General features: G+C 40.5%; 1 protein-coding gene and 1 pseudogene across 1 annotated transcript; both read left to right on the plus strand.

Annotated features, from left to right (window-relative positions):
• Window positions 1-39,222: 39,222 nt before the first annotated feature.
• LOC146516935 (uncharacterized) lies at window positions 39,223-43,247 on the plus strand (annotated as a pseudogene).
• A 10,879-nt stretch (window positions 43,248-54,126) lies between these two features.
• LOC146516936 (uncharacterized) lies at window positions 54,127-59,582 on the plus strand. Its single transcript, XM_085163213.1, has 4 exons — window positions 54,127-54,308; window positions 56,072-56,230; window positions 56,672-56,767; window positions 56,843-59,582. Exons 1-4 carry the CDS (start codon window positions 54,165-54,167, stop codon window positions 57,161-57,163), a joined length of 720 nt encoding a protein of 239 aa, XP_085019339.1. The 5' UTR covers window positions 54,127-54,164; the 3' UTR covers window positions 57,164-59,582.
• The last annotated feature ends 1,366 nt before the right edge of the window (window positions 59,583-60,948 follow it).

Genomic DNA, 60,948 nt, shown 5'->3' on the forward strand with positions numbered 1-60,948 from the left:
GCCAGCAGGTGTCAGCTCTGGCAGAGAAAGAGAGAGCGAGATAGATTCACAGATAGTAAGAAAGAGAGAGAGAGAAAGCCAGCCGACAGTCACACAGAGATAGGCAAAAAGACTAGAAAACAGAAAGCTGGCTTTTCTCTGCCCCTTTCCCTTATTCTGCAGCAACATTTTAAAACTGTGTGTACAACTGCAAATCAGCAACATACTCTGCATTTCAACAAGTCACATGTTCATCATAATTTTGCGCCAGTCTTGGTTACATGCCTGCGTGCATGTAATGTATGCATGCTTAAGTTATGATAAACTTGAAGGAAAAGCCATGAGGATGAGCTTATTTGGTTATGCTAAGAGAGTTAATATTTAATTTGCACAGCAATACTGAGAAGCTGTCAATGTGTGTCATAAAAGACGGATATGAAAACTACATTGGGAGTATGTACATGTGCGCTGTGATTTATGTTTTGGCCTTCAAAAGTTCCATTAGCTGTTTATTGTTTAGCTCCTCTTTGGACTGCCTTAACATCGCCAAGCACTCCAGAAGGGGGGCATTTTCCTCCGTTGCTAAGCAACAGGCACAGCCTAACTACCCTGCCAAAGAATACACAGCCAAGCAGTTAATGAGGATACAAAGGACTCGACGTGAATTGCTTGACGGTGCAACAGACAAGAATCAGTGCTCATGATTTGGACTGAATGGAGAATGCTAACTCGACATGAGACATTACTGGAAAATGCAGTTCATACATTGCAACCTATAGCATATAAGCTTCATGTCGAGATATGTGTGTGTCTTTTTAGATTAATGTCTCCATCTAGTGACAAGTCCCTTAGGCAAAGTAGGCTAAAGACACAGTATGTCTAGGAGAGATAACGGCCAGAAGCTGTGAATTTAAGATGAACCGAAATTCACTGTAATTATAATAAGATACAGATAAATAAAGTAAGTACATACTGGGATACGGATACAGTGTAAAAGTTTAACAAACTGGCACAAAGGATGCAACTACATTTATTTTTATCAGTTAATGCAGTTTTTTCCCAAATAAATAAAGAAAATGAAACACATTGTACGTTTTCTGCTTTTTATCAACCTACTTCCCGTTCAAACGGGTGCCAATATGCTCAGTATGCCTCTACTTCATTCTGTGAACGATCAACCTGAAATTCAAAGGAGAAAAAAGTTGTTGGTTGTGTATTATGTAGGAACATTATTCCCAAGGCAATGTGCATTGTCACAGTAGCACAGAATGTGTTAAACACTCAGTTCTTTAGAGTTCCCTGGTTTTTAATGAATTTCAAATATTTGCATGTCCAGAAGCTAATTCCCTCTTTCTTTTCCATTCGTGGCAGGCGCATATTCATTGAAATTTTCGTTTCATTTTAAATTACTCAAAGAAAAAACTATAAAGGTGGCCTCATTTAACTTGCCATAGAGTTCTCATATTATCCTGTGATGTGTCTGTATTCATTGCTCAGGAGCGAGGAGTGCGATTGAACAATAATGTATGGGATAATGTCTTACCAAACAAATAGACTTTAAGCTCTGCTGGAAAAATTATGAATTCCTTTTCAAAAATGCATTATCAGAAACAATCTTCTTTCCAAAAAAAATAGTTTTTTATGCTTTTTATGAGAGTTCAGTCATAAAATACAGTAATTTAACACTGGTATTCTGCAATGTCAGATAACTTAACACTCAATTTTCACAGTAATACATATAATTAAATCAGAATATTTTTTGCCCATCATTTCTTAAAAATGATGGGCAGCTAACCTTGTTCCAGTCCTCTGGATCACTGGTTGTTCTTCTCTCTGCATTTTTCAGTTTGGTTCTTGAATTTGGTTAATGCGTTCCCTTTAAAGATCTGCTCTGCTCAATCAGTTTTTAACATCTGTCTGTCTCTCTGGGTAAGTTCATGTCTGTATATACACTCACCAGCCACTTTGCAAAGTTCAAAGTTCACCTGCTCATTAACACAAATATATAATCAACCATTCACAGGGCAGAAACCCAGTGCCAAGGTATGTAGAGATGTTCTAGGCAAGGTATGTAGAGACGTTCTTCTCATTCTGATGTTCAAACTGAACATCAGAATGAGGAAGAAAAGTTATTTAAGTTACACTGAATGTGACATTGTTGTTGGTGATAGGTGAGCTGACATGAGTATTTCAGAAACTTTTGATCTTCTGACATATCTCTACACAAATGTCTCTAGAATCTATAGAGAACTGTTGATACTAGAGAAGGCAACAGCTTCCAGCAGGATAATGTATAATGTATTTATATATATAATAATGGTTTAATGTTTTTTTTTTTAAATACCAGTGAGTTCACTGTCCTCAGATGCCTTTGACAGCTGCAAAACTCAATCCAATAGAGCATCTTCGAACATACACATTTATTAAAAATACTAATAATTTGGTAGTTTCTGTTACTAAGACTCTCCAGAATCCCATTTTACTGTCATAAAACACACACAAGAAGACAGACTTACAAAGTTCAACTGGTAATGACAGGTCAAAAAAGTTACCTGTGGTTTGGGGGATTGGTGCAATTTGGTTTGGTTTATGCTAGTTGCAGTGAAACCTTACTGAAGACTAAACAAACCAATGGCACAGCTGCAGCCAACCTTAACATAAATACACCAAAATGCTGTATAAATTAAGACAGACTTAGTGTTTAATTTTAATAAGCCACACTGGTTACTATAGCTGTCCACTAGCAAAAAAACAACAACTTTTTACTCCTTTTAAGCTATGAGAAGGCAAGGCCATTGCAGGGAAGAGCTTTTCCATTAATCGCTCTCCTCTAAGCTACCATTATTTTTCAAGGTTGAATGTCGCCTACTTGTGATCTATTGATTTAGAGTCCACTTTAAACCTGAAAAGATGTTTAGCTTGAGTTTTGAATCAACTGCATGGTTATTCTTGAATTACCTTTGAGTTTACTTAATAATTAAATACATGAAAGAGCAGGATTGTTTGCAAAACATCCATTTAATGAATTTGTGTTCCTTAATTTCCTCACAAAACTCAACACCAAACTCTAATCCAGCATAGATCATCCATAAGAAGAGGCAAATATGTGACTTATAAAAGCAGCGTAATCAATAACTATACGAAAAAGGTACGTAGCCTCACAGTGGCCTCACAGTAATGCAGCATGACTGCAATCAATAACAAATACACCAGATTCAGTGCAAGCTTCTTCTTTTTTTTAAGTCAGGAGTAACATGACAGGCTTATAGTGGTGTGCAAGGGAAGCAGGGTGTGCAGGGCTTTTACAACTTTATAACCTATTTGCATGTATGAGGCTAATTAATATAATTGGATCAAGGAGGATTAGACAAGGCATCTGCAACATGGAACTGTGAGAGGTGAAAGGCAGTTATTTCATAAAATACATACCTATTCTCTTGCATACATCTGAAAAAATATTGTTCCTTGGTTCAGATTTGCCCTCAATCCTAAACCACTGTGGACAGTCGCTTTCAAAATTAATAAAAAAAATATATATACAATAGAATAATACCATGCATACTTTTTTTCTCAATATGTCTAAAATGAAGCTGAATACTGAATTCAATTTTCAGCTGAAACTGTGTAATTATGTAAAAGAAAAATGGCTGAGGTGTTGGATGTCCTCTAGATGGGTTGAATTGGCAAGAAATGACAACAATGTTCAATATTATGGATATTTGATTGTAGCAATCTTTTATTGAGAGGCAAAACAGTAATGTAGTAAAAGGTAAAAATATACTTTTTTTTTTTAAAGATAAACAACAAAGAAAAATTTATTCATAGAGCTCTTTTCTTTCAATAGCCACAAGGTTCTTTTAAAAGTACACAGCATAGAAATTTGGGAAAAAAGTAACACAGATTTTACAAGAAAGATGAAAACAATAATAAAAATAAAATGCAAACTAAATAAAGCTGAAATGAATGGTTGGCAGGTGTATACAAGTGTTTGTGATGCAAAAAGTTACTTTGTGAGTGTAGCATCCCTGGCTGAATGATGGTCTCTTATTTTTAGGTTTTTATTGAAACATTCAGTGAAGACACCGTAAGAGCTAGGAGCAAAACAAAACCAGCAATATTAATACATTAATATTAATAACATCAAAGGAAACAAATTTCTCCTGCTCACATATAGCATATACATAAAATTTACATCACTCAATTCATTATATCACCTCACTAACTTACAACTACACATAAAGGTCAAGGTCAAGGTTAACAACATAAACTCTATTAAACGACATTTTGATTGCATGTAACTTATTCCGTTAAAGGAAACATTAACAAACATTGTGCCACTGTCAGCCAGGTACTAATTGGCAAAGAAAACGTACATATTTTACACTTTAAGGCACACTATTTACCATATCCTAAAAGAAACGTTACTAACAGCCCTTTAACGGTTTTGCACCAGTTTCCTGTTTCACAATAAAGGCATGGATTTCAAAATAAAACCGAAGTACCTTTCAAACAAACGTAAAAATATTTACCAAATTTAAAGGTCATTTACAGTGAGAAGTTTTTAAAATAATATATGAGAAAAGATTTTCAAATGTTTTCTCTTAAAAAAGAGATTCAGTGAGACAATGATTGGTACTCTGTGTAGCTTTCAGGTAACTTTTTGTTTTTATGTTTTTATGTATTGTCTTTTTTAATATTTATGTTGGTAGATGCTATATAAATAAGATTTTACTTTTACTTTAGCAATAATGGCCCCAAACATCGCCCCTTCTTTTGTGGACCAAACTGCCAGACTAGATATGGGAGACTTCTTGAAGTAATCACCTACAGTGGTTTCCATTTAACACAAATTTGTTGAAAGGTTTTATGGCAAACAGGTAATAATTTGTATAAGAACAAGAATCATTAGAAAAAAAATACAGTGCAATACCAAAGTTTTTATTAATTAAAATCCTTAAAGGCCATTCAAAGCTCTTCTTTGCATCTTGGCTTCCTTATGTTCACTTCTCTGTCAGGATGATGCCAAACTGCTTCAATGTTGAGTTGCATTTTTTCGGAAATGTGTCATACCTCAGAGACCATTTATGATTACGTTTTAGCAAACAGATGGATCACCTGAAAAGGCCAAATGCATCTCTCAGGTCCTGTGTCAGGTCTTTGCTTGATTTTTCCCCTATTTTCTATAGATTTGACTTTCAGATACAGTTTATCTGCTGTGGATAGTTTTTTGGGCCTGTCACTTCTTCCTTTGGCTTCCAGTTGTTTAATTTTCTCAAATCTTTTAAGAACACACCATGCTGAGATATGTCACATTTTTGGCTAATAGCTCTTTGGGGATTACCTTGTTGGTGCATAAATACCAACAACTCTCAAACTCTGTTATCTTTAGCATTTTTTTGTGTATTCAACTAAAGAATGGGAACAAATTATGTGTTTTTGTATCAGGCTAAGTTTGCTAAGTTGCCTGTTATGTGTAGACACAACACTGGTTGATGTCTGTTTTATGGTTAAACGATTTATTGGTCAGTGTTATGTGGTTTAACAAGCAAACAACAAAAAACAATCTTAAGACTGTTCAAAGAAAACTTTAAAAGAACTTCAGAAATACTGGAGAACTATTGCTCAAAACATTTATTTAAAATGATAAAGTCTGGGCCCTTGGAAGTGAAATAAAAAGAAACGAGGGGTGGCTAAAGACTTTTGCATAGTAAATGATATCATATCTTTAAGGCATCAAGGTGTGTCAACTAAAACTTGAATCAAACACTGAGATGAAACTAACTCTCACGACCGCCAGAGAAAAACTAAAGCAGAGGTGTCCAACTCCAGTCCTCGAGAGCTACTGTCCTGCAGCTTTTAGATGCATCCCTACTCCAACACAGCTGAATCAAATGGTTGGATTACTTCTTCAGCATGCCATCAAGTTTGGCAAAGGCCTGACAGCAAGCCATTCATTTGATTCCGGTGTGTCGGAACAAGGACGTGTCTGAAAACTGCAGGACAGTAGCTCTCAAGGACTGGAGTTGGACACCCCTGAGCTAAAGTGTTACTTCTGCTGCAGAGGAAAGCACATTAGAGTTACCAACCTCCGAAATGACCAAAGATCAGTAACATCAGAGCCCAATTCAATTCTTTCCAGAGTTCAAGTCATCAACATCAAATGTTCATGGACACTATGTAAATCAGGCCTCCATGGCTGAACAGTTGCATGGGAGCCCAATGAGAAGAAGACAACTGCTTCAGAGTATAGGAAATTTGTGCTTTGGCCTAATGAGTCCAAATGTAATAGTTTTGGTTTCAGCTGTTCCGTCTTGGTGAGCAATTGGTATCTACAGCTGTGCCTTCTGCCATTAGGCATGAAGGAACAGGTGTGATGGTGCACAAAGCTAGTATCTGCCTCACAAAGTATCACTTAAGCAGTATTACAGACCCAAATACCTTGTCCAGCTCACGCTCACTGGAGAGTTCACCTCAGATGACTTTGAAGACACACACCACTACAGAAGCATGAGATTATTATGTTTTTTCCTTTTTCATGGTGGCTCACCAGTTGATGGGCTGTGGATGAAAATCTATAAGCTGATTTAACAGAGACAATATGGACCCCAGATGTTAACTTGTTATTTGATACACTAAAAACTCAGCTTAGTTTGATTTTGCCATCTTTGATGTGGAGCTTCTTTGTTACAGTGCTATCTTTTAAGTGAAAAATAGCACATTGGGGAGTTTGTATTACATTTGCATCACCAATTCTCAAAGAAAATATAAACTGAGCCACAATTCACTTAAAACAAAAAAAAAAAAAGTTGGCTGATTGAACTTTTCACGGCATGAGATCCTAAACTTAAATTTAGAGTTCCACCTAGTTATCACCCAGTTTATGATATGTCCAAGATGTCTTTATATGGAAATGCAAAAACTGAAATCTAAGGGACAAGCTTTCTGGTATCTTCTAAATTGTTTTTAGTCTGTTTGTAGTCGTATTTAAATAGGAGGCTCCATAATCTAGTGGTTAACACATATTATTGGCAAGCAAAAGGTTGCTGGTTTGATTCTAGATACAAATCCTCCTTGGGGTTTGAATCAGGATGGGCATCCAGTATAAAACTCTTGCCAAATCAAAACATGTGAAACCACCTGCTGTGGTGGTGGTGAGACAAGGGAGCAGCTAAAAGTAGCTTTTGTTGTCGTGTTTAAATGGGCTTTGTAGCCACATGCAGACAAAAAGTCCATGTGGAGAGGAAGTGTCTGAAATGCAATCTCAACACCATATGCTACTGTCTGAAAACAAGTTAGATTTTTTAAATCTAACTTTAATTTATCTTCATAAACTTGACCCACATATGCTGAATTAAAGGAAGAATATATTTATATAAAACAATGGACTTCCATTTGAACAGAAAGGGTGAGTGTCCATCAAAACACAATATATAACATTTTCACAGGCACCTTAGAAACTTTTATTTCAATTGTCATTTTAGTCTTGTTAGTGAACTGACCTGGGATTAAATTCTATACACTATATAGTGTGAAAAGCAAGTTTTCATCCTCTTTATCAAAGTATAGAATGGGTGAGAAATAGAGAAACGTTGCTGTTAAAGCAGAGCTGTATTTTAGATGTTGCTGAATTGATTCATTTGAAAGCCTGATGCTTAACATTGTCCACCCCAGCTGTGAAACTCAGAAACCAGTCTTACTTGTTATCATCTATCGTCCACCTGGGCCTTACACAGAGTTTCTGTCTGATTTCTCAGACTTTATATCTGATTTAGTTCTGAGCTCAGATAAAATAATTATTGTGGGTGATTTTAACATCCATGTTGATGCTAAAAATGACAGCCTCAACATGGCATTTAATCTGTTGTTAGACTCAATTGGTTTCTCTCAAAATGTAAAAGAACCCACCCACCACTTTAATCACACTCTAGATCTTGTTTTAACATATGGCATAGAAACTGAACATTTAACAGTGTTTCCTGAAAACCCTCTCCTGTCTGATCATTTCTTGATAACATTTACATTTACAATAATTGATTACGCAGCAGTGGAGAGTGGACTTTATCAAAGTAGATGTCTTTCTGAAAGCGCTGTAACTAAGTTTAAGAATATAATCCAGCCACTGTTATCATCGTCAATGCCCTGTACCAACACAGAGCAGAGCAGCTATCTGAACGCTACCCCAACAGAGGTCGATTATCTTGTTAATAATTTCACCTCCTCACTACGTACGACTCTGGATACTGTAGCTCCAGTGAAAACTAAGGTCTCTAATCAGAAGTACCTGACCCCGTGGTATAATTCTCAAACACGTACCCTAAAGCAGATGACTCGTAATCTGGAGAGGAAATGGCGTGTCACAAATTTAGAGGATCATCATTTAGCCTGGAGAAATAGTTTGTTGCTTTATAAGAAAGCCCTCCGCAAAGCCAGAACAGCTTACTACTCATCACTGATTGAAGAAAATAAGAACAACCCCAGGTTTCTCTTCAGCACTGTAGCCAGGCTGACAAAAAGTCAGAGCTCTTTTGAGCCAACCATCCCTTTAACGTTAACTAGTGATGACTTCATGAACTTCTTCACAAATAAAATGTTTATCATTAGAGAAAAAATTACCAATAATCATCCCACAGATGTAATATTATCTACAGCTACTCTTAGTACCATTGATGTTAAGTTAGACTCTTTTTCTCCAATTGATCTTTCTGAGTTAACTTCAATAATTACTTCCTCCAAACCATCAACGTGTCTTTTAGACCCCATTCCTACAAAACTGCTCAAAGAAGTCCTGCCATTGATTAATTCTTCGATCTTATATATGATCAACCTATCTCTAATAATCGGCTATGTACCACAGGCCTTCAAGGTGGCTGCAGTTAAACCTTTACTCAAAAAGCCATCTCTAGACCCAGCAGTCTTAGCTAATTATAGGCCAATCTCCAACCTTCCTTTCATATCAAAAATCCTTGAAAGAGTAGTTGTCAAACAGCTAACAGATCATCTGCAGAGGAATGGTTTATTTGAAGAGTTTCAGTCAGGTTTCAGAGCTCATCACAGCACAGAAACAGCTTTAGTGAAGGTTACAAATGATCTTCTTATGGCCTCTGACAGTGGACTCATCTCTGTGCTTGTCCTTCTTGACCTTAGTGCAGCATTCGATACTGTTGACCATAATATCCTATTAGAGCGATTAGAACATGCTGTAGGTATTACAGGTATTGCACTGCAGTGGTTTGTATCATATCTATCTAATAGACTCCAATTTGTGCATGTAAATGGAGAGTCCTCTTCACACACTGAGGTTAATTATGGAGTTCCACAGGATTCAGTGCTAGGACCAATTCTGTTTACATTATACATGCTTCCCCTAGGCAGCATCATTAGAAGAATTAGCATACATTTTCACTGCTATGCAGATGACACCCAGCTCTATCTGTCCATGAAGCCAGATAACACACACCAATTAGTTAAACTGCAGGAATGTCTTAAAGACATAAAGACTTGGATGGCCACTAACTTTCTGCTTCTTAACTCAGATAAAACTGAGGTCATTGTACTCGGCGCTGAAAAGCTTAGAAATATGGTATCTAACCAGATTCTTACTCTGGATGGCATTACCTTGGCCTCCAGTAACACTGTGAGGAACCTTGGAGTCATTTTTGACCAGGATATGTCCTTCAACGCACATATTAAACAAATATGTAAGACTGCGTTCTTCCATTTGCGCAACATCTCTAAAATTAGAAATATCCTGTCTCAGAGTAACGCTGAAAAACTAGTTCATGCATTTATTACTTCCAGGCTGGACTACTGCAATTCATTATTATCAGGATGTCCAAAAAACTCACTGAAAAGTCTTCAGTTAATCCAAAATGCTGCAGCAAGAGTACTGACAGGGACTAGAAAGAGAGAGCATATTTCTCCTGTTTTGGCTTCCCTTCATTGGCTTCCTGTTAAATCCAGAATTGAATTCAAAATCCTGCTCCTCACATACAAGGTCTTAAATAATCAGGCCCCATCTTATCTTAATGACCTTGTAGTACCATATTACCCTATTAGAGCACTTCGCTCCCGCTCTGCAGGCCTACTTGTTGTTCCTAGAGTATTTAAAAGTAGAATGGGAGGGAGAGCCTTCAGTTTTCAGGCCCCTCTTCTGTGGAACCAGCTTCCAGTTTGGATTCGGGAGACAGACAATATCTCTACTTTTAAGATTAGGCTTAAAACTTTCCTTTTTGCTAAAGCATATAGTTAGGGCTGGACCAGGTGACCCTGAATCCTCCCTTAGTTATGCTGCAATAGATGTAGGCTGCCGGGGGATACCCATGATGCATTGAGTTTTTCCTTTCCAGTCACCTTTCTCACTCACTATGTGTTAATAGACCTCTCTGTATTGAATCATACCTGTTATTAATTTCTGTCTCTCTTCCACAGCATGTCTTTTATCCTGTCTTCCTTCTCTCACCCCAACCGGTCGCAGCAGATGGCCGCCCCTCCCTGAGCCTGGTTCTGCCGGAGGTTTCTTCCTGTTAAAAGGGAGTTTTTCCTTCCCACTGTCGCCAAAGTGCTTGCTCATAGGGGGTCATGTGATTGTTGGGCTTTTCTCTGTATCTATGAAGCGCCTTGAGGCGACATTTGTTGTGATTTGGCACTATATAAATAAAATTGAATTGAATTGAATTGAATTGAATCTCTTATATAGTTATTTATCTGTTTATGCAGTACTAGAGGGTAGGATAAAGACACAGGCTGAAGAAAGACAAAATAAAAACACACTGCACTCTTTGGTGGTTGAGAGGAGGGAAGTGTGCCTTGTTTCCATTCCCTCCCACTAAGTAACTGCAGCATAGCAAACAAGGCAAAGGTGCACAGAGGTTGAGAAGCAGAGCAGATTGAAATGCTGGTGCTGCATGCTACCTGTCCCTGTACAAAATGTTTGTGTGCATGCTGGAAAGACAGTGAAATCGCCTTTGGAATATATAACTGATACCTTTCTATTCAGCATTTCACATGCCCATTTTCACAAACTTACGACCTGCACCCCAAAAGCTCCATACTGGAAACAACAAGTTACTTGCCATTGTTTCCAAGCCAGTAACAAGATTGTTAGCAGTGACGTCCTCGATCTGAATTGGGGTATTTTTAGTTTTAAGTTGTATTATTTAGATTTGAATGTGAGTGGTCTTTGTCTCAAACTGATGCTCTTCACCTGTTCAATGTTGTAGTTTATTCTTTGGGGGGGGGGTGTTCAGTGTACTGCATTGCAGGCAGCAGCTAGTAACTGGACTGGAGACTGCAAAGTGTATACTTTAAACTGGCGTCTGCTTTTGCCAGCTTCACTTAGCCTCTTTCCTTCCTCCCAACCAGACTGCGGTGAGCTGTGATGTGATTACCATTTTCGAGTTATCAGACTGACCTCGTCTTGTATGTTGTAAATGCCCTCTAAAAAAAGTCCAGCTAGCCGTAGGGCCTGGTTTCATAAAATTATGTATGACTAACACACCAAGTCATTTTAAAGGGTTTTTTTTATTATTATTTTTGCTTTTTGCTTTATTTCATGCCTTGGAAAATTCTTCAATCCTGACCCTAACCATAACCTCCTCATGTGCCATTTGAAGTACCAAAATGAAACCTGAAAAGATTAAGTTGCATTGACATGGCATCCAAAATAAGTTTGAAATGTCATGGAGCTTGAAGGTTCTGCTCAGTATCTTTGCTGTTCCCAGTACTGCACTCTTCTGGACAGAGATCTCGGATGTTGTTTCTGGGATCTGCTGGAGTCACTCGCCCACTTTGGGCACACTTCCCTGAGCACTCCAATTATGACTAGGACCAATTTTTAAGCACCTCTCTCAGCCCTTGGTATTTCTCAAGGATGAAAGAACAATTAGTATTGCTACATCTATCAGTACAGCCATCTTCCTCTGCTTGCCCACCGTGTTATGTCTGGCTGGTTAGCCATCACCAGTTTGCCCATCTGTGTCTGGAATCTTAGCTCGGCCTTTCTTGACCACCCACTGGGGCGTATCCTATTTTGACCTTGGGACTTACAGGTCGCATTCAACACAGATGTTTCTGCATGCTATGCCAGCTACTTGGTTACGGCATTCCATGTATGCCCTACCTGCTAACATTTTGCAGCCTGCTGTTTTGGGCTGGATTGTCTCACGGGCAACTTTGCTTAGGCTGCACCTGGGGTCTTTCCAGCCTCTGTCAATCTTATGTGTTGAGTTTGTAATCAGGCAGCGGAGGCGATGTCTGGGTTCAACACTTTCTACTTTCACTTCACTACTTTCTTCTTCTCCCCTCTTTCTTACCCAGCCTCATTAGCGGCACCCCTGGTCTGACAGGGTAACAGCATGTACTAATTTGCTTCCTTTATTATAGAACCTTGTAAACACAACATCTCCCCCTTTTCTCAAATAATACTCTCTCCCTTGCAGCACAACATGAAACATTCGACAGCCTTTTACTTTTGAGGCAATTAGTAACTTCAGAACAGTATTATATATATTCTGATAAAAGAACTATAATGGCAAAGTAAACGTGCCCCGGGTCAACCCTGAATCAAAAGGAACAACCATGTGCCTTCTTCTCAGCTTATCAGAAATCACAGCTGGAATTAAAGATAAGTAATGAAACTCAAATGCACTTTCCATTCACAGTCATTTCTCACATCTACATATTTCTCCTTTCTTTTTACCTCTGAACTATTTCATAACAAAGTCTTTTGTCCATCTTGGTGGTTGTCTGTCCCTCTGCAGGGTGGGACGTGTAGCTGTCTGTGCTGAGCTGATGTTTTCCGCCTCTGTATCAGCTCTTTGTGTGTGTTTGGAGTTCTCTGAGACAAGTGAGAGACGCGCTGCATTCCATCTTCTCCCATCGCTGAGGATGAAAGAACTCTCACCCGTCTGCTGCTGTACCTCCAGCGGCTTGGTGTATTGTGGCTCTCCTTTTCCCACATGGAATGGCTTTCGTACTCTCACTGAAGCACCCACAGTCACTTTAGTAGGTTTAGCACCTCTCTTTCTGTCTGTATAAAGTGCACTTCTTTTCTGTGCCAATGTCACTTTGGATCTGATGTGGTCATATTGTCCAGCATCCTTCGGTGGTGGCAGGATGTTGAGTTTAGTCCGCATGGCTCTTCCTCTGAGGAGCTGGAAAGGAGACTCACCGGTTGTAGCATGGGGAGTCGCTCGATAATTTTGAAGCAGTTCTGTAACCACAGTTTTCCATGGTCGCTGAGTAGCTTGTGCTGTCTGTATGGAGTCCTTCAGTACTCTATTAAAGCGCTCCACATATCCATTTGCTTGAGGATGATAGACGCTTGTCCTGATGTGTGTTATGCCCCTTTCAGCAAGAAACTCAGCAGGGGCAGCTGAGGTGAACTGCGGACCATTATCAGTTGTAATTTCATAAGGGTTTCCTTCACGGGCAAAAATAGAAGTCAGGAATGCAAACACTGTCGCAGTTTAGGCGTTTGGTGTGAATGCACTTCAGGCCACTTACTGAAATAGTCAACTAGTGTGATGGCAAACCTGCAGTCATAGGTTCCTTGTTCAAACGGACCAACAATGTCGACAGCAACATGTTGAAACGGACTCTGGGAATTTGATAGGTTGTGACTGTCACCGTTGTGACAGTGGTGACTCTGCTGCCAGTTCATGTCGGACCAGGAAGTAGGGTTTGACATCATCTGGTAAGGATTTGCTTACTTTCGGCCAGCCCGAAAGAACGATCTGTCTTAGTTTTGTTAATTCAGGACAGTCTTCACATTCTGCTTTGAAGTCAGCCAGTGGAAGCGCTGTTAGCTGAGGAGAAATTTCACAATCTCTGTTATTAAGTCCTGTTCAGAGTCTTCACTTGTGTTTATGGTATGCAGGGGAACACGGGACATACAGTCAGCTATAACATTTTGGCTTCCTGGACGGTACTCTAAGACATACTGGAAACACATCAGTCTGGCTGACCAACGTGCTATCCTCATGCCAGCTCTGTTCATCCCCTTAGTACTTAACAGGGTGGTGAGGGCCTGGTGATCAGTTCTCAGAGTAAATCTGCGTCCCCATATGTACGTCCTCCATCTTTCGACGGCCCATACGCAGGCGAGGGCTTCTTTTTCAATTGTTGAATATTTCCTCTCGGCTGGGGACAGGGTGCGGGAACCAAAAGCAACAACACGTTCCTCATTGTTTGAGTTTATCTGGGTCAGAACAGCTCCAAGACCATAATCTGACGCATCAGTGGTGATGAACGTTGGCAGATTTGGGTTGAAGATTGCCAGTGCTGGGCTTTTTAGTAGCATTTCCTTCAGTTTGTTGAAGCTTTCATTTGCTGTATCAGTCCATTGAAGTTCAGCCGTCTGACTTGTCCGAAGTAGCTCACGGAGTGGTTCAACCACAGTTGCATAGTTTGCTAGGAATTTGCTGAACCACGAAGTCAAGCCTAAGAAGGAACGAAGAGCAGCCATGTCCTTTGGTGCAGGGGCTTTGGCAATGGCAGTCAGGTGGTCTGGGCTAGGACTCAGGCCATCCTTGGAAATGATGTGTCCCAAGAACGGAATAGATGTCTGTCCAAATGAACTTTTGTTGAAGTTGATCTGCAGACCGACATCCTTCAGGCGTTGGAGGACAGCCTGCAACCGTTCATCATGCTCTTCTCTGGAATATCCATACACTATTATGTCATCCAAGTAGTTCTGTACTCCTGTCTGGTCTTTTAGGACTGTTCGCATCATCTTTTGGAAGGCAGAAGGGGCTGAAGCAAGTCCAAATGGAACTCTGGTAAACTGGAAGAGTCCTTCATGGGTTATGAATGCTGTGAGGCTTCGGCTATCAGGGTGAAGAGGCAGTTGGTGATAAGCTGAACTTAAATCAATCTGGCTAAAATGTGTAGCCCCAGCCAGCTGTGTGAACAAATACTCCATGTGAGGAAGAGGGTAACAGTCCATGATCACACTCTTGTTAGGTTCATGCAGATCCACACAAAGTCTTAAGTCTCCCTTACTTTTTCTTCCAACCACTAGAGGACTCACCCATTCAGCTGCATCCACTGGTTCGATGATGCCTGCTTGGAGTAGACGTTTCAATTCAGCTGACACCTCCCCACGTATGCTGAGTGGTAGACGCCGCAGTTTTTGGCGAACCAGCTGTACTGTCTTGTTCACTTGAACTTTGTGGATGAACCCTTTAACAGCTCCGAGATGATGCGAAGAAGAAGAATCAATGTTATTCACCATGCATGTTTGTTTACTGGCTGGTGATCCTCTTGCAGGATCCTCTCCTTTGTCGATGACTTTTCCAGCAATGATATCAATGTTAAGTGCTTTAATTAAGTCCAACCCCAACAAAGGTGATCCATCTTTAACTATGAAGAATGATCCTGGCACTTTTCTGTCATTGTTTGCAACCCTCACTGAAGCCTGCAGGCAGCCAATGACAGGCAAGTCACCTTTTCCATAAGTGACAAGCTTAACTTTCGGTTCAGTCAAAGCACAGGGTGCAAAATGTTCTTTGTAGATGGCTTCTGGAAGGATAGATACTGAAGCTCCTGTATCCACAATTAACTCCAGAACCTGACAGTTTCCCTGTGGTGTTTCAATGTTCATTTTGCATGTAATCTTATCACATGCTGCAGTCATCAGTTTGTGATCATCAACACATAAAACTGTAAACTCAGGAACAACTACTTCCCTGACCACTGCTACAGCTGATTTACAAACTCTGACGAAGTGCCCTTTTTTGTTGCATTTATCACATTTTACTTTTGCTGCTGGACAGTTTTTATCATTAGCCAGGTGTTTCTCGGATCCACATCTGAAACAATGCCATTCTTTAGATGTAGGTCTCCAAGCTTGAGCTGGTCGTGCTCCTCTTTTTCCCCGAAGAGTGCGTCCTTCACCTCCACAGCTTGTACTGCAGCAGTCTGGGCCGTGGGCGCAGCAGAGAGGAGTGTAGCATTCTTGACCGCAGCCTCCACCTGACACGCAATAGTAACTGCCTTGTCCAATGTAAGGTCCTCCTCCAGCAGCAATTTATCTTTAACAACACTGAGATTAGCATTAGCAACAAGTTGATCCCGAATCATTTCACCCTCCATTATTCCAAAACCACATGGCACAGCTAATGCTCTGAGAGCGGCAACATACTGGGTCACAGTTTCATCAGCCCGCTGAACTCGCTGTCTGAATGTGTGCCTGCATGCCACTACATTCACTTTAGGGACAAAGTGGTTTTCAAGCGCAGTCATGGCGTCAGCAAACGTTGTACCTTGATTCGGCAGTGTGTAGAATAGTCGTCCCTCTGGTCCCAAGCAATGTAATAAGACGGCTCGTCGTCTCGCCTCCAGCCATGCATCTCCCGTAGCATTTATCACTAGCATGTAGTTCTCAAAGAATTTGCGCCACGTCATAAACGGTATTGGCGGCTCACCCGCATGTTGCAAAAAGGGGCTCGGTACTGAAGTGCTCATCTTCGTCGCCAATTTGTTGAGTTTGTAATCAGGCAGTGGAGGCGACGTCTGGGTTCAACACTTTATTTCAGGCTTTACAGCGGCACTCCATCTTGTTACCCTCTCTACTTTCTTCTTCTCCCCTCTTTCTTACCCAGCCTCATTAGCGGCACCCCTGGTCTGACAGGGTAACAGCATGTACTAATTTGCTTCCTTTATTATAGAACCTTGTAAACACAACATTATGCCTAGAGTTTTACATTTACATTTCCTTCACTGGCCATCTTTAGTCACTATGTTTCCTAAAAAGGATTCTACAAAAGCAACTAAACTTTTTAATTTTACTCCCTATCAGCTTAATGATCAGCCATGTCTGTTGGCATGGTTAAATATAAACAGATTCTCTAATGTCCCTGCTCCAGATGGTACCTATAAATAACTGTTGCCATATTAGAGCCAAATTCCATTGATGTTGTAGGGTGCCTTGGCATTCAGTAAGGAATAACTGCCACAGATCCTTCTTGGAGTTGTACCAGTTGAATCAGGGCTTTGAGAGAAAAAACATGAGAGAGGGGGAATTTTAGAGTTATCACTTGGTCAACAACATATCAATCACTCAAAGCAAAATGCTATATTCTCTTTTGTATTTGATGACCCCAATTTACCTCTGTCACCTCTTGTCCCTGCTGACTCAAACCAGGCTAAAAGAAAGCCATGTTTTTCTGTTTTTTATTTTGTCCATCAGCACTATTCTATTGCTTGTGGGCGGAGGAGGAGGGGGCACTGTTTACGCCTCTTCCATCTTGATATTCTATCCAGCACAGCAGGTTTGGAAGCACTACAGTGAGCACATTAGCGTGTGGTGCTGAAGAAACCACATGGTATCTCGTCTTTGCTGACAGACACAGAGAGCAGAGGAATACATGTTGGCCTATTTTTTCTGGACACCTATCATCAAGAAGCTTTTTGTTAAATTATGAAAAATGCACAATACATTGCTCCATCTCTCAGTTGTAAAATTTTAACAGCACTCATTCCTTCTACAAAGACCAAAGCAACGAGGTGGGTTGGTCTGAAGATAGCATTTCTGTAGTTATGGCTGCCTGTTTTGACAAGCCTGCTGCGTTGTGGAAAATCACTTTTTTGTCAGGTTGTGTGTGTGTGTGTGTGTTTTTCCTTTTTTGTGTAAAAATGTAAGAGCCAATGACTAAATAGGAAATAGCACTGCCCATTCTAGTAATACATGGTAAAATACTAAACATAAGCAGAACAAACAATAAATTATTTAATTTAAAAACTGCAGGAACCACTTACTTGAATAAAAGACAAGCCGTATAGCACTTGTAAAGGGAAAGGAGATAGCCATCACGATGATTCAAGTGTACGTACTAATAATTATATATGTGCTATACACAAGCCCAGTTTCAAAACTGTCACTATTTTTATGGAAGTGATTGAGCAAAAACTTTTGGGAAAGCTACACTCTGTATTCTTCAGGATGTCTAAAGCCACCGCATACTTCGTTTTTTCAAGGGATTTCAAATCTGCCAAGATCCAATAGTTCATGAAGTGACTCAGAACTAAATGCAACCCACACAATCAGAATACCAATTGTCTACTTTATTCAAGGGCTTAAAAATCTATTGCAATTAATGAACAGAAACGTGTGGTGCCTTTCCCCAGCATGGCATGAAACATTAATCAGTTCATGTAAACTGAGTACTGCAAACTGACAATAACAAATCAATTTGCCATTTTAAATCAGCTCATCACTATCAGCCTCTTTGAGAAAGCCTACAGTGCTCTCTCTGTGTTTTTACTAATGATCACGATCCTGAAAATATACATTTTTAGTATCTTATTTCAATGGGTTTTTTTGGAGGAGGGGGGGGGCACAAAATAGATATTAGGTAAGTAGTATATTATGGTCACAGTTAGAAAGAAAAAAATTGAAACAATTACACTTCAGTTACCAACAAGTGAGGTGTATCATTAGGTAAGGATTTGAAGTGTTTAGTAGCAGCATTTTGTGGTAGCTTGCATAGGTTAGGTGGTAATGGTGAATTTGCTATTGTAATTACATATTTCTTTACAGTTAAAGGTTCTAATGTATACAGCATAATATAATGACTATTTGTTCTCTTTTCTCTGTGCTGTGGAGTTGTGTGTAAAGTTACAGCTGTGTGCAACAATTGTAACTTTAAAATAATATGTTTTAACCTCGCCAGTTATAAATCTTAAGAAAAAAACCTATTAAAATAAAAAAAAACCTAGAAAGACAAGAAATAAACACAACAATTCAAACAAAAGACCAATACATAAAGTTAGCTAGAAAGAGCGGATTTAACAGATGCTGATTTTGTCTGCCAAAACCCCTGGTTGTATTTTGCAAACAAAGACTATGCTTTGCTTGCTTAACCTTAGTATCAAATGTTGATAATCTGTGAAATGGATTCAAGGCTTATGGTTGTTCACACGAGCTCTGCGATGCACTGATACGGTTGTGTTTTAGTTGAGTGTGCTCTCATTGCTGCCCGTCTCTTTTCAGATAGTGTAAACATTTTCCAAATCTCTCCAAGTACAGTGTTTCAAAGAGGGTACTCTACCATGCTATAGACTCTTCTGGGCTTTAAATACATGTCACTAAAATGACTTAACTGAGGGGTAGTTTGGAGGGAGGGTGAAGGAGGGGGATGTCTGTGGCTGATGTGGTGCGCATTCATAAATACACCTAATGGCTTGTTTTATGAAAAGCAGCGATTCATCCTTCTTTTTTCTGCTGTTTTCTTGAGACTGATTGGTTTTGAAAGATTGAGACGATAATGCTGTGAGATACAAATGAGGAGGCTGCAAAAAATCTCATTTGAAAAAGCAAGGAGAAGCGTAGCCTTGTAAACAAAATTCTATTTCACATTGTTAAAAGGTAATTTGTCTCCATTGTGCCTGGCAGAGCCTTCATAAATAAAACAGGAGTGCACACTGCAGGTGAGCACTCCTCATCTTTAGTTTTTTCTCCACTTTTTGTTTTGTTTGCTCCAATGTCCACATTTAAATCTGGACGTAGCGTTTTCAGTGGGAGAAACGTTTCATCCCTCATTCAAGTGACTTCTTCAGCCTCATCTGATGAACAGTACATTTGCATAATGACTGAAACCAGCCCACTGAAGGAACAATGAACAATGGGCTGGGAGGTCATTTCCTTGACCATTAATATGCAAATTCTCATGACCATTGATCAACAACCACTGATCAAAGCCCACTGATCAATGGCCATGAGTATCATTGAAGGCCCTGAGTAAATGTGGTTATCCCAGCTGGACATTTGTCAAAGCAGGGAAGGCATAAAAGGTATAAAAAATATACAGAAGCAGGAGGCATGTTCCACTTACATCTGAGCTGTTTAAAGCACGTTTTTTATATTCACATGGCCTTTTATTGCCAAACCACTAACCAAATGTTAAGTATCAATATTTCACTTTTCAAATATTCATGTCATATATGATACATTTTTGTTTAAATTTGAAAGAAGGGATCTTGAAACTGCAAGATACTTGGCTACTAAGAGTTCTCTAGCATATCGAGACTATCTCTCCACACCGTTACATATTCCATATGTACGGGGTACGACCCCCATTGGTCGTGGCGTGTGGATATTTCTTTAAGACACTCTGGCACGCCCGGCTACGCCCCACAGCTTACATATAAAACAGCTGTGCGGACGTGACACCGGTGATCGTTTGATCTCCACTTGTGTTGTGTGTGAGTGCCTTGAGAGTGCTGTATGAATGTGCGTCCATCAGGAGCGTGCTTCGGCATCCTCCGTGGGCGCTGCCTCTTCCCTGGTATTCCCCGGTACTCCCCTGGTAGCCCCGGTATTCCCCTGGTATCCCTTAGCCTGGTTCCCCCTAGCTAGCCCTTGATTCCCCTTGGTTGGTCCCCCTTCCCCGGCATATCGCCTCGAAAAAATACAGGCTTATGCGCTGGTTGGACCACACTGTGCGGCTGCCGGCTAGCGAGTAGCTCGGCTACAGTGAGGAAACACAGCAGGGACACGCCTTGGCACTGTGCAGCTCGGCTGTTATGTGTGTTAACACAGAGGGGATACGGCTTCAGCGTTCCAAGCGTTTGCTGTTGGCCTGCTTAACACTGTGGGGAATAAACAGTGGGGAATTATGCTACGGTTCGTGCCAGCTAATCGTTAGCCGGCCTGCGAGTAGCATTTCAGCCGGTTAGCCTGTCTGGCGTGTCGCCTGCAGCTCCCGGGTTAACGCGGCCAGCAGGGCTCTGCTCGTAGCTCGGCTACATTGGAGAAATGTGTCAGAGTTCCAAGCATATGCTTTTACCTGTCAGCACTGTGACGCAGGGGCTAATAAACAGTGAAAGGGGAATTCAGGTTGCGGCTAGCGCCGGCTACCTGTTAGAACTTCCTGGTTAGCGTGTGGCCCCAGCCCCTTGCTTGGTAGCAGAAGTATGGCAGCCCACACGTCCCAAACATGTCTGTGTATGGCATTTTTACCTTTTTACGATAGGCACGAGCAGTGTGGCTGTGCCTGGGTGAAAAAGGGCAAATATATAATTAACATGAAAGCAGCCTAGAGCATGCTGTGCTGGCTGAAGTAGCTGATGCTTGCATGCACTGCTTTGTTGCCAGCACAAACTAGGCAGACCGTGCTTGGTTTTTGAAAGCATTAAATGGCCCGCCCCTCCCCCTTCTCCTGCCTCCAAAAATGAGAGAGCAGGCTCCTATGGGGAACATGGCTGCCCCTGCTGTGACTCCAGTTAGGCAAGCCATGGACTGCCCCCCCACATACACACACACACACACCTGTTGCTGTTTACTGCTGGCCCCTCCCACAGCATCCCTCCCATGGCTCCGCCTCTGTGAGGCCTGGGCTTGTGGAGGTTGACTGTCGGGTGGCGGATGTCGAAGAAGCTTCCATCCTCTCCTCTGGTGTTGCCCACCTGTCCCTGGTCTGCCCCCTGCTGGTCCCTGGGCACAGTGTCGGGCGAGATGGGTCCCCTCAGCTCTTGATTGGAGCATGCCAGGTGTGGGAATTAGCCCTTCCCAAGATCCCATCTAGTAGAGTGGACCTCAAGGTTGTTGCTATCATGCAGCCTCGGCGCCTACTGCCTAAGGTGCCGCTGCTGCCTGATTGGCCTGGTTGCAGGCCGTGTGTGCCCCGCCTCCTGGCGTTTATGATCCCCTGCCCGTAGTTGGATACTGCCGTGCATGGCGGGGGTAGTTGTCTTTGGACACCCCCCCCGGTCCCTGGTTGCCCCTTCAGACCCTCCCTGGGCAGGGCGGCATACCCTACAGGGGTGTGAGGGTTACTTATGCTCTGCTGGTGGCCATTTTGTTGCTCCCTCTATGGGATGGAGCTTAACACGACAGCTGCAGACGGGCTGGGCACGGGGGTCTGCCCCAAACCTGTGCCTCTCAGGTTATATGATGGCTGCAGCGTTCCCTCCTATAGCCCCGCCTCTGCGAGGCCTGGGCCGGTGGAGGTTGGTTATCGTGAGGTGGATGTTGAAGAAGCTTCTGTCCCCTCTGGCTACCACTGGAGTGGGGCCCAGACGGGTGGACCCATGTCTGGGTCTCCTGATTACGGGCCCCTCCCACAGCGTTCCCTCCCATGGGCCTGCCTTCTTGAGGCCTGGACTGGTGGAGGTTTGATTGTCAGGAGGTTGATGCTTATGTTGCTTGTCGCCGGTCAGCCGACCAGGGTTGCCTGATGGAACTGTCTGTCTACCCTGCGGCCACCTCGCTATGAAGAAGCTGAGGGGCCTATGCGGGCGTGCGGAGATGGCCGTGTTCAGTTGAGGCAGGGAGGACTCTGCGCCTAGGCTCAGCTGTCCTCCAGCCGCCCTCCTCCCTCCTGACATCCTTTGAGTTGGGCCTAGTGGCCAGCACTGCTGCAGGCTGTGTTCCCCTGGCTTGTTGCCCATGCTTCGCCGGCTTCATACGCCAGTCAGACCTTGCGGTTGACAGTTCTCCGGCCTGCGGCACTGGCTCACTGTCTGGCCCAAATGCTGCTGGTCCACGTGGCCGGAGGGGCCCGCTCAGTGAGCTGCCACTCCCGGCGAATCACGTCCCTGGCTGCACTGCAGCTCCGGGCTGTCTCCAGCGTTCTCCAGCCTTTTTTAGCTGGGTTCTCTCTGGCATATCAGCTGCTGCAGCTCCTGGCTGTGTTCCCCTGGCGTACTGCCCGCGCTTTGCCGGTTTACACGGCAGCCGGGCCTCGCTGTGTCTGATTCTTCAGCCGGCGAGTGAGTGTTCTCCAGCCTGCCACACTGTGCATGAGTGTCTCATTTTCGAAGTTCACTCCTGCTGCTCCCCTGTCTGCGGACAGCGCTAGCAACTGCTTGGCCAGCACGGGGACGCCCAGTAGCTGGGACTTTTTGTCTGACCTCGAGTGTCTCATTGCAAGTTCACTCTTGAGGCTCCTCTGTCTACAGACAAGCACGTGGTGATGGTGCTGGGGGTGGACCTTCGGGTCATCGCCTTCCTCAGCCCTCCACTTACGCAGGCTAGGCCTCTCCACCATGAGGCCGCTCGGAGATGCTTTCCGATCAAACTATCACCGGTGTCACGTCCGCACAGCTGTTTTATACATAAGCTGTGGGGCGTAGCCGGGCGTGCCGGAGTGTCTTAAAGAAATATCCACACGCCACGACCAAGGGGGGTCGTACCCCGTACATATGGAATATGTAACGGTGTGGAGAGATAGTCTCTCACTAAGAGAACCAAGGTTACACCATAATCGTACGTTAATGACCAGTTTTGCCCAATTGGAAAAATTCCAATGGATTTTACATAAGCCATACATTTAAATACTAAGTACCAAGTACTTGGGCAGATATAGAACACCAGGAGCAAAACCCAACTACTCCTTTTCCACAAAAATGTACACATCTTCACACAGAGCACAGACACGTGTAGAAAGATCAAGAACAAAAATCACCACTCAAGTCCTTCAACGACATCCACACTTTATGTCAGTCTGCCCCAGGGCAGCTGTGGCTACAACTGTAGCTTGCCTCCACCAGTGTGTGAATGTGAGAGTGAATGAATAATGGAATTGTAAAGCACTTTGGGTGCCTTGAAAAGCGCTATATAAATCCAATCCATTATTATTATAAACAGTATTGCAATATTTAGGAGATATGCCCATTTATTGCAAATCTAGAATAGCAACACCCAGCAGCAGCAAATTGATCTGCAGGTACCAGTTGGTTGTTCTGTTGTTCCGTCTTACTCACATATATTTGAAAAAAAAAAATGCATGTAGTGGACAAATGGCGCAACAAAAATAAAGAGAAAATTCTTCTAACCTTAAGTTCAGTTGAAAATATAAAACAGCTACTAAAAGACTGGTTAATTTAAATTAAAATGCTTTTAATTACAGTGTTTACGTGCTTTTAGTTGTTTATCAGTTGGAATATTTTAGCTTTTGCTCTACTATTTTAGATATATCATTGGTTGTAAAATGTTAAAGATTGTTGCCAAAAATTATTCCTATTACCTTATATAATAAGAAATGGTAAATTAGCTGTTGTCAGTACACAAGTTAGCATCATATAGAGTTAATTATAATGAATAGTTCTGTATTTCCATATAATGCAGAACATGAATATGATATTTACAGTGCAGTCCATTCCAGTGCACTAACAAAGGAACATCCAGCCTTAAAATTACCATGAAAAAGTACTGAACAGTACTTTTTCATGGTAATTGTAAGGCTCTCTGATATAAGATGAAGATTCTGAACTTACATGCTTCACAAATATAGCATGCACTTTATGAGCATTATTATTGGACTGCATTACATACTTGAAGCAGAGTGCATTAGTGTAGTTGCTCCATGGTTTTAGTGTTTGGTATCAGTGGAGTGATGGCATTTTTAAAAGCGGGAGGTCAGTTTCAGCTCAGTTTACTGTAGTGATTGTAATTTGTCAGTCATTTAATAATGTACAAACAGATACTAAGAAGAAAGCTTGCTAGTGTTTGAAGACTGTCACATCAGATAAACATGGCATATAGCAACATCCAATCATTTGTAAAACAAATCATCCTAGCAAGATTAGGTGTGAATTCCACATTCCAAGTTTAGGTACGATTTTAGCACTATCATTGCTCATATAAGTGATGAAGAGTGATGAAAAGCAACACATTTTGCTGTTACCTTTGTGACGGAGGTTTGTGTCTGGGTTTGAACTGGTAGAAACAAGATAAGAAAACAGATAACAGAACTCTTGATACTGTTGGCTCCTGCCCTAATCAGTTGTGTTGCAGTTAGACAGCTGTATCTAGCAGAATCTTTCTATTAAAAATGTAGTACCATCATAAAGAATCATGGTTCTGTTCGTAGTCACTTTTCTATTCACTGTAAACACAACAAAGGAATAGAGGTCAGCAGTGAAGTGCTTCCAGCTACTCTGTTATTAGTCTTTAGAAACGCTTCCAAGAGAGGCTGGCATTCAACCATGAGCTCCCGACCATTATTTCAATCCATTACTCTAAATCATTTGGTAATCCTTTATGCAACATTATTTCTGTTACATTAAGGCACAATGTGAAATACTGAAGTTCTCAAAGACAGTTTAGACCAAAGTATCAAATACAGACTTAAACATGCGTCAGGTTTGCTTCATTGCTTGGCAACATATGGCTAAATAATTGCATACATATGTATAAATATTGGCTGTAATGTGGCACAGTTCTGAACTCGCAGCAGTGATACAAACTAATTAAGTATATCTGCATTCACAATACTTTCTAAGGTATTTGCTTTTTTGCAGTTTTGCTCCCTTGCATTTATCTGAGACCTAGTTGAATTTAAGCAGATTGCACATATACAAACTATATGGGAAGAACTTTTTTCCATCCAACATTTTTTTTTTTTTGCCTTGTAATGAGTTGTTAAGAGCGCTACAAAAGAGATAACTTATACACTTATACACTTATATATTATTGTCAGGTTACTTCTATCAAATTATCCACCATTGCACAAGTATGCAAATATATGTATCAGGACACAGTTTTTACTTATTTCCCTTTTAAATAGAAAATTACAGTTTGGACCAAGGGCTCTTGAGATCATTTAAATTGTTAATCTTGTGAAACTTTGGTTGGGTCAGCTAGGTTTGGGAGCCAGTGAGCTAATTAGTTTCACTTGAACTAACTGCAAAAGTGGAAAATACTTACTGATGACTCATGAATATCAACTATCTGATAAGATATCATTTATTAGTAAAATTCAGTCTTTGTGTTTAATCCTTTGTATTAGCAACAGCTGAAAGCCAATGTACTGCAGCAGAATTAACCCAACATATTTTTGGTGGTGGGACAAATTAGAGCCCCAGAAAGAAACATGCCTAGGTTTTGAACCCGGCACCCTCTTACTGCAGTAACGGTTCTAAGCATTATGAGCGACTGTGCTGATTTTTTTCAGTGTTCATATACCTGTGGGTGTCTGCCATGGACCAAGCATGATTATTTCTCTCCATTGAAATCTCTAGAACACTCAAATTTTTCATGAGAGTCTAAAGATGCTATAGATTTCCACCCCCAGCACTCATAAGAATTCACATAAAAGATATAGGGAGGCATTGCACTACTTCTTTACAGTGGGAGAGCTGAAGAAATGGGCAAATGTGGTTATCTCCCCATAAGATTCAATCAGAAACACCAGAGCCTGCACAGCTCATCTCACCTTCATTTTACTCATGTGGAGTCAGTTAGACATATTAGTCCTCTTGGCATATATTCAGAAAAAGCTGCAATCCCTGTGAAGAGGATATTATAATCAGATTGGCCAAAACATGCAGAAATATCGTGGCTGCCCATTAAATCCAAACCAGATAAATTTTGCTCCATTCTATCGTACACGTTTATGAGAAAATCTTCTTCTGTTACTACATATATTGCCTTTTCATATGATATAGTTGTAGCTGGGTTGCAGTTGCATCCTGTACAAACACAATAACAGGATTTTGTGATCATTTATCTCATCACTGATTAGATTCTCTTGTCTCAAAGCAAGACAAAAATAGATAGATAAATAAATAAATACATTTTTTCATAAAAGCTCATCTATGTCGGAACCCAGATTGTCAAAGATATGAATGTTAATAATGTAGCATTCCCCACTGCTCTCGTCACTGTTAATATTCATGGTTACAAATGCAGCCTTCAAAAGGACATTATGTTTTATTAGATATTTGGATATGTTTGTGCTTAAAATATTTTGGGATCATAAAAACAACAATATTAATTACAAAGTGCTTCACACATGCTGTAAATATCACTTCACATTTATTTTAAATACTCCATGTAAACAGTGGACTTGCATTATTATATGTTTTTCATTTGCATTTTAACAGATGCTTTATGTTCAAATAAAAGGTATCTGCACTGGAATAAAATTAAATTACCAAACAATACAGTTATGCACCACTGTACTACAATTAAAATAAAATTACACAACAGTATTGTTATTATTTTGGTCTCATTGTGTCATTCTATTTGAAAAATAAATTTATATATAATGTGATAAAATTTACATTCAATATAATTTAATATATGTTTAATGTTCTAATATGAAATGAAATGGTAGTAGCTTTATTTTTTTTTAAATGATAGACAGTGTGGTTGAATAACATGAATTATAGAATGATGGAATTTAGTTTTATAATCACGTCTCTTAAATAGAAAACGGCCGCTCCTTTAGAACCAAAACTAACAAACAAACAAACAAAAAAAGAACATTTAGCAATTAAACTAAAACCTAAACTAAGAATCATATTGAATCATTCTGTTGCTGCAAACACCTCAATGTCATGGTCCCCGTGTCTGCCCAGCCAGCTCCACAAGGCCACATGTGTTTTGTGTACATTCTCCCCTGCCAGGGCGGAGCTCACTGCAGGCTCCCGCCCTTGGCACACACCTGCATCTCATCAGGCTCTGATTACGGGTTGGACTCTTAAGGCCAGGATGCAGACAGCCTCACCGCTGGATGATTATGCTAGACACGTTAGTGAACCTCTGCCTCGAACCTTTAAAGCTTTGTAGACTTGCTGCGATCTCCGTGTAACTTTATTTTCTCCTGTGCACAGTTTTTCCCCGGACCTGTGACTAACCTGTTATTTCTACTGCTGTAAAGAAGAAGAGCCAGCGTGTTTGTGACTCCAATCCCGGACCTCCCTTTCGGACCTAGGACCCCCGTTCCCCTCACTGTATATATCTGCACCTGGTGGTTGTGTTAATAAACGTTGCTTTCTCCTGAACTCTGCTCTGCACCTGAGTCCTACTACACCGCATGACACTCGAACAATTTGGCCACAGGAAATCTGTGTGACAACCCAGGCAAAAAGGGTCAGGTTAACAGTGAAACTACTACCCAGGAAAAGGGATGGTACCTGCAGCCTACTCAGGTTACACAGGTGGTCCAGCTCCTCCAGGATGGCACATCTGTGCATAAAATTGCAGTTACACTATGGAGGCACTCAAATGAGGTTGCATTTGGCACTAGCTCAACAAAATTGGACAACAGAAGAAGAGGAAAATGCTCTGTGGTTTGATGAATCTCAGCTGTACAGCAGCATGTAACATGTAAATTTTCCTTACACACTTTCAACCAACTGAGCATCGTTTAAGCACCATAGCCTTCCTTTGCTGATGACATCCATCCATCCTTTATTACCACAGTGTACTAATGGTCTAATGGCTGCTTCCAACTTGATAATGCATCATGTCATAAACCTGCGCTTATGAACTTAAAAACCATTATGAAACATCAAAATTGGCCATGCCGCCAAAGACCTCACTTTTAACAAAAACTCAAATCTACCATTACAAAGGTCTTTAGATTTGAATGCTGTCAACCTGGCTTTGTGACTCTGTGGGAGTTTTTAAAGTATAATGCCCAAAGATAATGGAAAATGCTTTCCCCTCTTTTTCCCCATTGGTTTTTTTTTTTCAGCTCTGCAATATTGTTTGACACTTCACTAAGACAGTCTGTGGCCACAAAATCTCCTTCAAGTGCAAATACTTCATTCCTCTGTTCTCTGATTTTCCATTGAGCAGTCAAACAATATTGCAAAGCTTTTAGAATTCAGTACATTGAACTGGTTGACACAAGACCGCCCACTGCAGCACAAACAGCTCTCCAGCCAAGAGCGCAGAAGTCATTAGAAATGCTGTGTATTATTCATGCACACACTCCCAGCATCTGCCCAAATACACATTTTCTGGGGAGTGTGTGGAAAACCCGTCTTGCGACATAGATACTTGACACAGAGCCTGATTTTAGTTAGCATTGAGACTTTATTTAACATTCACACTGAGGCTCACAACATCATCTAGGAACATTTACTGTAGGATTAAATCATCATTCAGGGCTCTCTATGCACATTCACTTAACAGGATTTACATTGATAAAACAGCAGTGGGGGTGATAGATGACAAAACAAATTCCAAACCAACTCAAACCAACCTTAAGTAAATGTAATCCATTACCGTAATTTTTGTTCAAAGATCCCATTAAGTCAGGAAGATTCACATGTACCTCTAGGTTAAAAAAAAAAAAAATCTTAAAAAAAAGGGAGACTGAAACTAGCAATCGAGCAATCACAGGCATAACAATAAAGCAGTTACAGTTGTGTAATGTAAATGTCAAGGTGATTACATTTTTTAACCTATTTAAGGTTCCAAACGTGATCCACGTCCATATTGAAAATTTCAAAATTGTTAACAACTAAATTTAAAATTGTTGACCTCTTCATTCCCAGACTACACAGTGGATTTTTTTCATATAACTTTATTTATGAACAAAACAGGACGGCAACATAAAAAAAGGCATATCCAGAACGAGAATATAAACGACTTTAAATACCGACAGGAAAACAATCATTGACACAAGGGAATATAGGAGTGAGTGTGGTGTGTATAATAAGGAACCTCCACGTAAGAGTTTTAACCATCACCCCGCAGTGATTAAGCAAATCATAACAACAGACTAAACACTGTCAAGTGCTGGTCAGCCATCCAAAGGAAAAGAAATGAATAACTTGACTACTATAGAAACAAAAATTATAAAAGCCTAGCTTTAAAGGTTCTGTCTAACTAAAAGGAAAGTTATCATTTTGAGAGTTCGGAATAAAAGTCAGACTAAAGCTTATAGTTGTGAACGTAATTTCAAGAAGCAAACAAAAAAGATGTTTGCAGTTGGAAAAGAGTACTGGGGGCATAAGAATGGACCCAGCTGTTAGGATGCCTGGGTGACCCAGGGTATTGAGTTTATATATTATTTATCATTTCTATTCTTTGGTTTCTTCGTTAGAGTTATGTCTTATGGTTTATGTCTCTGTGTAATCCTTAGCTGCTTTATCCCCGTGTCCAGTCAGTGTCTGTCTGCCCTGGTCCCATGTCTTTGTTCCCTCTGTTGCAGTGTCTGCATGTGAGTCTGTGTCTTTAGTTCAGTCTGTGTTATGTTTCCTGTTTTATTTTGAAGGTCCATGTCTGATGTAAATGCATCTGGTTTTGCTTGGTTTGTCTCGTTAGGCCTGATTTGCCCCAGCTGTGTTTCCCTCCTGTTACCCATTCCCTGATTGCTCCCTCTGTGTATTTAAGCCCTGTGTTTCTCTGTGTCCGTGTTGTGATCTACCCTTATCTTGCTGTGTGGTCTGTCTGCGTAAGGTTATTTTGTATTCTCAGGTTTGTTACCCTTTTGAGTTCAGCATTAAAGCTGTTTTGAGTTCACTTTCCGACTCAGTGTCTGCACATTTGGTCCTCCTACTACTACTCCTGCCTGCACACAGCCGTCACATAACACCAGCGGGAACTGAAAAATAAATAACAGTTTTAGAAGTTCTAACTTCAGTGTGCTGATAGTCTAATAATATCCTTTGTCACTGGAAGCCTGCAGCATCTTTTTTGGGTGTTATCAGCAATGCCACGTGTCTTCACTGCAGTACTAGTCTGTTGTGGTCTTGTTGGAATTGCATTTCTTTGCTATAACAGGTACAGACATCTCTTTGCATTTCTACTATGAATGTATTCAAGTTGTAAGTTGTAGTTATGCAAATAGTTTTTATATAGTATCTATGTTATACATATCAAAAATACCACTACAAAAAAATGTTAAATAGCTAATGCAACTACATAATGACTATATTACTAATATGTAATATTTATTTAATATTAGATACATTTTGTTAAAGCTCATTTATTACAACATTGTCAAGTCAGGCAGCTGTCAGTAGAGAAACAAAGAAGGTCTCATTCTCTAAGGTGATAAGTCACAAGCAGCAGACTGTTTACCCTGGCTTTGGATGGATCATCCGGGTGAGTGGAGAGGATCTGGAAGCTGAAGAAAAAGAACTCTTTCTGTCAAGCATGTCTTGAAACATACACAAAGAGCACTGAATGCGAAGTTGCAAAGAAGAAAGGGTGGTCCCACGATGTGATACAAACTGGATAATACGCAATGAGTGGTGTCATTTTTTTAAGTATGTGACAGTTACGTAAATGGCAAATCAGCTTTGCAGCTTTGTCTTTATGTAATATAGCACCTTGCAAGTACACAGTGTAGTTCTTCAATCAAGAACATCTGTCAAAGTCATCTAGAACAAAGAAAGTTTTATGCTCCAACTGACAGACCTGAGTGCAGAAAGAAAGGGGGAAAAAGCTGTTGCTGCACAGTGTCTGTCAGGTGTTGAAAGTCTCTGATGTCCCACTGATAGGGGACATGGTAGAGTGGTTTCAGGATTTTCCAGTTTCATTTGTTATTTTAAATAGAACAATGTGTACTTTAGGTTGTGGCTATCTTATGATTGACAAGTCACTGATGTGTGATGGACATTGTAGCAAACAAACATGGGTAAATTTTACTCTGCAGTGGTTGACTGTAGAAGAGGCAAGCCCAGAGGAATTTACACAGTCTGGGATTACTGCTTCCCCTCGTGTACCTGCACAGAGACATACAGTAGTACATGCACAATTAATGGGCAAAAGAAAAAATAATAAAAAACTTTGTAGAGCATGCCAAGACTGAGATTCTTTATGTAAACTCATGCATAATTATTTATTTATTTTACATTTATTGCATTTGCTGTTTAAAATGTTTTATTTTTATCTTTGAATTAGTTGGTAGGAACTGTACTATTAAGATCAAGAAGAAATACATGCCATATGTGAAAGACATGAGTCTGACATTTGCATTTTCTCTTTAATATTAGCAGAAGACTACCTTGTGTGCTTTACTTTCACTGAATGTTAAGTATGTTGTTGTATGCAACAACTGTCTATTTCACATCCCAGTAGTTTAGCTTTGCTTATAAAGTGATACCCTCAGGCTACATGTCCCACTTATTTTTGTAGAGAAGCTGTTGTTGACTTGGCTTTTTCATACACCATGTCACCAGTGACACCTTCTTGGGCAATCAAGGCTTTTGGAAACATTTTGTCACAAAAGGGGACAAAAAGAAAGGGAAAGAAAAGAATAAAGGACAACACGAATTAAAAAAAATGAGGACAACAAGAGATTTGCAAGCTGAGTTCAAATGCAATCAGCAAGGAAGTACTTGCTAGTATTTCAGACATGACATGCAGTTGTATTCTCTAAGTAGGCATGGGGCACAAAGTAAACCCCCTTTGTACTTTTTTTTGTGTGCATCCACTGGCTTTTGTACCTGTGTGGTGTCAATCACACAAATGTTGCACATTAGATTAGATCTTACCAGACATCAATCACAGGGGTGTAACTGAAAGCGGCAACAGTATTCTCCTCAGGATTAAGCTGCTTTTAAATTGGCTGCTGTGAACAAGATGAGCTGTGGACCAGAAACGTAAAGTAAGCCAGAGGATGAGGGAAACAAAGGGAGGAGGAGAAAGCAGTGGATAATGAGCTTTGTGAGAGGAAGGGGGAAAAAATGTGATGCTGTGTTCAGCTTTAAGAATTATGGGCCTGGCTGTCTGAAATGAGAAGAACTTGAGGAAATTATTCACTGAGTGGTAATTAAATTCACTATGAAACTTTAAATCAGCTAAATAAATTGGTTTTCTCAATTAGCTTTCCTTGATTCCTCCTTAGAGCAGCTTCCAGGTTCTAGTTATGTGTTTATTTTACCCAATATTTGCAAGATGAAATGCGTTAGGACACTTTTATAAACTATTTTCTCAACTCATTGATTCTTTCTTGGAACACTGATTTGCCTAACAAATAATTTCATCAAATAATAGATAATGTCACTTTTCATTTTAATATATGTTCTAACCTAGGTGTTATTATTTTAAACCACACAATGTATAAAGGTGTTGACACCCCTTGTATATTGTTGCTATATTTATTTCTATATATTTTCCTTAAAACATATCAAACTCTTTACATTTAAACTAAAATGAAACAGCATTGCCAGAATTTGTCTACCCTAAAAGATGTAAATATTAAGTGGACAATAATCAGAATTGGCCATTCATTTTCACATATGTCCAATTATGAAAACAATCACAGCAGCACAAAAATCGCACGGGTACTCATAGCCACTTGCTAACATGAGTGGGCGTTATTGGAGACAACATTTGTCAAAATAAACTGTGAGAAGAAAACCACCAAATACCTAAATTACATTTACCCAGCTGAACATGGATATTTTAAAACGCTAACAACTGCAAAGCTAAAGCTATCCAGAGCTCAGAGCCAGCAACAAGCTAGCAGCCTCAGTATGAGCAAACAACCAAAGCAGTTATGAGAAATTATAAGAAATCAAGAAGAAATAAAAAAGAAAATCAATGTTCGATTATCTGGTAAATTTATAAACATACTTTAAAATGATATAAGTGACCGAAATTTGATTTATTATATTCATCTATTACATTTTCTTTGGTAACAAAAATATGGCAGTTAAAGGTGTTAAAGGTGTTTGTTCAGCAATTCATTTTCAGTGAATTATTGAACCTCTTTCCCCTTAATTTTCAGTCGTTTAAGTGAGAGAAGTTTGGGAAAATTGTACATTTGAATCACGTCTTTTATTATGAAAATTTGAAAATGCAAAAAGCTGCATCGGGAGGTCCCAGTTAGAAAAAAAAAACAGAAATTTGAATCGTCAAGAACATTGCAATCACTGCCTCGATGTCTGTTTAAAATATGAATTTTAAACTATCTTTAGTTTTCTTACAAATGTTGTCTCTTATACTTATTATTGATTAGAAGTGTAATGTGTCTTGTGTTTCACCCCCTAAAGAGTCAAATGAATGTGCCACAAGAAGCATTTTTGGTAACCTTTGAGTATTTCTTACCAAAACAATGTATGCACATCTTTATTTTCGCATTCAGCAAACCTTAGAGCATTTTCCTCACCTTAAATCACAAGTATTTACAATTGTCCATTGTTTATCTCCAGTCTTCTCCAGAGTTCTTAAGGTCTTTGAATACTAGCTGCCTGAGGTGGTGCTTCATATTTTCTGAGAGTTTCTCTTCTTTTTATGTGAGATCCTAACCATTACAGAGCAGAAGCTCTTACATGAAACCTAATGAAGACTCTAGAGAGGTTGTCCTCGGTCACATCATACTCTGGGTGAGCTCCTCTGTGCATTTCGCCATCATATACCTAGTGTGCAGTTTCCTGTATCATCTTGAAGAACAATATGAAATAAGTTGTTTTCCATGCTTTTTACTCTTCACTGCCAGGCTTGCATACAGAAAATACTGAGATGGTGGATGCGGATGAAACAGACACTATTTTGTTGCATTGCATGACTGTGTTTTTTTCTGTATATTTTTTAGAGTTTGTCATAATGATTACTTTGTTACTGTTAGATGTACAAAATATCAGCAGCTGGCACTTTCAGAAAATCTGTGGTGATGAAACCACTCTCAGGATTTCACCAAATGCTAAAAACAGAACTGATGTAATGCTAACAAGCTTAAGAGGAGTGTAATGAACTTTCACAGGAAACAAGCCCATTCACTGGTAATCTAATACTTTTATACTTTAATGGACATTTGGATTGCTGGGACATACAAATACAGTGCATCTGGGAAGTATTCACAGAGTTTCACTTGTTCCCCATTTTATCAAGCTTCCAGCCTTATTTAAAAAATTGATTGAATTCATTTATGACATCACAATTGTACACATGATACAAAATATTTTCTTTAAATTCTTGCTATTTTTTTACACAATAAAAAACATTGTAAAATATACATAAGTCTTCATACATAGCCTTTGCTCAATACTTTGTTGAAACACCTTTTACTATTACAGCCTCAAGTCTCGAATATGATGCTGCAAGCTTGGAACTATTTTTGGGGCAATTTCCCCCATTCTTTCTTGTAGAACATCTTGACATCCATTAGGTTGGATAGGGCACATTGGTGCAGAGTTGCTTTCAGATCTCTCCAGAGATATTCAGTCCACTCAGGAACATCACAGAACATCACTTAAAACTACTCCTTTCACCCCAGTCTGAGATCTAGAAAGGTCTGGAGTAAGTTATCATCAAGCATGTCTATGCACATTGCTGCATTCATCTTTCCCTCGACCCTGACTAGTATCCTAGTTCCTGCTGCCAAAAAAGATCCCCCCAGCATGATGCTGCCACCACCATGCTTCACTGTATAGGTGGTACTGGCCAGGTAATGAGCAGTGCCTTTTCTCCAGACATGACACTTTGCATTCAGGGCAAAGAGTTCAATCTTTGTTTTATCAGACCAGAGAATTTTGTTTGTAATGGTCTATGAGTCCTTCAGGTGCATTTTGGCAAACTCCAGATGGGCTGTGTTATGGCCCATCTAGGCGCGGCCAGACCACAACATAAAGGGTGATCCATCCCCGTCCAACCCCAAGCAGCACGTCACACACTTGATATTTTGTGACAGTGATTTATTTACAATAAGTGCAGTTAAACCAAGGAAGGGAGCATATCGTAACGTCAGGGTGAATCCAAGGCCAAAACAACAAACAAAAGGTAACCTATCTCAGGAATAAACAACTTACCTACCCAAAAAGAACTAAACCAAACGACAATCACTTTCCTCCCTGCCTAACGAAAACAGGAGAAAACTGATCAAACAAAAAGGCGGTCCACCCCTACATGCTCTTACATCGAGTAACATATCAACACAGTGAATGGTCTGCCGGTTGGGTTGGGCCGAGGATGAATGAAGTGGCAGTCCCCGACGGTCTTCTTTATCCGCTGCCTCCCGGTCCGCAGCCAATCGGTGCCAGCCATCCACCCTGGACGCACCAATCCCGGAGAAGCACCTGGACACTCAAATTTACATGTGATTACGATCATAGTCGTAACAGGCTGTCATGGGCTTTTTACTGAGGAGTGGCTTCAGTCTAGTCACTCTACCAAACAGACCTGATTGGTGGAGTGCCGCAGAAATGGTTGTCTTTCTGGAAAGTTCTGCTCTCTCCACAGGGCGATGCTGGAGCTCTGTCAGAATGAGCTTGGTCACCTCCCTCACTCAGGCCCTTTTACTCTATTCACATAGATTAGCTGGGCAGCCAACTCTAGGAAGAGTCCTGGTGGCTCCAAATGTCTTACATTTAAAAATGATGGAAGCCACTGTGGTCATTGGGACCTTCGGTGTTGCAAATATTTTTCTGTAGCCTTCGGCAGATATTTGCCTCTATACAATCCTGTCTTGGAAGTCTACAAGAAGTCTCCTTGGAACTTTTGGCTTGGATTGCTCTCTAACATGACCTGTAACTATGGGGCCTTATGTAGACTTGATCAGTGATCAATATGATGCACTTGAGCCCAGTTTTGGGTGTCATGACAAAGGTAGTGAATACTTATGTACATGTTTTTATTTTTAAGAAATTTGCAAGATTTCCAAACATTTTTTTCTCATTCTGGCATATTGTGTGAAGAGTTCTGAAGTGATCCATTTTAGAATAAGGCTGTAACAGACTCCAGAAGCACTGTACCTATTTATTTATCTTAAGAACCTGCCTTAGTCAAAATATGCATAAGAATGGCCAAAGTGGGCATTATCTGCCAAGGAGATGGAGCCACAGACAGTTAAAAATCATTTTGTATCACTGTGCTGGCATTAGCTCTTAATTTGTGTTTGTGCAGCAGTTTGCTGGGAAGGAGAAATAATCAGAGAGAGGGATAAAAAGCAAGAGACTGAATAAACTAATTATGAATGTCAGCGCTGTCCTTGTGTGCCCCTTGGACACAGTGGAAACACTGGGGAGAAGAGCATCATTGCTAAGCAGTGGGTGTTCTGAAAAGCCCCTTCAGTGACAGGCTCATGAAACCATAATCTACAAATCTATGTTCTGTGCCTTTGTTGGTGCATTGATATGTATTTTGGAATAGCATGAGACTATAGTAATTTAATTCCCCCTCATCGTGTAGTGATATAAAAGTGAACAGGCAGAGAGAAATGCATCACTACACTCTCACATTATTGATGTAGTGTGTGTCTGTAAGTGCACAAGAACACACTTTTGACTACCTTAAACTGAAACCAATGAAGTAATCACTGACTAAACATACTTTATGTGTATATGCACCGTGCATTGAATTATTGCCTACACATTTGTCCTGTTATTTCCACAACTGTCATAATAATAGGTATGCCTCTGTAATCCTGCTTTTATTTTACTTGAACATTAACTGCTGGGAGTTTGGGAGTCAAGATATGCTGTTGCAAAGCAATAAAGTAAGTCATCTGTCTTAAAGGGTATAATAGCTAGATATAGTATTTATTAAGTTTGAGATTCTGATTCAACCAAAGTAATTTTGCTTGACTGAAATATCATTAAAAAACATTAAAGGAAGACTGATTACCCTCCAGCAAATGCGTGAATAAGGATCACCGAGCATTGTCTTTGAGATGTAGCAGCATGTGCAGTGTTTTCATTCCTTTCTTTTCATAATTATTTTAAAGGAACCGCCAACTTCAAAGGTGTCGTTGTCAGAAGATGCCTCTCCCTACTGTTGTGTTTCCAGTCCCATACCCAAACATTTCTTCAACACAAATGGAATTAAATTAATTGCAAAGGAGACTGGCAGCAGGGAGGAAGTGACTCAGGTAAGAAAAGTCTTGCATTAATATGGAACAGATCATTTACATATGAGGACTGACTTGCACAGAGAGAAGTTATCCTGAAGTTCAGTAACTTTACACTATAATTTATACATATTCTTGTATGCATGCACATTTCCCTGGATATATATATACTTCTTTGTCTTCTTTGTCGCATTAAAACTAACGTGTTGCTGTAATCTGATTACTTTTTTACTATTGCAAAAAAGTAATTAGATTACTGTTACTTTCCCGTAAGCAGGCTGCATTACTGCGTTACTAAACCATTATTTGGTTTGTGAAGGTGTCTCGTCACAATGACGTAAGCGTGTGCGACAGACAACAGACGCATGTAGATCAACAATGGATAATACGAAGTGCTGGGACAGGAATGTGAAATTCACAGAGAAACCCCCTGATCCCCCCACTGACATGAACGCTTTGGCACCAGGCAAACCTCAGACAGTTCCACTTCTGCTAAACAGGTGAAAATAGATTAGATAGAGTGGCAGGACTTAGTGCAGCTAAATCTTTGATTTGAGTTATTTTTTGCTGTGTTTTACTTTCATCTATTTGAAAGAGTGAGTGTAAACACAAAAAATAATTATAGTTTATATGAATTGGGCTGAATGGTCTATTACTTTATAACATATTCAGGTTGTGTATCATGTATTTAAAAAGTAACTAAGTAATAAAGTAACTAATCAGTGAAGTAACTGGATTACTTTCTTGGAGAAGTAATTAGTAACTAATTACTATTTTCAAGTAACTTGACCAACACTGGTGCCAGTTACTTAAACTCATCCACCTTAACTACCTCTATCTCACCAGTCTAGTTGCTTCACTGTCACATACACACATGTAGTCTGTCTTGCTTCTACTGAATTTCATTCTTCTTCTCTCCAAAGCATACCCCCACCTCTCCAGGCTATCTTAGACCCGCTCCCTACTCTCACTACAGATCATAGTGTCATCTGCAAACATCATAGTCAACAGAGACTCGTGCTTAACCTCATCTATTAATCTGTCCATCACCACTGCAAAAAAGAAGGGACTCCACTAAAGGGCTCGATTAAAGATGCAGTTACACCATCTTGCTTCTATTCACAAAACCACATGATCGGCCTTATATATCGACAATAAATCCAAAATGTTTGGGGGTTTTTTCTGCTTTATTCAACAAACATTTATTTTGTAGTGATTTAATGGTTTTCTAGATTGCACACATATCATCTGATTGATTATTTATCTACAACGCTATTATCTTTTGACAGTAACCTTTAAAAAGGTCAGTGTGATATTACTTTAAGTGTCCCACACTCCCTATATTTTTTTACTTTTTCCTTTTAACCACTAATGCACCACACACATACAGTGTCTCATAGCCTCCCTTCTCTGTATGTGCATGCTGTCTTGCAATTTAATGAATGGAAATAGTCTCTTACCTCACTTAGTGCTGTGCCATGTGGCAGCCACAACAAAGTGATCACAAACCACAAGGGCAAAAATAAATTGCTAGAGGAAGGGAAAAAAAACGCCATTTCTAGAATAGTGGGAGATATTGCCTCCTGTGCACCATCCTATGCTATGATATGTTACAGGCACATGTAAGATAATATGATTGTTACATAACTCTCATTCTCTAACAAAAGTAAGATGAAGGTCAGAGGCAACTGAATCATTATCTAAAGTTGTGCATTTTTCCATTTATTATATTTTCTTATTATTAGTTTAGAATATATTTAGCACTCTAGAGCTATGAATCTGTGATTAATAATTTTACCCCTTTTGCAAGCTGTTAATAGAGTTCCTCACTTTTTAATCATTTTACTGTCACAACAAGTCATGCTGCTAATTTTTATATCAACCGTTCACCCACTACCACTACTGATAAATCCCTTCTTTGTTTTAAAATAGGGTTTATCTGTTATTCTGTGGTTATGGCGAATAGAGAAAGGGGAAATAAATGTGTTCATTACTGGGAAACACTACTGTTCCACATACACCTGAAAAAATCCCCAGAAGTAAAAATTTGGAGGTAATGTCTTATAAATATGCCATCCACATAGCTAGTCGATTCCCTGCAACTTATTTGATGTGATTAAACAGCTGCGCTGTTTTTAAATGTGTCAAATTAAATGATGTGTTATTGTAAAACAGTCTCCAATACTAATACTGTTTTAATACTGTCATTATATCACCTGAATATTCTCTGTAAATTAAATTTAATGAAACATACAGCAGGTATCAAGTTTGGTTTAATTCTCTTCATATGTGACCCTAACCCTCTAACAACTATTTAAAACAAAAATGGGTTAAAGTGGGGTTTAGTATTTGAAATTACTTGCCACAAAAGACTACTCAATTTATGCTCACTTCTTTTTACTTTTTATCTGGGTAGATGAAACATGAACACAACATGAACTGAAACATTTACATTTGCTTCATGAGCACATCACACAGATGAGAAGGATATAGGATTTGGTAAAGGTTTAAGTGGGTCATTGGATGTCTGTATTTTCTTATTACTGAGCACTGACCACACCATCACTGGAAGTGAAGCCAGACTGCAGGATGTGAAAAATGAACCAATTCATTAGTAATATTATTATTACATGTATTAACCTACCAATGTTCCAGCACCTTCAGTAACCCACTTTAACCCTTGCGTGTAAAGCAAAAGAATAATAGGGTCATGCTCTGGTTACCATGAACATTGGGATAACTGCTTATGCAGAGTCCCATATTAAAAAGCATTACAGAAAATAAGTTCTAACAAAAGTGCTAACAAAATGCACAGATTTCTTATTTATTTATTTATGGTTTATCACTTGCTAAACTCCACTGCAGTTAATACCATGTTTTTTAGGTGCGCCTTGTTTGTGCCAAGTTGGACCCCTTGCCTCAGAACTACCTTCAAACATGCCTCAGAGATTGTGGTCCATATTAACATGATAGCATGATTGTTGATAATCTGTTGGATCAGTGCAGAGAATCTACTATCACATCCCAAAGGCGCTCTAGAACTGGTGACTGTAGAGGTCATATGAGTACCGAGAACTTGTTGTCATTTCAAGAAACCAGTTTGAGATCATTTGAGCTTTGTGACATGGTGGGTTATCCTGCTTGAAGGGATGAACATAGTAAGCAGCAATACTATTCTGCTGATGTAGCGAACTTCCGTCAAGGTTTGATGTGTTGTTCCTTCAGAGACGCTCTTCTGCAGACTCTAGTTGGTAATGAGTGGTTATTCAAGTGTCTGTTGTCTTCCTATCAGCTCAAAGCAGTCTGGCCATTCTCCTCTGACCTCTAGCAGCAACTGCCACTCAATGAATAGTTTAGATTGTTTAGCCCATTCTTTGTAAACCCTAGAGACAGTCATGTGGAAAATCACAGCAGATCAATACTTAGATACTTATACTTAGAAATACTCAGAAAACCCGTCTGGCATCATCCAATGTTGCATCTGGGGGATGATGGAAGTCCCAAAGAGCCACAGAGAGAACTTGTCAATAAAGAATGGATGTTGTATTTATTATTCAACAGATTTACAAACACACCAGTATTGGGGTGAGCTAAGGCCAAAATAACAAACAAATGGTGCTGCCTACCAATGCAAACTGAAATAACCTACAGAGAAGAAATAAATGCGTTACCTCCCCATGCTGATATAAACAAGAGAAAAAAGTTAAGAAGAAAAAAGTCAAACTTCACAAGTTAGAGCAAACACTAGTGTAGCTGGTTTGATGATGGGGAAGTGAATGATCAGCCACAGGTGGCAGCCATTTTGGCTCTTCATGCAGTTTGTGGTGCTCATCCTGGAGCCAGTCACATTAAGTTGTAGTCTTGCCACACCAGCCAAAGCCAGACAACTGCACAGTGTAACTAGCATGCTTTCTCCTCACACAAAACATGAGTTACAGTTCAATTCAGTTGAGTTTTATTTATCACAGCAACAGTTGGCTTAAGGTGCTTTATACTGTAAGGTAAAGACCCAACAGTAATACAAAGAAAATTAGGAAAATGAAAAATGAAATGAAAATAAAATGAAATATGGAATGTGATAGGCTGAATAGATATTTGCATCAACAAAGAGTTGCATCAACAAAGCTAACATGTATCTACAGGGTTATAAATGATGAATTGTGATTAAAACACACATTACCTTATATATTTTCCCCCTCACAAAACCGATCAATGCTCTGCTTCCTTTCTTTTTGTCTCAGTGCAGTACTTGTTTTGGTTCTTTTTCTAACTTCGCTCAGTGTTTCACTATGGGAATTGCCTCGGCGTGACCAACTAATGAAGATACAATGACACCACGTCTGCCTATGACAGACCTGTCGAGCCACGCTCAGGGCTCCACCCCCACATTCTAACATGGCCGACCAGCCCCTCCTAACTCATTCTCGCTTTTGTCCTGTGAGAAACTACTTTGAGCTCCCTCAGCGCATCCAGGCTAACTGGATTAGCTGCTTAACAGTTCTCAGGTGTTCCGTACGTCACCGAACGCAGTTTTTCTGGTTCCAGTTTGGATCATGCTGAGTAAGTCCTACGAAAGAAGTGTACTTATAGCTACATTGTGGAACAGCAATCGCATCAGGCGAGCTGTTCCAGCGGTTCCTGGTTTTAGTTATCGATGAGGCGGACGTTGTGTAACTCGGGCTAACGCGTTACGGCGAGCTGTTCTTTCAGAGTCCGGCTAGCATTAACTTGTTAGTAGGCCACAAACCATTTTAGTGTCTCGCTAGCATTAGCTTGTTGTCAACCAAGGGTTCGGTTAGCATTAAGTTGCTAACAATATTGGCTAGCGGAGTGCAGCTAACGTGTCACGACGAGCTGACTCCCGTGGTGACTAGCTCGGATTTAACCCCCGCTGCTAGTCCTAGCTACGTACAGGCTAACGTGTCGCGACGAGCCTGGGGTAGCCTAGTCTCACCCCTTTCCTCTAACCATTTCTATGGCTCCTACCCCTGCCAAATGGTCGGAACCGAAAGCCAAAGAGGCTGTATCCCGCCCGTGCCTCGCATCATGCGGTGCCACAATCTTGGGCAGGAAACCTCATCCAATGTGCATCTTCTATATGGGTGCCAAGCATGCTCAGGCTTCACTGGCAAACCCTCAGGGATGCCCACACTGTGCGTTGATGCCAGAGAAAGTCCTGGAAAGGAGGCTGAGAGTAGCAGTAACAAACAATCAGGACCCCTGCCTGCCGGCCGCTAATGCTACAAGTGATATCCGTCATCTGCGAGCCTCCACAAGCTGGGCAGACATAATGAAAGAAGAGTCCCCGCTCATGCCCCCATTGTTCAAGGACCTCCTCGATCAAAACGTGGGTGAGCCGGGTGGCGAGGACACGGAGGGCGATGCCAACTCTGACCTCCTCGACCTAGAGGACGTGGATGAGGACGAGGATGACTCTACCTTCCCTCCCCAGCAGTCCAGGCCACCAAGTGGGGCTGAAGTTAACCCCCGGTGGACAGCAATTTGTACGAGGTCTGCAAACGGGCTGCTACCAAGCTAGGCATCCCATGGCCAGCCACCCAGGATGCCAAAGGGGCAGAACGGGACCTGTATGACAGCAAGAGGCTCCCACCAGCCTTGCCACCATCGAAGCAGCTTCTGCCAGCACTCCCAGCCTGCATGAAAGAAATGAGTCACTATTGGTCAAAAAGCAAGCTTCTGACCAAGGGCTGCTCTAAGCTTGAGATCCAGGGGATGGGTGAACTGGGGCTGACCGAACCCCCAGCTGTCAGTGGCGTATCACCTTCACCCTAACCGCAGGGCAATCTCAGCTTCTTCTAGCATTTCTTTGCCCAGCAAGATGGATCGCCTCACGGCATCTATTTATCAAAGGATGTACAAATATGTTGCACAGTCAGTATGCTCGTTTAATGCAGTCCAAGGGTGTGGCCGTGTTATGTCCCTTGCAGTCTCGGGTGAGAGAGCCTTGTGGCTAAACCTGTCAAGCTTAGGTGATACTCAGAAGGCTGAGGTTATGGATGCAGCCTGTGACCCAACCAAGGGTCTCTTTGGCCCAGCACTGGATAGAATGAGAGAGATAAGCACCCGTAGAAAGCAGGAGGGAGAAACATTCAACCTCTGCTTACCCAGAAAACCTAACCCTCAGCCCCAGCAGGTGCCAAGAGCTGGCTTTGTGGCAATAGCAGTAGCTGTGAGAGGGAGACAGAGTGGGGTCAGAATGCAGAGAGGAGCAGGAGGCCTACAGTCTGGTAGAGGTAGAGAACCAAAGACCTTGGGGCAAGCATTCCTTTGAGTGATATGTTTTTATTGATTAGCATTCAAATATCTCAGTGAAGACAGAACAAAGATTTACCACAAAGCAAGAAAGCATGAGACAAGGCTAATCAAAAGGTATTGGCTGAAGCATTTGCTTATTACGCCAACCCTTTTAACAAAAGATCTTTTAGCATGCAGCTCCTGTACACAGGGCTCGAAGCAAATAATAAAATTCAATTCAATTCAATTCAATTTCATTTATATAGCGCCAAATCACAACAAATGTCGCCTCAAGGCGCTTCATAGATACAGAGAAAAGCCCAACAATCATATGACCCCCTATGAGCAAGCACTTTGGCGACAGTGGGAAGGAAAAACTCCCTTTTAACAGGAAGAAACCTCCGGCAGAACCAGGCTCAGGGAGGGGCGGCCATCTGCTGCGACCGGTTGGGGTGAGAGAAGGCAAACAAAGCAAAACAAAACAAACAAACAAACAAACAAGAAAAAAACAAAAAAACAGAAAACTTTCCACCTTAGTAAGTAACTACATCAAAGCAAAAGAATCAAGAGGTTTTTTTGTTTTTTGTTTTTGTTTTTTTTCTGCTCTTTTCATTCTTGATATATATATTTTTCTAATACTCTATTTTTAAACATATTTTTAAACAAGGAAAATGAACTACACCTTTTTAAATCACTGTCATAACTATTCCACAGGTTAACTCCTCTAACAGAAACACATCTCTGCTTTATATTTGTCCTTGTTTTTTTTAAAGAAATCTGTTCCCCTTAAGTCATATTGACTCTCTCTGACTTTGAACAGCTTCTGAGTACTGGGGCAAAGCAAGTTATTTTGTGCTTTATACATTATCTGTGCCATTTTATATTCAACTAAATCATAAAATTTCAGGGTATTCAGATTAATAAACAAAATGTTAGTTGGTTCTATATAGTTTGATTGGTTTATAATTCTTATAGCTCTTTTTTGCAACTTGAAAATAGGAAGGGTGTTCGTTTTATATGCATTACCCCATATCTCCAGACAGTAAGTCATATATGGAAGCAAAGAACAAGCCGTCACACCCCGGAGAGGGAAAAATAGAAGTGGTCAGCCTGGCAAACCTGCAACATTCTGTGTCACCCCTCTCTTCTCCCCCAAAGAGAAGGAAGGTGTTAGAAGGGGTAACAAAATCACTCAAAGGTTCAGGGTTTCCGGAAGTTTCCAGTTCACCAGGAGCACCCTCTCAGTCTCCTCCTCCAGTTCAGGGAGGACGGACTTGTGGACAAATGGCACAGTGTCACCAAGCACTCCTAAGCACTCTGTCAGTGTCACCAAGCACTGCCCAGAGTCACCGGGCACTTCAATGTGTTTTGGGGGTAACAAAAGAAATAAAACATGCATTTCAGCAGCCAGGCAGTTTGTCAAGGGCAGAATATACCGGTTTGAAAATAAAAACAAAATCACTGCCATTTGTCTTTGTCCTCAGCGTGAGGAGCTCATGCTCTTCCCGAGGGGGACAGCCCAAACTCCTTCCGGGAGATAGGGGTCTGTTTGGCTGAGGAAGAATACCTGGGCGACCCTTAGAGCGACCGTGGCTCAGGGGGTTGGGAAGCGCATCTGTAACCGGAAGGTTGCCGGTTCGATCCCTGGGCTCTCTGTCCTGGTTGTTCTGTCCTTGCCCAAGGACACAACGACCAGGACAGACACACTGGTGGAGGCAGTGTCCTTGGGCAAGGACACAACGACCAATAGGTCGTTTACCCTACCACCTACTGGTGTTGGCCAGAGGGGCCGATGGCGCAATATGGCAGCCTCGCTTCTGTCACTCTGCCCCAGGGCAGCTGTGGCTACAACTGTAGCTTGCCTCCACTAGTGTGTGAATGTGAATGAATAGTGGAATTGTAAAGCGCTTTGGGTGCCTTGAAAAGCGCTATATAAATGCAATCCATTATTAATATAGTAGTCGTGGTAATCACACGACCACTTTAAGATGACAAAGTAACAAGACATATAACAGTTTTTAAATTGTGTCGACAGGCGACATAAAACCAGAGTCATGATAAACACTATATACGCTGTGTTTTTTCCTCAATAGTTTCGTCACGTTTACTGTCTAAGGACAGCGCTAGCAAGCACTCTCTGCTTATGAGCAAAGAATAAAAAAACAAAAGACAGCCCATTCGTGTAGGTGGAAAATATACCATGTCAACCAATCAAAAATTATATGGCAACATGACTAGGGATGGGTATTGATAAGATTTTCACGATTCCGATTCCATTTTCGATTCTGTTTAACGATTCGATTCTTTATCGATTCTCTTATCGATTCTTTTTAAAAAAGGAGAACACTAAGGTCTAATAGCTTAGAACTTTGTTTTATATCTTCTCTTTGAACAAGATAGAAATTTAGGAGTAACATGGCCTTACAAACCCAACAGTGAGATCTTAAGAGATCCACAGCCTACGGCTTTTCAATGGGGTGTCACAGGGTCCCCAGGAAAAAAAAATTGTAAATGTAAAATAATAAAATAAATATTCTTCTGTAGCAATAACAAAGTATAACATCAATTATTCTGTAGCAATTACACAAGAATATCCAGTAATGTCCCTGCCTACAATTAAACACATTCACTTACCGAAAATCATCTGCTGTGGCAAATGGGTGCAAACCTTTGACCACAAACTTAGTCACTGCTCGGTGACATTCGTCTATCCTGGCCTGAAAGGAGACGCTAACGGTAGACTGCAGTGAGAACTGCCAGCATCTGAGCCAGACTCTGTCTGTCTCTCTCATCATGGTCATCTAAATGCACAGTAATGGCAGGTTTTGTAATAAGGCAGATCGCGCTAACATAATATGCACCGTTAGTTGATTATTTACCTGCCGCATTAACGGGAGAGGACGTGCAAACGTTACCGCTGCTGCTGGGTTGAGATTCACGAGTCCGGAGCGGAATTAAAAACACGACATTCATTTAAGGTCATCGTGTGTTTTGTGAGCAAATGCTTTTGTATATTTGTAGTGTTTCCTCCCTTAAATGAAATATCTACTTTGCAAGTATTGCAAGTTGCCCTGTTGTCATCCATTCTCGTAAAGCAAAACCAAACTTTTGAGCGTTTGAGCCGCTTAGGCGCCGTGTTTCCTGCCAGGTAAATGACGCTCCGCAACGTGGTGACGTCATTCGGGGCGACTGGAATCGATAAGGGAATCGTTTGCAAAAATGGCAAACAATTCCAAGGAATTGAAACACTGGGAACCGGTTCTCAACAAGAACCGGTTTTCGATACCCATCCCTAAACATGACATTTGGTTGTTTAGGAAGAGGGGGAAGTTTTAGGAGTGACGGCGAGAGAGAGAGAGAAAGAAAGACAGCAGAAAAAGAGAGAGAGCGAGTTTTGAGATGTGAGAGATTTGTGACGTTTAGCGTGTTTGGAGTGTGTAGTTAATGTGTTGTCTTGTGTAGTTAGTATGTAGTGTTGTGGACAGTTTTGTGTTGTGTGTCAGAACAATGAGGCGACTGCTGTCTCCAGGTAGAAAACAGGAGTGATACACCTGCTGCTGTCAGACCTGCAGGTCTGTGATGTTCTCCTTTATAGTGGACAGAAATTATTTTTTTGGAGTGGCATAAATAATTTGTGTGGAACCTTATTGAATGCAGAACACCTGACCCCACTCTGGACCCCAGAGGGTTAAACATTTTTTTAAAGTAACGCAATAGTTAGTTTTCCATCCATTCATCTATCCATCCATTCACTTCCGCTTATCCTCCCTGTAACACAAACAGGCGATCAGAGCAGTGCCGAGCGAAGAAGCTCAGCAGGGCTTTTACTCCCGCTATTTCCTCATCCCGAAAAAGGACGGAACATCGCTCCATCCTATTCTGGATCTGCGTGTTTTAAACAAGCATTTGAGAAAGTACACATTCAGAATGCTCACACACAAAACGCTTTGTCGCTCAATGCACACAGGCGATTGGTTTATTACAATCGACCTCTCAGATGCATATTTTCACATCGCCATTTATTCTCCACACAGGAAATATCTCAGGTTCGCTTATCAGAGTGTAGCGTACGAGTTTCAAACTATCCCATTCGGGCTATCCTTAGCCCCGAGGGTGTTCAGCAAATGTGTGGAGGCAGCGCTGTCTCCGTTAAGGAACAGCCACATCAGAGTATTCTCTTACATAGACGATTATCTAATATGCTCACGATCGCGCAAGCAGGCGATCAAAGATTCCGGGGTGGTAGTGAATTACCTCACGGTGCTCTGTTTCACAATCAACCTGGAAAAGAGCAGGGGTACCTTTCGGGGCAGTATCACTGACCACAGATGCATCCCTGTCACGTTGGGGTGCAACTGTGATGGGCAGAGCAGTATATGGCATTTGGTAACAGAGACAGGCTTTGAATCACATAAATGTGCTAGAGCCCTGCGCGGTGCTCCTAGCCTTACAGCATTTTCTGCCATATCTCCAGGGACAACATGTTTTAGTGAAAACAGACAACTCCATGGTAGTTGCTTATATCAACCCCCAGGGCGGTACCTGTTCCCGGCAGCTACACAGGTTAGCCAGGGAAATAATTGTGTGGAGAAGCACACGGCTCCTCTCCCTTCAAGCAACTCACATGCCAGGAATTCTGAACAGGGGGGCGGACCTTCACTGATCGGAGAATGGAGGCTTCACCCACAGGTGGTGGAGCAGATTTGGCAGAGATACGGCCGGGTTGCCGTAGATCTCTTTGCCTTGCAAGAAAGCACACATTGCCCACTGTTTTTCTCCCTGTCAGACGCAGATGTGCCACTGGGCGTGGATGCGTGGGCCCATCCATGGCCAAACACATTGCTGTATGCTTTCCCTCCCCTCAGCCTGATTTTAATAGCTCCACGGTGGCCATCCAAACACTGGATAGCAGAAATCATCCAGCTTCTGGAGGACGAGCCATGGCCACTCCCCATCCCCAGGGACCTTCTGTCTCAGGCGCATAGGGAAATATACCATCCTTATCCAGAACAGGTTGCTCTCTTGGACTGGCCCGTGAAAGGTGGAATTTGAAGGCGACAGGCATGCCTCTGAAGTTTATTGAAACCATTCAGAATGCTAAAGCCTCGTCCACTCATTCTATTTACAGCAGTAAATGGCGTGTTTTTGAAGAGTGGTGCCATGAAAAGCGGATAATCCCTTTCCAGTGTTCATTGGTGGAGCTGTTGTGTTTTCTTCAGGACTTGCTAGACAAAGGGAGAGCTTTTTCCACCATAAAGGTCTATTTAGCAGCTATTTCAGCCTGTCACGTGGGGTTTGGCGATAAACCTGCCGGTCAGCACCCTCTGGTATGTCGCTTTATGAGGGGGGTGCGTCGAACACTCCCAGTCTGTAGACCACTGGTCCCTTTATGTGATCTGTCAGTCGTTTTAGACGCCCTCTCCCACCACCCCTTTGAGCCTATTGGGGCAGTGGGGTTGAAGTTTCTCTCTCTTAAAACCGCTCTGTTGTTGGCTCTAACCACAGCCAAGCGAGTTAGTGAATTACAGGTTCTGTCTATTCACCCTTCTTGTCTACAGCTGGCCCTGGGACTCACTAAAGCACGTCTGAGGCCTAACCCAGCCTTTGTCTCTAAGAATATTTGTGTGGCAGGAAGCTGGGCTATACCACACACGTTTGTCCGGTTTTATCAGCTGGATGTTGCACAGTCATATCTTGATGTTGCACCTGGCTCAGGCAGTGCTGGATTCTGTTGCCTCAGGTTCGACCTGAGATCCTGGAGTAGTACAGGAGCGTAGCTTCGGGAGCTGGCGCAATCCAGGAGTGGGCCATATCTTCCATAGTGAAACAACGAGTGAAGTTAGAAAAAGAATGTTGGGTTACTTAACGTAATCCCTGGTTCTTTGATAACAGAGTGAGGTGTTTCACCAACAGTTCCCTCCTTGCTTAGGCACAGAAAGAAATCTGCTTTCCTTTTTGCTAAAGCATATAGTTAGGGCTGGACCAGGTGACCCTGAATCCTCCCTTAGTTATGCTGCAATAGATGTAGGCTGCCGGGGGATTCCCATGATGCATTGAGTTTTTCCTTTCCAGTCACCTTTCTCGCTCACTATGTATTAACAGACCTCTCTGTATTGAATCATATCTGTTATTAACCTCTGTCTCTCTTCCACAGCATGTCTTTTATCCTGTTTTCCTTCTCTCACCCCAACCGGTCGCAGCAGATGGCCGCCCCTTCCTGAGCCTGGTTCTGCCGGAGGTTTCTTCCTGTTAAAAGGGAGTTTTTCCTTCCCACTGTCGCCAAAGTGCTTGCTCATAGGGGGTCATATGATTGTTGGGTTTTTCTCTGTATCTATGAAGCGCCTTGAGGCGACTTTTGTTGTGATTTGGCGCTATATAAATAAAATTGAATTGAATTGAATTGAAATAGTTAGGAGGGGCTGGTCGGCCATATTAGAATGAGGGGGCGGAGCCCTGAGCACAGCTCGACAGGTCTGTCATAGACAGACGTGGTGTCAATGGAGCTTCCGTAGTTGGTCACGCCAAGGCGATTCCCATAGTGAAACACTGTGTTATCAAAGAACCAGGGATTACGTTAAGAAACCCAACGTTTCTGTCATTCCCGTAGCTGCACTGTAAAAAATCAAACTTGCAATTGTTGAGCTTACTGTCATTTCTTTCACAATTCAACAATAAAAGTTGAGTTGCCCCATAAACTCAAATACATTAAGGGTTTCAACTAATCCTTTAACGTTTTGGAGCAAAAGTTGGTCTCAGATGAAATTTATTTCTGGCAAAATGAATGAATTCAAGTTTTACGTGAGTTGAAGCTGTTGGCGCCTTTCTGTGCCTGAGCACGCATGCGCATCTCATATTTTTGGATACTACGGGGTCTACTTTGCGCTTTTGCAAGGACTGAAAGCCACCTGGCCGTCTGCCTTAACGAGAACCGGAGGCTTTTTATACCAGGAGCTGGATAGATCGTTCATCTCAACTTTCTAAAGGCAAGTAATGTTTCTTTTATTATATCAGACAGTATATGTTTGAACAGTCTCAATTTGTCTTTTAGAAATATCACAACTGAAGTTCTTCGTATTTTTCCGAAACTTAGCATAGCATTACTTTCTAGGCTAAGAAGCCTTATTGCTTATGGGTATGTGTTTACTATATCATTTAAGATTTCATGTCACAAACTAAGTGCCATGTCACAAAACAATGAAAATCCGACAAACATCGCTACTAAAGAGGCGCGCTCATATCTGACAAGCGTCCGCGACACCCCCTACGTGTATTTCATGAAGTGCAGTCTGTGGCCGCCATACCACCGAACGAAACAAAATAGGCTGTCTAGCTCATGAGCAACGGCTGCAACCCCCCCGCTGCTATTTAAAAATAAATTTCGGGGGCGCCCGCTGCCATGTCGTTTAATTTGTTCGAATCACTTTTAGCCAATAAAATGTGTGCTTTAGTTTCTGTGTGAACGGGGTGGTGGAGCCCTCACGGCCAGGGAGCTCCACCAAACACGCAAACAGGAGGGAGAGGAAGATCAGAGGAGCAGTAAATATGGGGGTATTTTAAATACGAAGGCCTACTAGAGTCTGCAAGAGTTGTATCAAACAGACTTTAAATAACTTAAAAAACACAGATGCATTAGAACTATGCATCCAGTAATGAAGCTGGAACAAAACAGATGAACAAGTGATTAGGACCGGGCGACATATCGAGTTTCTAAATATATTGATATATTTTTATATGAGATGTAACAATATCGTTTATATCGATATAGTCTATGTTACATTATAATTATACTTGTGGAGCCGCAAGTTTGCCTCTCTTTCGTCCACTTTTGTCTCTACGCAACATTACTCCGCCTCGGCTCTCTCCTTCACTGAACACAACTCCCCCTCCCCCATCGCTTCACCTGCAGGCAACAAGATGGACACGGCAGCTATCAAAGAGGAGCTGGTCGGTAAAAAGAAAACATTTGAAGATTACTATTTTAGTGCTGTCAGCATAAAGTTAATGCCATAACTGCATCAACGGGGCAAATCTCCGTTAACTAGTTACCGCGGATCACCGCGTGCGTGGAGCCGGGCGGCTCTAACGAGCTAACCGGGCTAACGCCTTGACGCACGGCCTAAAATCCTTTCGATTTTCTCAAAAATCGATTTTTTTCTCAAAAATCGATTTTTTTTCTCAAAAATCGACTTTGCGCCTTATGTATGAATTCTGGTTGTGCTTACTGACCGTGAACCAATTTTATGTGGTACACAGCTTAAAAAAAATCTGTCAAAAATGTTTTGGTACTTTTACGTTGAAGCAGAGTGATACTACTCTGCTTCAACGTAATATTACCGTATTGTGTGTATAAGGACCATAAATGGCACCTGTAAGAGACACGGTTACAAAGAGGATTTCAAACTCCAGGCTGTCAGTCACGCAGTAGAACTTGGAAACAGAGCAGCTGCGAAATCTGTCTTTGTTATTATGCTCAGCATCTTTTTGTTTACATTTTGACTGCACAATTGTGAGCTTTTTGTTATGCACAACATTGTTTTGGTTTATTTATGGAGCATCATTAATAAATGCACTGATAACTTAAACAGATGCTTCAGTAGTTTTATCCCACTCATACTTTCAATCCAATGTTTGTCATTCTAAGTTGTAAAACCAAAACATCACACAAAATTATCCTTGGCATACATAACACATCTCAGTACACTGTTGGTGCATTCCATGTAGAATACAATTTGTTAATAATAAATTTAATAAATTAAACATTTAATAAATTAAACATTTGATGTAATGTATGTTTTGTAAATTATTTGTTTTACACTGTTTTACATGGCATTTTACAAGGCAGAATCAGCTCACTTTAGTGAGCCAAAACAATTAGGACAGGAGAAAAACATTCTTAAGTAATGTCAGGAAGCTGGTATTTTATTTTAAAACTAATTACTATTTTTATTTATTTAGAGAATTAAAAGCCAACTCCAGACCACTGCTTGCTTGTCCTGATTTGTGAGGGATTGATGGAGAGTTGGTAAGGAGAGGAATCAGAACAGGAGCGCCTCCCCCCACCCCCAAACACATAATCAGGTAATGTAACTTTGGTAATTTGAGATTAATTCAGGTTTCTTTTGAATTGTTGACACTGTCCTCTTCTCTCTTCTCATTATAGTTTTTGTATGCAGTGCCAGTTCTGCTCTTTTGTCTGTTCAAGCCAAGAAGTACTCTTAAGGCATCACCAGCTACGACACAGAAGAGGATTTCATTTGCCCTGTGTTTACAGTGACTGCGTCTGTTCGTTTAGGACACGAGGGGCATTGAAGTCTCACCTCAGCAGATCACACAACAGGGCTAAGAAAAGGCAGGAGATCTCAACATTTTTTTGTGATTTTTGTGAATTTAAGGAAAACTGCTCACAGCATACATTTATTTCACATATTTTAAGGCACTTAAAAAAACATCAGACTGTATCCTGTCCTTTCCAAAAATGTGACTATGCTACCAACAATTTATCAACCTTTACGTCACACACAAGCAGAAAGCACAAAAACTCAAAAGATATAAAAAACTGTATTAGACTGATTTCTCATGCAAATGCATGTCCTAGTGAAAGTAGCTCCCCTGATAAATCCCTAAATACCTCTCAGGAGCCAGAGACATTACCAAGTGGTTCAGGTGTAGCATCAAGTGATAAAGAGGACAATGAGTTTGTAGATTACCAATGTCTTGAACATAAAATAGCTAGACTTTTTCTATGCATGCAAACATTGTTACATGTTTCTAAAAGTGCTTTGCAGAGAATTATTGAGGAAATTGGTGACATTTTAAAATATTCTCAGGTTCATTCATTTCAAAGAATCAAAGAGGTGCTTGCTGAACAAAACATTGAGGCAGATGATGATGTAATTAAAAATATAAATGATGCACTTTTCAAAACCAACCCATTAATTATCTCAACAGAACCAAAAGGTGCATTATCTACTGATTACAAGAGAAATATTTATTTCAAGAATAATTTTCATGTAATTGAGCCTACAGAGTACATCTACAAAGCGAGAACTAGAAATACATTTGTTTATGTCTCAGTAAACCAGGTCTTGGAGAACTTATTGAAAGAGAAAAGTTTCTTTGAAAAGTTAGCATTTGATAAAGAAATTAGTGAAGGTTACAGATCATTTAGAGATGGGCAGTATTTCAAAAACAACAAGCTTTTAGGATTGCAAGATACTTGTATTAGTTAGTATACTAACTAATACTTGTATTTAGGAACATCTCGAAAAATTCATAAAATAACTGCCGTCTATTGGGTTGTACTCAATTTATCTGCAAGGTTTCGTTCTACATTGCCTTCAATACAGCTTGCTCTTCTTGGTAAAAGTGTAGACGTTAAACAGTTTGGGTATGATGCTTTTCTTTATCCACTCATTGAGGATTTAAAGTGTCTTTTGATGCATTTTGGAAGATGAAATGAAGAAGAGGGATAAGAACATGGCACTCATCACCCAAAAGATGGACATCACATTCTCTCTCAGGAGGAAAGAAGTTGTGGAGATGCAGCCCTTGGTCAAGGAAATGCAGCTCAGATGGCCAGCTCTCTTCTTGAAAGAACAGGTAAGATAATCTCTTAAATATTTAAAGGAAAACTTCTGGGTTTTTTTTGTTTTGTTTTTTTCAGTGTGGTCTTATTTCTAGAATGGAAAACATTCATTTATTCACCCAGACAAATTTCAAGGCATTTGGAGTTGTTGGAAAGAAATTTTAATCCCAATGTTACGAGTCAGTCGTTTTGCAGGAGAGAGCTGAGCCACGGTTATGGGGAAAGGATTCACTGTGACAACTAAGAAATGCCTGAATTAAGCCAAAAACCACTCTGGAGGGTTTTTAATCTAAGGAAATAACATCAAAATGTGTTCAAAAGCTCCAAAAAGTTGATTTTTACATGATATAGGACCTTTAAAATTTCTTCTGAACAACTCCAAATGCCTCGAAACTTGTCTGGGTAAGTAAATGAACGTGAGCTCCATTTCTTGTGCCCTTGAGAAGCATCTGTTTGTATCACTCCAATATCTTGTAGAAAAGGTTGAAGGCTACCGTTGAGCTAACAATGCTAATGGTATATATAATATAAAAAAATAGTTGGCTCTAAAAATATGAAGCTAATTTTGGTATTACCAACAACTCTATTGAAGTGAAATCTATTTACTTGTCAACTTACTGTGTATAATAACGGATTGCTTTTATTTTGCTCTTCTCTGGGCACCCAAAGCGCTTTACAATTCCACTACTCATTCACTCTCACATTAACACATCCGTGAAGGGAAACTACAGTTGTAGCCACAGCTGCCCTGGGGTAGACTGACAGAAGCGACGCTGCCATATCGCGCCATTGGCCCCTCTGGCCAACACCAGTAAGCGGTAGGGTAAAGGGTCTTGCCCAAGGACACAACGACCAGGACAGAGAGAGCTGGGGGATAGAACCAGCATCCTTCCGGTTACAGATGAGCTTCCCAACCCCCTGAACCACGGTCGCCGCAATGACTTGTCTTCACTGGGCATCTAGAATCTTTTGGTGGTGACCCTTAGCAGGCAACAGCCATGAAACTCACAGAACAGGATTGAGAAAGTCACTTGCGTGTTATGAAAGTATCCAAATTTGACCACAGGATGTTATTCTTACTTCATTCTTACATAACTATAAAATTAATAAAATTTTTGCAATGAATTTAAAATACAATTTATTGATTTATTTATTTTCTGCAATGCATCCTGTAACAATTGAAACCATTATTTTGTCTTATCAACATTTGATTAGGTATTCTATAGACTTACTGTAAAATCTGCCAATCAGATTTTTCTTTTTCTTTTTTTTAATGCGTCAGTTATAATTTGTACCACCACTAAATCCAATCAAGGCCTGACCAATAATAATAATAATAATAATAATAATAATAATAGATTGGATTTATATAGTGCTTTTCAAGGCACCCAAAGCGCTTTACAATGCCATTATTCATTCACTCTCGCATTCACACACTGGTGGAGGAAAGCTACGGTTGTAGCCACAGCTGCCCTGGGGCAGACTGACAGAAGTGAGACTGCCATATCGCGCCATCGGCCCCTCTGGCCAACACCAGTAGGCGGTAGGGTAAAGTGTGTTGCCCAAGGACACAACGACCAGGACAGAGCCCGGGAATCGAACCGGCGACCTTCCGGTTACAGATACGCTTCCCAACCCCCTGAGCCACAGAGATCAACCGAGACTAACTAAATGTTTTGAAATTAAGCTGTGTTAACCAAATTTGAAAACAATGTGATTTTTATGTAATGTACCTTTAAAAGTTTTCTTCTATATTTTTTTTTTTGTTGCTTTGTAGATTTGTGCGGAATTCTCACGCATTACCACCAAGGATCTCATGGGGACCTTCATGACTGCCCTCGACACTTACTCACTTCGGCTGATTAAGCTGTATCGAATTAGAAAAGCTGCTTTCCGCAATGACATGGATTCCCTGTTGCAGAAGTTTGATGAACAGGTAATATATAAAATGTATTTGTGTCTGGTTTATGAGGAACCTAAAGTTCCCACTGTAACAAAAGATACTTTATTAAATATTTACTAAATTGATGTAAAAATTGTTAGTTTTCAAAAAGTGTGTCCTGAATGGGATTATAAGCTAACAAGCAGCGCTGTGTGTTTGGCAGATGGCAGGTCATGACAGACAGTTCAATTCTCATCCCACTCATGGCACTTTGTTATAAATGTTGTAATAAGTGTGCTACATTTGTTGCACATCAAAATTACTTAAAAAAAACAAAAAAAAACCTGACAAAACCATGAGCAATTATCTGGAATAACTCATTTCAACATCTTATTTCTTAAGGCTGTAGTTTTAGCAACAACACTTAATGTGTTTGAAAAACAAAATGGTAGGTTTATAAATGAGACTGAGTCTTATTTGATTTCCTTGTTTTAGGTCTCAAACATATTCCAGCATCGACGAACCATCAGTTTGGAAGGGTTACCGATATTTGTTCGCGACGATGAGACCAAACTCTTCTTAACATGTCTGGTGAGCATGCAAATCTACTCAATCTTCAGTTTTGGTTTTCAGAGACTTATATGTACTGTTTTTTATTTTGCATAGGATACAGATCCAGTTGAGAGGGCAACCCGAGGTGTTACGGTGGGCATCCTCACTGTTCTGGAGGACTACGTGGGACCCAACTCGCAGTCCACAGTGGTCAACACTGCCATTGTTTTGGAAGAGGACATTATTCTTGATGATCTGCCAGACCTTCCCACTGCCTTTGCCTACCTGTTTGGCCTACTTTATGGGCTCAACATGGAGTTTCCCAAAGAACTCAAGTACACATTTGAAGCTGTGCAACACATTTTTATGGAGTTGACATCTACCTGTTCCCAGAGGGTTAGAAGCTTCAAAACCAAGCTCTTAACCAAAGTCTAACCTATTTGACAACATGTTCAACTCAAATGCAACTTGTGTAAAACAGAATGCAGCAATTTGTTTTGATTTATAGTTTTTGGGTTTTGTGGTAAGTTCCTCTGAAAAAAGTTAATTTCTGGCTTTAAGAAAACGGTAAGGTGCAGAAAGTTCTGAATCAATCTCTTCTAACTTTACTTTATGTAGCTTGCATGGCTGATTGCAGATTTCATGTACAACAAGTTTTTATAAAATGTTGAAAGGGTTTATTCTAACTTGAACTGTTTTAAACAATTTTTATGATCTGGTTTTAGGTACATTTGTACTAGTTTTAGAACAAATGTGGCGCAATACTGAACTTCAGAGGAAATTGGAGTGTTGATACCATTACTATTAAAAGACAAGTGGTGGAAAAATTAGTTTGAAAGTTGTTTGCTGTATGGAAACCAGATAGAAGTTCCTGCCGTCTGTGTTTTGAATCTGTTTGTTAGTGACTATCTATCAAGATAGGTTTGATATTCTGTCTGACAATACCACACCTTTAAAATTGGATGAGTAACATTTGTTACAAAAATTTGACTTTTGTGTTTTTGGAAGGACTTTATTTGTGGCTGAATGTTGTCAGTATGTTTAAAAATGGCTGATCTCAAAAGTCAACATTGTCAGTGGTGCAGTTGTGTTTGAACACAAAGTTATTTGAAAATCAACTGTGTAAACATTCATTGGTACAACAGGGAGCACCTCATGAAAACTATAAAAGATACTTTTTCTAAACTTTAGGAAATTGATTGGCAAAACAAAAAAAAAATATGTTGTGTAAACTTTAGGAAATACGTTGCCAAAACTAATACCTTGTGTAAACTTTAGGAAATACGTTGCCAAAACTAAAACTAATACCTTGTGTAAACTTTAGGAAATACGTTGCCAAAACTAAAACTAATACCTTGTGTAAACTTTAGGAAATACGTTGCCAAAACTAAAACTAATACCTTGTGTAAACTTTAGGAAATACGTTGCCAAAACAATAAAATATGAGTTAAGAAAAAGCACAATTATTAATTTTGTAAACACAAAAACATTAGCTGAAACAACTTTGCTCCTAAACTTGAAATTATAAGTTATCGATCAGAACCTAAAAACATAAATGCAGTGGGTTGCCTTGAGTTTTTAAGTTTTCGCAACGTTTTTTTTTTGCAGTGTGGTCCATCACGTTATTTTGTCTTCCATTGTGTTTTGTGAGGTTTTATTTTTATTTTATTGCTTCTGTTGTGGTTTGTTTGACTTCCATTGTGTTTTTTGTGCTTTTGCAGTGTTTTTCTGTTCACTGGTGTTTTCTTAAGTTGCAGTGTATTTGACCACTCAGGGCCACCCTAGGTAGGGACCTGTCACAATATATTCGTATGTGTCCCTCTACATTTGCAGAAAAATATTAAAAAAATAGAATCTAAAATGTGGGTTGGGGGGGGGTTCTTTTGTTTTGTTGTTGTTTTTAAGTGAGAATCACAGAAAGTTCAGCACCACATTTTGACCTTGTATGCGTACTCAACACTGTAGAGTGGTAGGGTTCCAAAACACCTTAGAGTGGACACAGAGCAGACTGTTTTTCTGTTTCAAAATATTTACCTATTGTTGTTCATTTTCACCTTTAGACCTGTGCTCCCTGTCGCCGGCCAAGAGAAACAAAACAACAGAGGGAAAGAGAAGAGGAAACAATGCTCAAAATAAACTTAAAAAAATGAAAGAGGATGCACTGGATGCAAATCATAAATTAATCACTAGTTTAGTCTGCTGCATGTCAAGTCAAATGAAATTAAGCTGAAGTATCGCTCTTTAGTGTCCACAGAGGTCTTCACAATGCCATTATTTTAAATTAATACCAAAGGACAACAAACAATAGCCATCTAAAAGCGCAAGAAAACATTTTATAAGGCAATAACTATGGAAGAAACTGCTTAACGGATCTGACAGAGAGGGAACTATTCCAGGAGAGTCACGCATAGAATGGGCACAGACAGGGGGTTAATGGAGATTAAATGCTCGTAAAAACTTGGAATATATTAGCAGGAAAAAAAAAAGTAGAACACCACAGTGTGTTGATGTTTTTGCTGCATCAGTATGCCATTGCTATTTTTATGTACAAATGACAAACAAAAAAGAAATTTGTGCGCTGAGTTTGAGTTCATTCCTTAATCATTTTTATTGTTTGGGATTGATGGGGCATGGTGTGAGTAATAACAAAGCAAAGTAGTAGTGGTAATGTAGACGGTCGGTGCATTTAATTTAGGAGGTTTTATACAGTGAGTGTCTATCTGGTTGAAATCTATGTCACAGCTTCGGTTCTTAAGAATAGCTCACGACTGACTGTATGTAATTATGAAGGCAATTCCAGTATTTGCTACAAATTTAACTGGCACTAAAAGGTGTGACTGCAGAGGAATACCAATTCAGAGAATGTAATAGATAAAAATATCATCAGCCACATTTGGTTGATGTCTCCTCCTCAAGGACCAATGTTAGATAATGCTCTGATGAGGAGGCTGCAATGAGGCTGTACAGGAAAGCTCAAAGGCTTAGCAGTGACAGGTCACACAGGTAGGTGCATCTCCCATCGTCTGAGTAACCCGAAGAATATTATTATTATTCACTGCTTTCGGCTTCATCTGCTTCTTAAAGGCTTTATTGGATAATGAATTTATAAGATAACATAAAGTATGCATGATGCTTTATTGCCAGGATCTCACTAGAAGGACACATTTGTGGAAATTTCTATGAAGAAAGCAAGCCAGCTTTGACTGTTTGTGATTCACAAAATCCAAGTACTGATATCTGAAACACTGACTTATAGTCACTTGTAGAGAGTTAAATAACTTGTAAACACCACACAGAACTGTGTGGTGTTTTTAATGTTACTGTGTTAATGTTACTGTGGTAAATTTGTTAGTGAACTTCCTATCTACCAGACACTGATAATGGCACTTTAAAGAGTTGTTCCTGGTACTGAGTGAATGTAGTACAGTAGTTTCCAATTAGCTGCAAACATCTGTGTCCTGCAGATGGAAATGAGGCTGATGAGAGCCCAGAGACTAAACCAAAACAGTCGAGGTGCTGGCAGGAAAACAAAAACAATGGGATGAAAAACATTAGCTGCAGAACTGGGGGAGAAACCTCTTTCACATATTAGCGGATATTGATATATATTCATAGATATTGATTAGCAGAGTGTTAAATGCTTCATTTTATTCTCCATTTGTCCACATTATCAGACTTTAAATTGAGAGCAATAGAATTGGACAGTAAGGCACAAGCTGTCAGTGAATGACCAGACTTCAGGCACGTCTTCCACTCCACACAGCCTCCTTTGGCAATAACTTAATTATAGCTACAGTACCTTAGAAATCAGTCGCCTTCGCCAGGCTACCTGTCTCACAGAATGGAAAAAATACCTCGAGGCCCCAAAGAAGGGAGTGTTACTTCACCCTTCAACTTCAATCAAGGGTTGCTCTGCCAACTTAGCGTGAGAAGAACTTTTGAAGTTGTTTGTAGCAGCAAAGAGTTGACCACAGAACACCTGTCAGGGTCAATCATGAGGCATGTAGATCACATATTCTACAGAGTGAAGTTTACCTTTTCCCAAAGACAGTACAGTCTTGTACTGTTAGTGTATCACAAGATGAAGCGCTGCAGTCAATGAAATGTTGAGGGCTCTGAATATGAAATTCTTCCCTAGTGTAATAAAGTTGGAACAATAGTGTTAATCTACTTTAAAAGCTCACTAACTGCAATGATGGGAGTAAGCACAGGGGGCTCTG

Source organism: Neolamprologus multifasciatus, chromosome 6, assembly GCF_963576455.1.
Source record: "Neolamprologus multifasciatus chromosome 6, fNeoMul1.2, whole genome shotgun sequence".
Lineage (NCBI taxonomy): Eukaryota > Metazoa > Chordata > Actinopteri > Cichliformes > Cichlidae > Neolamprologus > Neolamprologus multifasciatus.

Excerpts from the sequence above, each read along its gene's own strand:
- LOC146516936 (XM_085163213.1), top strand. The coding sequence starts at position 54,165 with ATGAAGAAGAGGGATAAGAACATGGCACTCATCACCCAAAAGATGGAC. Across the intron at positions 56,231-56,671 it reads TGCAGAAGTTTGATGAACAG|GTCTCAAACATATTCCAGCA; the intron begins GTAATATATAAA and ends TCCTTGTTTTAG. Across the intron at positions 56,768-56,842 it reads AACTCTTCTTAACATGTCTG|GATACAGATCCAGTTGAGAG; the intron begins GTGAGCATGCAA and ends TATTTTGCATAG.